Genomic DNA, 57,469 nt, shown 5'->3' with positions numbered 1-57,469 from the left:
TAAAAATATCTGCCACTTGATCTTGAGTCTTTACAAACTTAAGCTCCACTTCCTTCTTGGCAATATGCTCCCTGATAAAATGATATCTTGTGTCTATATTTTTGCTTCGATCATGGAACACAGGATTTTTTGCTAGTGCTTGTGCAGACTTATTATCAATGCAAATTTTGGTTGCTCTTTCTTGTGGCAAGTGAAGTTCTTTCAACAATCCTCTAAGCTAGATAGCATGACAAGTACAAGAAGTTGCTGCCATGTAACACCCCTAACCCGTCTCCGTTATCGAATTAAGATTACTAGAGTGTTACCAAGTAAAACGGGACATTTCCTATCATTTCAGAACAATTATTCAATTAATTCAATAACATACAATAAATAGTTTCATTCATAATACAAATAGTCTAATATTTAAGATATCAATCACATATAAACTAATATATATATATCATATAATTTCATAACTCTAAGAGGACATATTTGTGAACTTCAAACATATAATAGGATTAAGTCTCAAAAACATTAAGTTTTAAAGTAAAAAATGAAAGTTCCGCAGTTGGTATTGATACCCAATTGATACCTTTCAGAAAAATTGATACCAAAATTCAATTATGCTTTCATAGCAAAATAATGGTGTCGATATTTTATGAAAAAGTATTGATACACAATTAAAAATCGATATCATTTTGGCATTTTGTTTTGTTTGGATACTGCTCATTTGGTTAAGTATCAATACCAAATGCTAAAGTATCGATAATAATCTCAATAATGGTAAAAATCTTATCTTAGCCAATTCAATTCATATTAAAAAGTTACCTAACCACAAAAAAACAATAATTTTATCTATTCAAACACCTAAATAACTAACCAATATGCCCCCATTGACACCACAATTCAATAATCACATCAATATCACATTTCAAACCAAAAATATATATGCACTAAAGCACTCAATCATTAATAACATTTCATACCAAAACATCATTCATTTCAATTCATAATTCAAATTGCCAAATTCATACTCGTTTATAAATACACTTCATATATAAACCATCAACAAAACCATTAAGGCACCAAGGCTTGACACAATCCAATACATATCAAACATATATACAACTCTATACATGCCACTTATAACCATCTCAATAAATATTCAAAAGTTAACAAAGTGGATCACTGGATATTGTGATCGTGCTTCGATGCAATTCTAACCGATCGAGCTTTTCGATAATCTACAAAACAAAGAAAACAATTATATAAGCAACTAGTGCTTAGTAAGCTCATATAAAGGAACATTAAACTTACCAAATTGAGTTAAATTAATCAACCATGAGTAATTCCATTTAGTCATAGACCAAATTTCCTTTTCCTATACACCATACCTCACAAGGTTAGTAGGTGAAGCAATGCACATATAAATCCAACCCAATCAAGGCATATAACATACCAAGCATTTCAATTTCACCATTCATCTATCATATGACCACCTTATACCTTCATTTTCTTTTAACTATATTAATCATATATTCCATATCCTTATTTTAAATCATAGATCATTCATATAGTCATATACTTTGTAAAGCTTTAATTACCCGCTCATATTATGAAAAGAATTTCACTATATAAACCACTCATCCACATAATTCAAATATTACTTTTACAATCCAAATACATCAAATCAACTTCTATTTTAAAGGAATTTTCATACAATAAATCACATTTACCCAAAGTAACAGTCCATATATGTAACTAAGAAACTCATTATAATATCTTTTACTTGCCAATACTACAAATAAGCTATAATATATATAAGCACATAACTAGATTGTAATTCCATTTATTTCATAACAACATTTCATCAATATAAAAGTACTCACGTGTAACAAATAGTTTATAGAACATTTAACACTTCCTAATATCTTGTAAATGCATCAACATTTAAACACATAAGTAAACTATAAATTTCATTAACATTTAGCCCGATGAATTAAGTAACTCGACTCGGATACTTGGGTAACTACACCACACCAGAGGCATCATAGATGCATAACAGAGGCACAAATATGCAATCAGGGGCACCGAAGTGCAAACATAGGCACCGAAGTGCAAATCATGTACAAGCGCGCATACTAACCCTATTGGCATGCCAATCGTATCCCACGCGATTACTATGTTCAATCGAGCATCATACTTAAATTCATTAACATTGCCATAATTACTTTCATATCTTTAATATGCAATCTCAAGAAATGCTACTATCAATTTCTCGACTTCATATGTACTAGTTTGCAATGTTCCAATATATATGTAAATAACCAATAGAATTTCAAATATATACTAGCAACTAAGTAGAAACAATAGTGTAATCACAATTAACTTACATTTACATAACAACTCACTAAGAACTTACCTTAATCAAAGTAAACATTTAAAGAGGCAATCTATAATTCCTGATCACTAAATACAATTTCACCAATCACATTAATAATTGTACACACACACTTTAATTTGATTAATTTCTCTAGTTGATCAATAATAATAATTTATCACTCATTTATCAATGTAATTTAAATATAGCTTAAATATTTATTTACATCCATCCAAAATAGAAAATAATGATTTTAATCCTTATATGAACTTACCACGGCTAAACTACAAAAATAACAAAAGTTCCAGAACTATTCCGCTACTTTCTCTTTTCCTCGATTATCAACTTTCTCTTGATCTCTAATACAATTTATTTCAATTATTAACCTTTAATTCATAAACTATTCAATTCAATACATATATTCACTCATTTACACTTTTGCACATTTGCCCCAAATATTTACATTTTATACAATCTAGTCCATATTACTAAACAAGCCAATTCCCACAACTAATACATAAACCCAAAATTGTCGAATATTTAGCCTTGCATATACAATTCATAAATTCTAAAATTTCTCATGAAATCTCTCTCATTTACAATTTTAATCAATTAAATCTCCAAATTTCAAAATGTATAAAAAATTACTTAATAAAATAGCTCAAAATCCACATCAAACACCCAACAATTACTCTTTCAAGTAAAAAGCTTTCAAACAACATTAATGGTAAATTTTCTAACTCTTGATAGTTACTTAAATTAATTCCCAATTTAATTAGATCTCAAGACAACAATCATAAAAATGTAAAAAATCACGAAAAATTAATCAAGAAACCACTTACATGTACTAACTTTTGTTTTGCCGCATATAAAGCTCCTCTAACGGAGTTTCTAGGTTTCAATTTTGGTGGGTGAACTCAAAATGAAGAAGATGGAATCCACTATCTATTGTTTTATTGATATTATGCCTTTTATTTAATTAAATAAAACACCAAAATTTTCAATCTATTTGATGCTTTGACCGTCCACATTGTTTAATTAAGGTTTATTTGTAACATAAATCCTTCAATCTTAACTAATTAAACCATTAAACTAAGAAAATTAATAGCAAGCAACTTTTACAACTTTTACACAGTTTAATCATTTTTCTTTAATTAACCAATTAAACGTTAAATTTTTCTTAACCAAATTTTAATATAACCCTAATAGCACTCCGTATTAAATATTTATGGGCTCAGTTTATATAAATGAGGTCTCGATACCTCCTTTTCTATAACCATTTGACTATAAGGATTTACCATTTGAATTTAATTACTCATTTAAATAACATAATTTATCATATCAAAATTTATTATAAAACTATATTTGACTTGTAAATATTTATTATTACGAACTCACTCATCGGATTTGTGGCCCCGAAACCACTATTTCCAACACTACTGAAAAAAGGTTGTTACGTTCACATATTCAGCCTCACAAGTTGAAAGTGTCACAATGGGTTGTTTCTTAGAATTCCAAGAGATGCAACAATCTCCAAGAAAAACATAAATCCAGATGTGTTTTTTCTATCATCAATGTCACTGGCAAAATCACTATCACAAAATCCCATGAGTTGAAAGTCATGAGAAAATGAGTAGAATAACCCAAATTCAATCGTACCTTTTAAGTAACAAAGAATCCTTTTAGCAGCTTTCATGTGAGCTGATGTAGGAGCTTCCGTGTAGCGACTCACTACACCCATTAAAAATAGGATATTAAGCCTTATACATGTTAAGTATCTCAAACTTCCCACAAGACTTTTGAAAAGAGTTGGATATTCTTTTATTCTATCATCAAACTTTAACAATTTCACTCTACACTCCATTGGAGTTTTAATAGGATTGCAATCAAGCATTTTGAATTTCTTCAACACTTGTTTTGCATAACCTTCTTGCGAGATGAATGTGTCGCCATCCGTTTATTTCACTTCTAGGCCTAAATAATAAGACATGAACCCCACATCAGTTATCTTGAATTCAAGTAACATGTGTTTTTTGAATTCTTCAATTAAATTCAAATTGTCTCTTGTAAAGATCAAATCATCCACATAAAGATAAACTATCAAGATATTTCTACCATCATTTATCTTGACATAGAGTGCATGTTCATGAAGACATCGAACAAATCCATTGTCTCGAAATACTTGTCGATGTGGCTATACTATGCACGGAGTGCTTATTTTAACCTATATATTGCCTTTTTCAACCTTAGGAATTTATCTTACTGTACTTAGACATTATATCCCATGGGTTGCTCAATGTAAACTTCCTCTTCCAAGAAACCATTAAGAAATGTTGATTTCACATAAAGTTGATGTATTTTCCACTTCATTTGAGCCGCCAAGGAAATAAGCAAATGAATTGTTCCAATTCAAGCAATGGGTGCAAAGACTTATCATAATTTATCCCATACTTTTGCTTGTAGCCTTACTTTGTACATCACTACTTCTCCACTTGCATTCTTTTTTTTCTTGAAAATCCACTTAACCCTGATAGTTTTATGGCCTTTTGAAAGCTCAGATAACTCCTAAATGTTGTTTTTCTCAATGGATTTTATTTATTCATTCATGTCTAGTTTCCACCTTTTGTCATTCACGGTATCATCAAAGTTAAGTGGCTCACTATTTACAAATAAACAAAAACCAATCATTAATAGCTTCAGTAGCATCATACAAGTCATAAATACTTCTCATTTTTTGAAATCTTTCATTCGAGCTTTCTTCAGAAGTTGCTTCATGGATTGGAGCAGATGAAGATAGAGGAGTCACGTCTTGCCCTGGTGCTACAGTTTCTTGTTTTTCCTTAAACTAAAGAAAGAAATCATAAAATTGTTCTTCTTGTGCCTCTCAATTCCAACTTGCTTGTTCATTTGACTCAATATTTTGGCTTATGATAATCCTTCCATGGCTTGGGTTGTACAACTTGTAGCCTTTGGAGTTTGAGTCATAGCCAATGAAAACATATTTTGAACTTTGATCATTGAGATTTGACCTATCTCGGTTGGATACATGCGCAAGGCAATGCCACCAAACACCCGTAGATGTCTAACACTTGGCTTTATTCCACTCCAAGCTTATTGAGGTCTTAGACCATTCATGTTCTTTGTTGGCGAGTGGTTAGACAAGTAAACTGTACACAAAATAGCTTTGGCCCAAAATTCCTTAGGCATATTCTTTGCATTCAACATACATCTATCCATGTTAAGAATAACTCTATCTTTTCTTTCCACTACACCATTTTATTGTGGTGGTCTAAGCATCGTTAAAGGAAAATAAATTCCATGTAGTTTATAAAAATCATTGAACTCATTAAAAGTGAATTCCCCTCCTCTATCAGACCTTAAAGATCTTATCTCATAGACATTCTCCTTTTCAACAAGAGATTTGAAATTTTTAAAGAGGCTTTAGATTTTTCCTTCAATGAGTAAACTCAAGTCTTTCTACTATAATCATCAATAAAAAATAAGAAGTATTTACTTTTACCAAATGATGGCAAATTGATTAATTCACACACATTGATATGAATAAGTTGAAAAGGCTCGATTTCTCTTAATGTTGCTTCTTTTGGAAAGTTTGATCTTGCATGCTTGCCTAGGAGACATGCCTCACATAATTGATTAAGATGGCTAATGGTTGGAATTTCTTTAACCATATTCTTTTCTCCGAGAACTTTGAATGCTTCAAAATTCAAGTGGCTAAATCTCATGTGCCAACACCATACTTCATCCTTCACACTAGCCTTCAAGCCATTTGCTTCAATTGTTTTGAGATTCAACATAAACATTCTATTCTTCAACATGGATACTTTAACAACCAAGTTGGCATACTGATCTCTTAGCTAAAGGGAACAATCTTTCTTGTAAATTTCATAACCCCTTTCAAGGAGTTGTGCAAGCTCAAAATATTATTTTTTTTAAACTTGGGAACATAGTAAACATCGGTAATAAGGCCATGACCATCATCCTTTAGAGAAATTAAATGATACATTTCCCTTAGATTTGGACTTTCGAAGAGTCTCTAAATGAAACATTGCCTCTAACATATGATTGTTTGCTCCATTGTCAAGATACCATATGCTTGCATCATTACTTTCTTCACTCTTGAGTGCTAGCAATAAAGTTGGCTCTTCCATATCTTGCTGGTCTTTAATGAGATTGACCTTATCCTTATTTTTGTTAGAATCATTTTCGCATTCCTAAGAAAAATGGTAAAATTTATGGCAATTTCAACATTCAACACTAGACTTGTCATACCTCCGGTTGGGGATCGACCTTATTAAGTAACAAATAAGTAAAAAATAGCAAAAAAATTGAGAAATTGAACATATAAATTTAACGTAAAAAAAAAACCCTCCAAAGAGGACAAAAAACCACTAGCAAAGATAATTTTACTATAATGGCAAAAGAACGAAGAGTGCAAAAGATGGAGATAAAAACTAAACCCGAAACCCGAAAACAAAGAACCTTCAAAACGTAAACACAAAATTCTCTAAAAGTGTTATGAGTTATAATATTTTAATGAGTGTATTTTCTAAGATTGTAAAAGAGTCTATTTATATGCTAAATTCGTAGGTCAAATAATAATAAAATAACCTAAACTAATTAGAGTTTGATTGAAAAAAATAAACATAGTTTAACTAGGAGATTATCTCTCAATTTTGACTAAAATATCAGTCATACTCAACAAATCTCCACCTTGACTCATATTTCCACAATGCCATCTTTGCCAAAGCTCGCTACGAGCCTATCTTGAACTATGCAGGGAATTAACTGAGTTGAATTTGTGCTTAGAAGCTGGAAGACTTCTAGTCTTTGAATTGTGCATTGCCCAATCAAAACTAACCCGGATTTGATTTTCACAAACATAATGCCCTAACTTTTCAAAACCTGAATCTGAAAGAGAACCTCTCTTCAATGAAACGATTATACATTTTTTCCTCCTATGACCACGTTACCTCCACTCCAAATGAGTTGGCTTCGACTCTATAACGGATGAGGGACGTCCGGTTTCACTGGTCACTATAGAACATTCTAGAATATAAAGACTATCGGTCATTTTATTTTTCAACAAAATGAGAGCCCTATGAGACACCTTAATGTTGCTCGACTCGATATTGATTCTGTAACCTTTTGCGTCTAAAATACTCAAAGAGATGAGATTCTTTCGTAAATCAACTACATACCTGACATTTGAGAGTGCCCTAATCATCCCATCGTGCATCTTAATTTTAACAATACCAATACCGATTACCTTACTGGATGAATCATTTTCTATGCGCACAACTCCACCTTCAACCGAACTGTATATGAAGAACCATTATCTATTGGGACACATATGGAAAGAACATTCCGAATTTAGGATCTACTCGGACGTAAGCTTAAAGCTACCACTCGTTGACACTGACAATAAATTATTACAGCTTTCGTCAGCCAAATTAGCGCCAGCTACATCTTTCTCGTTACTCTCAACAACCATTTTATTTCGCAATTTATAACAATTTGCTTTGACGTGACCTAACTTTGTACAATAGCGACACATTTTGTCCCGCTTCTTTGATGCTACTAAAATGAAAGTTTGCCTATCTGTCTTGCTATCCGAATCAAACTCATCGTCAAGTTTGTTTTTACTCAAAAAATGACCCTTCACATCCTCGAAGAAGAGTTTGTCTCTATCATAAATCAATGTCTCCCTAAAAGACTTGTATGAAGAGGGTAAAGAGCATAATAGTAGCATAGCTTGATCTTCATCATCAATCTTAACATTAACCTTAACATTCTTTACATCATTCAAAATAGTAATAAATTGACTAATATGATCTCTAAGAAACTCGCATTCATTCATGCAAAACGTAAATAAATGTTGTTTCAACACTAAACGGTTAACCAGAAACTTAGTCGCATAAAGAGTTTCTAACTTTTTCCACAATGTGGATGATGTTTTCTCCATCAATACCTCCTGCAATACCCTATTCGAGAGGCATAACTGGATTGCAGACAGAGCCTTTTCATCAAGTTTTTCCCATTCTGTTTGATCTATATTCTCAGGCTTTTTCCTAGTAACGACATTTTTCAAGCTGGTCTGAACTAGAATTGCCATCATCCAAACTTGTCAGATTAAAATTTGTGACACCATCGAACTTCTCAATGTAAAATGTTGATGTCATCTCTGAATGGGCTAATTTATGAAAATTGAACTAGCTCTGATACCACTTGTTGGAGATTGACCCAATTAAGTAATGAACAAGTAAAAAATAGCAGAACAAATTGAGAAATTGAACACATAAATTTAACGTGGAAAAAACCCTTCCAAAGAGAATAAAAAACCATGAGCAAAGATAATTTTACTATAATGACAAAAGAACAAATAGCATAAAAGATGGAGATAAAAATTAAACCCCAAAACCCAAATATAAAGAACCCTCAAAACGAAAACACACAATTCTCCAAAAGAGTTATGAGTTCTAATATTTTAATGGGTGTATTTTCTCAGGTCGTAAAAGAGTCTATTTATAGGCTAAATTCGTAGGTCAAATAATAATAAAATAATTTAGACTAATCAAAGTTCGATTGAAACAAATAAAAAGAGTTTAATTGAGAGATTATCTTTCAAATTTGACTAAAATATGAGTCATACTCAACATCTCTTGTCATTCGATCTTCAATAATTACATCTTCCTCTTCCTCTCATTCTTCCACAATTTCTAATTAATGGGCTCTCATTATCATTGTTGTTATTTTTATAATCACCTCTTCCATGTATTCCTTGGCCATAACCTCGTCCTCATCCATGTCCATGGGCTCGACCTCTTTGGTTCTTTTCTTCTCGGCACTCTTTTAAAAATACCTTGACTTTGAGAGCTTTTTTTAAGGACTCATCTTGTCTCCTCTTGAATTTGTCCTCTTGTGCTTGCAACTCACATATTACTTGTTCAATAGTCATAGAGTCTAAATCTTTTGACACAATGACACAAACCATATAATCAAACTTTGGAACCAAAGAATGAAAGATCTTTTCAATAACACCAACATTTTCTAAATATCTTCATTTGATTAAAAATAGCCAACACCCTTGAATAATAGTCCGAAATTGACTCGGATTCCTTCATCCGCAAAGCTTCAAACTCACCTCGAAATAATTAGAGTCAAACCTTCTTCACTTTTTTAACTCATTGGAGAGAAATTTGCAAATTCTCTAAGGCTTTCTTTGCAATGTTAGCATTAGCCACTTTCACAAACATCGATTCATTCAAACATTGATGGATAAGGGTGAGGGTTTGTTGATCCTTCTTCATTGTCCTCGCTAAGACATCCCTATCTTGTTGCAACAAAGATGCCTTATATTGAGGAAAATTATAACCATTTTGTGTGATCTCTCAAACATCTTTTGAGCCAAGTAGAGCCTTCATACAAAGGCACCAATTTTCATAGTTGTCTTTTGTAAGACGAGGAAATTGAAATGGAAACATTCCATTTTTGGTCATATTCTCTCACTATCAAACCAAGCTATGTAATGTGTATATTTTAACTTGATCCATAGTCCTTATATATGATAAGGTCATTAGATTAAAGCTTGAAATAAGTAGCTTTCGTAATGGTATATAATTGAGTATTTAGTCATGGCATTTTTAGTAGATTGACTCTATGAATGAATAACTTTGTGATTAATAGATGAAGAGCCAAAATTTAATTATAGTTTATTTTAACCTTAATTGTAACACCCCAAACCCGGCCTAGACGTTATGGCTGAATCCGAAGACGTCACAAAGAATGGGTTTTGAAAACTGAGTTGGTTCAATAAACCATTCAACTTTTATAACTCATATTCGTTCATGATTATTACTGAAAAAGTCATTTAATTAGTTCATTTGCCAAAACATAACTTATAGCGGAAGTCTTAAAACTGTTATACTTTAGAAATGCAGTTCGTGTTTTTAGAAAACCTTTGTTTTTGTAAAACCGTGATTTCAGACAAGCATTACAATGAAAGAGCCAAAAACGCATCTAAAACCAAAATAAATGTAACACCCCAAACCCGGTCTAGACGTTATAGTCGAATTTGGCGTGTCACGTTGAAGTGTCTTTCGAAAATTGGACTCGTTGGTATAAATTTTTTCTAAGTTTAAAATAAATCCCTTTATTATTAATTAACTGATCGACTAGTCATAACTATTGACTTGTTATCTGATACTGTTTTATAAGTTGATCTAAAATTGCGAAAAATTTTTAGATTCTGTTGTTTAAAACTCATGTCTTTGAAAATAGTAATTATTTTAAAAAAATTCGTCTTATTCTAAACTAGCAGTTTAAAATAAGTAAGCAAAAGCCCAATTAAAAATTTAAACTAACTTAAAGGCCTTATTACAAAAACAAAACCCAACATATAAATTAAATGTAAATAAAAGTAAGTGTAAACAGTAGCAATTGTGTGGCCACCTCCGAGTCCCTCGCAGCACCGAATCGCCTAAGGCTAAGGATTACCTGCATAGTTAAAAGGAGAGGATGGGTTTACGAAACTCAGAGTGTAATCCCTTATCAGTCAATCAGTATATAACATGCAGTAACAGTCTAGGCCTGAGCCTTATTCAGTGACAATAGAGTGTGGGTCTTAGCACAATACAATATCAGTATAGTGCATTAATGCAACCCATCCCAATCCAGCCAACACACCTCCCCGTACCACCAACACACCTCTCCGTACCACCAACACACCATGTAGGAATAAAATCGACCCACCCAGCCAACACACCAATATCGCAGCAAAGCACTGACACCAATCCTTTTGATAAGGTGGGATCGGATCACCTTGAAAAGTGGTTGTTTTTAATAAACGATTTGATTTTATTAAAACAACGATTTTGGTCCGCGAAATTTAGAAAAAATGGGTTCGGGAGTCGGTTACGCACGAGGAAGGATTAGCACCCTCGTAACGCCCAAAATTGGTACCTAGTTGATTAGTTAATGTCTTAATGTCGAAAATTGAAAACTTCGAAAATTTTAAAAAAAATACGATCCTTGTATTAAAACATTGAAAATTTTCAGGAAAATGGACATATTTCACGTTATCCGAGAAAGAGAATCATATCCAGTAAGTTAGGACACAATGTCTCGAATTCCCGATACGCGAATGAAAAAATGCTTATTTAAAAGATATTTAACTATCTTGGATTACACGATCCTTTTTTAATTCCCGATATCGTTTAAAACTTGAGTTTGAAAAGATTCGTGTAATAAAGTTTAAAAGAATATTCAATTGTTTAAATCAAATGAAGAAATCGCAACGCAATACGTTAGGGCACAATTTCTCAAAATATTAAACATTGAATATTGCATTTATTTCGAAAAATCCTCGTCTCGAGAAAACAATGTGTCACATCCAATGCGTTAGGACACAACATATTGAATTCTTGATAACAAGCTTTTTATCATTTTTTTAAAAGAGTAATATCGATTATTTAAATTCAACTAAGAAAGTCGAAACCCAATACGTTAGGGCTCAATTCTCTCGAAGATCTAAAATACCGAATATTACTTATATTTTTAAAATTTCTTTTTTTTTTGAAATCTAAATAAAAATGAGCGTCATGGAATGATGATGATAATATAAGTAAAATAATACAAGCACAACTAAAATGGGCAACAAATAAAATACATAATAAACAAATCAAAGATACATGAAATAATAAATGAATAAAAAATCTAAAGCATTTCATAAAAATAATGAACACTTCAATAAATGAATAAATAAATATCAAGTAAAACAACGATAATAATACGAATTATAAAAATGAAATATTTATGTATGTGCATCTATATATTTAAATTGTAAATTGTAAATTATATGAATGTATATACATATATATAAAAAAACAAATACGCATATCTATGTATATATATAAAGCATAAAGCATAAAAAACATAAGTATGTATATATATAAATATAAATTGAAAAATATATGCATATGCGTACGTATATATGAAGTGTAAAGTATATATATCATATAAGTATTTATATCTATATAAATAAAAAAGGTTATGTACGTATATATATTAAATATGTATGTATGCGCATATATATATAAAAATAAAGCTAAATATATATTACTAATTAATGTATTAAATATAATAGTAACAAATAAATAAAAGGAAAATAAAATTAATAATAATTAATAATAGTAACAACAACAATAATAATAAGGTTAAATAATAAAAATGCTAAAAAACACTGAATAAATTGAAATAAAACGAAAATACAGGGCTGATTTGAAAGTAAGGAGACGAAAAGGATCAAATTGCGACACGTGCAAAAAGAGAGGGATTAAAAAGAGAAATATTCCCTCGTTGACCAAACGACGCCGTTCCAATGAAAAGCACGCACATGGTCGAGGGACCAAATCGAAACAGACGCGAAAATTCATGGCCAAAATTGTAAAATATGCGAAAAATTCTTTGAAAGCGCCAAAAATTGGAAGGACCGATTGCGCAAATAACCCAAGAGCCAAAAACACGCGGATCCTCCCCAAACGGGTCGGGTCGAACCGACCCCCTCTAAAACGACGCCGTTTTGGTGTCTGGGGGGGCCAAAATGAAACAACGCCGTTTTATTTCCTCCACTTAAACCTAGTTTTTCAGTTTTTTTTTATTTTCTTCCCCTTTACAGAAAAAGAAAGCAGAAAGCTTTTAAATCCTCCCCAACGATCGGCCTCCCACCACCTTTTGCATATCCGCCGTACCGCCACCAGATCGACGGCCGACGAAGCGCGATAATGGGCTTTTAAAGCCCCCCGGTGAGTTTCTTTGTTCTTTTTTTATTTTCGTTTAAGAAATAAAAATAAAAATAATAAAAAAAAACAACGATGAAAATAAATAGGAGAAAGATTGAAATCAGAGAAACCCGAAAATCACCTTGTTTTTTTTTGCTTTTTATTTCTTTGTATTCGTAAAAAAAAAAAGAGACCTCCCTTTACATTTTCAAATGGCTTTTATATAGCCATCTTTTATATATTTTTCTTCATCTTTTTTGGTTTCTATCACTTCTTTCTAATTTGGCAGGTACAAGTGGCGGTCCGGCGCAACAGTGGCAGTGGCAGAAGGCGTCGGCCAGCAGGCTAAGAGTCAGAAGACCGAGAGCCCTAGGTGCGGCGCACCTAAGGTTTGAAAATTTCTTGTTTGTTTCTGATTTGGGCTAGAGTTACTGTTGGGTTTGGTTTTTGAGCCATGTAATGGTTTGGGAATTTAGGTTACTAATTGTTTAGGTTTGCTATTTGGGTTGGGTATTGGGCTTGGTTTGTAATTGGGTAGTTGGGGTTTAATTGTTTTTGTTTAGTTTAGGGTTAATTGGGTTTTGGGCTAAAAATTGGGCTTGTACAACTGCCAGTAGTAGTATTGCAGCAAAGTTGCCAGTAACAATATCACAGCAAAGTTGCCAGTAACAGTATCGCAGCAAAGTTGCCAGTAATAGTATACTTCCTCTATAACAATATCATAACCCCATGCAGTATGTCATGTCATAAATCATATGTGTATGTAGAATGTCATACTCAATCATAGTCATACAAATCCTAGAGCAAATCGATCATACATAACATAAGGCCATAGCAGTCATTTCATCTCCTAGAGGTATAACAATCATTTTGTCCTCTGGGGGTATTTCAGTCATTTTACCCTATGAGGGTATTTTGGTCATTTTACCTTATAGGGGCATTTCGGTTATTTTACCCTATGAGGGAATTTTGGTCATTTTACCCTATGAGGGTATTTCAGTCATTTTACCCTATGGGGGTATTTTGGTCCTTTATTGACCTATTGAAAGATCCGCAGTTGCCTCGAGTGACTCAGGTAACCTAAATGGTCATAACAATGTAAAGGCCCAATGTCCAGTACTCGACCCAAGTGGGCCCACAAGTTTGTGCGGCCCGTTCAGTCTAGATTGCACTACGACTATGGGATCTATATAACCCAGTCTAGTATTTGCCACAAATTGTGAATTTCATCCATGTGAGGCCCACGAGCCCGTTGGCCCACACAGTCCATCTCGGTCTAACAAGGCCTATTATGGCCCAAGCCCATAAAAAAGTTCATGGAGGACTCTACTATCCATCGACCATGATTTGCAGATTGGGCTTACCACATGAGCAATCGCACGCCTGTGTGGTCTCAAACGCCGAATTTCTGGCTTTTCGACTTTTTACCGTTCTACAGTTACAATAGGGTGTTTACATACCTGTTTACGAGAAGAGCGCAAATCTCCACTACCCCAACCTAGATTCAATCAAGACTCAAAGTTAGTCATTTAATCATTAGGGTAAAAAACCCTCTTATTGACACTAAATCCAAAACACCATCCTTACCTTGCTTGAAAGAAGGTGACTTTACTCCTCAAAAACCGCCAACCAAAAGTGGTCACACACTTATCGATTATCTGCACCACAAACAATGATCTCAAATTAAGTTAGGCCATATAAGTGGCCTCTAACCGCGAACGATATCCTAAAGGAACATAGTCAGCATACGGCCTAAACCCTAAAAGTGAGGTAGCATATTACCTTGTTTGAACATTGAGGAAAATGGTTGCGACTACTTCAAACCACTTGTAATCCACCACTCCTCGAAAGAAACCCCAAAATCGCAACGAGTAACACCTTAAGAGGAACGAATCAATAGTCGGTAATCAAAGAATAAAAAGAAAAGTATTCAATTTTAAGAAAAAGAAAAGAGGAGAACAGGTTTAATCAAAAGAGAAAAGTATAAACACTTCACCGATAGTCAAAAACACTTGCAGCACTAGAAACAACAAGAAGTAGCAGAGAAAAGTTTGGCACAGGGAATGATACAATCAAAAGGGGATATTCGGCTGGATGATAAAAGGAATAAAAAGGGATGGAGAATCAAAAGCCAATAAATGAAAGAAAGAAATAAAGAATTCAGCAGAGAAGGAAACCCAAAATACTATTCGGCCAAAACAAAGAAAAAGATAAAAGATAAAAGGGAAGAGCAGCCAAAAAAACCCGATAGATACACCAAGTCTTAGCAAAATTCGGCACCAAAAGCAAAAGGTGAAAAGATTGTTGACTGAAACCGAAGCAGACAGAGAGAAAACAACCCCCCAAAACCCCAAAACCGATTATCCTAGTGCCTAATGACCAAATTCGGTACACACACTCCTTAACGCCCTATTTCCACGATTTTCTCCTAAAATCTCTCCCATTATCCCTTCTTGAATCACTCTACTGATTTCTCTTCAACTCCCTCAAAAACTCTATTCAAATTCCATTCAAACTTCCTTTAGCTGTGTTTCAATGCAACTCCACTACCTACACAGCTCAAGCAGCAAAATAAATACTCAATTGCACAATTCAAGACTTGAACCTCAAACCTCCCAGTTACACAACACGCCACCTTACCATTAGACTACAAGCTATTTTTGTGTCATAAAACAAGCACTATTATTTATAAGGACTATATGCCAATGTCCAGATTCATTTAAGAGCAAAATAAAAATTCTGCAGAAGCCAAGACTTTAACCCAGGCTCCTCAAACACTCCCATACACACCCAAATCACTTAGACATTAAAGCAAACAAGAAATCAGTGTCAAATCATGTAAAAATTAAAGACTTAGATTTTTGGGGCGTTACAATAAAAACCAACAGTCCGGAGAGTCTCAAAAATTACAAACTCTCAACTAAAACCAAAATTATAAATAAAAACTCATTGATTACTAAGTAAAAAAGTTCTCGATCAAGTGGTCACTGTTGAGCCTCCGTCGCACTGACCCGTCTAAGTTTGTGGATTACCTGAACAGAACAGATAAACGGATGTGAGTTTTCATAAACTCAGTGTGTAACCCAACAGAAATAGACATACAATTCATACAGTAATCTCATTTACAAACAAATACAGATTTGGACTTAAGTCTCTTTCAAATATGGATAACAGAAACATATATGCAAAACATATATATCAAATTCTATTCCCATCCTCTACACACCAACTCCGACTATCTCATCACACCATGTGGGGTTAAAAATACCCACCCATCCCTATACACCATATCGTGCCATTACGACGCATATCAGATAATGTGCAGCCAAGCTGCCAAAATATAGGCAATGGTTGCCATACAGAACACTTCCTCCACATATACAAATCCCACCCCAATCAGATATATATACATATTCAGAATTATTATGCTTAACATGCTCGCATACAGTTATCAGATATATATATATATAGCAGAATAATTAGACATACATAATAGTGTCCTACTCAGAGCATACTATTAGATTAACAAATCACATATCTTAGGGTTTGGTTAGCCCTTACCGGCCCTACGGTAGGCCCATAGTCAATCGGAACAACTTGTACGACCCTAAGGAAAATTTTAGAAATATGGGCCCACAAGCCTAAATTGGCCTTGCCCATGTGGGGCCACACAGGCACGCCCAACTTAGCCTAGCTCGTGTGGCTCACACACCACACTCACACCACCACACGGTCGTGTCTTGTGCACAGCCATGCCCTCGTTAACCACACGACCGTGTCTCGCACACGATCACTCACACAACCGGTCACACGCCCATGTGGCGTTGACAGTAAGCATTTTTGGCTTTTGTTGAAACCTCATTTTTTCATTTTGAGAACACACTTGTTACGGTTTTGATGCGAAACCAACCCCGAGACCCCTAGCACCTAAAAATAGAACCCCAAAGTCCTATTAACAACTGATTTACGAAAATAACCAAAACTAAATCGAGCAACGTTCCACACTTACCATCGCAAAACGACTACATGCGAAAGTTAAATCGTCGAAGCGAGAACTACAGATTCACCGCCTTCACCTACACAACTGTTCGTAGAATTCAGATTTTCTACAACAATCGTCACGCCACAAAATGAAAATGAAATGAAAAGCTTAGCGCGATCGCGCGAAAAATAGAAAAGAGAAAGTAAACCGATTGAAGAAAATGAAAGAACAAAAGAGAGAAAAAACAACAACGTAGATGTTAAACAAAAAGGACCAAACGGTAGAATCAAAGAAGAATGGTAGAAAACCAACGTTAGAAAACTTGGATGAGAGAGAAAAGTGAAATTTGAAAAATAAAATAAATAAAATAAAAAACCCAAATCTCTTATTTCTCTCCCATTAACCCATTAACTCATAACCTCCATAGAAGTTTAGCTCCACCGAAACTCAATCAGACAACCGAGCAAAAATTAACACCTTCGCAATGATTTGAACACAAAATCTTTAGCATACTAACCCCCTTACCACTTGAACTAACAAGCTTATTCTAATATGAATTAACAGAAAATTTTATGTAAGCCCACTCCACAAAGGTAAGGCTTGGACAAAAAATAACAAAATTAACAAATGTGAGACTTGAACCCAATACGTCTTACACACACCTTGAACATTTAACCACTGAAACAAATACTCAATTACGTTAAATATTTATAGAAACATAAATAAATTATTTAAGGGGTTACACTAATTATATGTGTCTAATTGATCTATCTGCTAACTAATTATAACTTTGGATGGATTTCATGAAAGAACTTTAAATCAACGGGCAAAATGATGAATGAGAAATAAATTACATGGATTACTATTCGCAATAGGGTTGAGCAAAAAAATTGGCCAAACTGAAAATCGATCTAAATCGAGGTATTTGGACGGTTTATAGAATGCAAGTTCAAGAATCGTGGTTACCCAAAACCAAACTGAAATCTCTTTTTATTTAATATATAATTAGTTTATTTTTTTATGATATAAAAATAAATATTTTATACTTAAAATAGTGAAAATTATTTTAAAGCTCTTAAAAAAACTATTTTTTATCAAAATAAGTCTAAAAATTAAAACAAAAAAATTAATATGGAAAAATTGAGAACTAAACCAAATTATTTTGGACAGTTCAAAAAAATTTAAAAACTTGGTTGAACTGAATCGATATCAACCCTAATTCACAATAATTGTATTTTCTTGAAAAGGCAAGAGATAACTAGAGCTAATTTAACTTCTTTGAAGTATTATTTAATTGGATGCTTAAATTAAATAATTAAATTTAAAGTGAAAATTAAATTACACAGGCATCCTACTTGAATTTCTTTCAAATAATTAAATAAGTTTAAACATAAATTTTAAAACAATAAAATTATTATGATTTCAACAAAATTAGAATTGAGTTGTGGAAATTATTTAATTTAATTAATAATTTGGAGGCATATTTGATTAAATATTTGAATTTTTTTATTTAAATAAAAGAAGTAAACTTAAAAATTTGAATAAAATAAAATCGACTGTATGGACTCAAATTAGGGCAAGAAGTGACAATAATGAACTCCCTTATTAAGTTGTTGGTCACACACCTTAAAAATCCCAATTGGGTTATAATTCATATATATATATATATTGGTAAATTACAAAAATAAGGTAAAGTTTGAATAATAAGCACAACTAACGTGACTTGGACCCAGGCCACACTTAAAATAATGAACACCTTAAACATTAAGCTATTACATAGGGTTCTACAATCATACATTTTAATTAGTTTAGAACTCCAAATAAGAATTAAAGTAATTTTGCATAAATTCCTCTATATAAATATACAAGTTAATCAAAATTACATATGCCCAAATATTAAAGTAAAACTCTGTAAAAATTTAGTCATAAATTCGTTTGAGTAATTGTTTTAATATTCATATAAATTTTATTTATTTTTATGGATGAAAATAATTTCGTCTACTTGATTCATCATCAGTTCTGTTCATTTGCATAACATAAGAAAAACACAAATAACATCAATATCAACTAAAATTAAAGTAAAAGAAAAAATAATATTTTCTTTTTATTTTATTTATATGAATTAATTAAAGGTAAATTTATTTAAAAATGATTAAATCTAACTAAATAGATAAGACGAAACAATTGACAGTTGCATAAATTTTTAAAAAAAATACTTATAAATTTAAACCTATTTATTTTATTTAAAAAAAATATTTTTAAATTAATTTAATTTAAAATAAATCCGTAAATACACGTTGCTTTATGTCTGATATACAAAAATCAGCCGCCAATGAAACCTAATTCGCGGTCAAGCAATGTTTATTAATTTAATTTTATATTAAAAAAAAAGAATTATTTGCACCTTTAAAGAGGAAAAACAAAACCCCCCAAAATTAAAATACTTATAAAAAGAAAGAAAAAGGAAAAAGAAATCTTCTCAGTTCCTTTCTTTCTTTCTTTTCAAATGATTTCTTCGAAGAAAAAAGTGGATTATTGAAGAAATTAGTTTGAGGGTTTCTAAAAAAAAAATCAAATTATTTTCAATCGATTATAGAATGGAAGCTTCGAATTCGCGAATGCAGACTTTTGGTCAGACGGAGATTAATTGGGACAAGTAAGTATTTTCATTAGTTAATCTTTTTAATTATTTTTAAACTTAATATCTTCTATTTGATCCGATTTTAGTTTGTTTTTACGCTTTATTTTTTATTTTTAAATTTTGTAAATGAATTGTTTGAGCTAGTTTCATTTATCCAGCTACAACTGTTTAATTTTTATTCTTTTGTTGATTTTGTAATCAAGTTTTAGGGTGTAGTTTGGTTGATTTCTATCTTTTTATTAAGCTAGGTCTATGCAATAAGGTAGTTTTTAGTTTATCTATTTTTGTGTGCAATGGCTTAAGGGTTAAAATCTAGATTTCATTTCTATTGAACTGTTCGAATAGCTGAATAATTTCCTCTAAGATTTGTTTTTTTTGTGTGTGTGTGTGTGTGTTTTGTTTTAGTTCAAAGAATTGGGTATAGAGATTATTGTTGTCTAAGAATTGGGTATAGAGATTATTCTTAATTTCTTATCCTTAACATTTCTTGGCTTTTCTCCTTTTAATTGCTTAGTAGACTTTGCGCATTTTGTGCGATAATTTGCTCTTCATTTCATCAATTTTTTGTCACTTTATTAGCTGATGGAACCTTATTCAACTAATAATGAAGGATTTTGAAACTAGATAAATTTCTTAGTTAAAATCTTAATGGAAATCCTTGTTTGTGTTATCTTGATTGGTATTTTAGTGTCTTCAGAGATTTGCGTATAGTTTCTTTTTACCGCTGTAAGTTCTTTTGTTTGTAACTCTTTCATGTTTATTAGCTTCTTCTGTTGATGCAGACTCGACAAAACTAAATTTTACGTTGTAGGAGCTGGAATCTTTACTGGAGTTACAGTAGCATTATACCCAGTCTCTGTTGTAAAAACTAGGCTTCAGGTTGCTTCGAAGGACACTGCAGAGAGAAGTGCTTTTTCTGTTATTAGAGGCATACTGAAAACAGATGGAATCCCTGGTCTCTATCGAGGGTTTGGAACAGTCATCACTGGTGCGATTCCTGCCAGGGTGATATTTCTCACTGCTCTGGAAACTACAAAAGTGGCTGCTTTCAGCATGGTTGAACCATTTAAATTCTCTGAACCTACGCAAGCTGCTATAGCAAATGGAATTGCTGGAATGACTGCATCTCTGTTTGCTCAAGCTGTTTTTGTTCCAATTGATGTGGTCTGTACTTCAGATTCTTACATGAGAAAGTTTTCTCTCTAGCTTAATTTAGTGTTTTATTTTATATATACACAAAACTACTTGCTGCGGCCTACCAAGTTCGATGAAATTGTCCCCCCCCCTCCACCCTAAAAATATAATTGTGGCTGTGCGTACTATATGTATTTCCTGCTAGAAGTTTCTCATAGTAGGTGTCTGAGTGACTGGTGTCCGTACTCCAGACTCTCTTGAACTGCTCAAATGCAGAATAAATTTCACTCCATCTATTAAAGATGCTGTCCTTATTGCTCTTTATCCTTTATCTAAAGCCGAAGGGGTAAATTTCCTTGTCATGAATTATGCACAGATTAGTCAAAAGTTGATGGTCCAAGGATACTCAGGCCATGCAAAGTACAACGGAGGTCTAGATGTTGCTCGTAAGGTTTTAAAGTCTTATGGAATCCGAGGATTATACAGAGGATTTGGTTTGTCAGTCATGACTTACTCTCCATCCAGTGCTGTATGGTGGGCTAGTTATGGTTCTAGCCAACGTGTTATCTGGAGGTTAGTCATGAATACTTTTGTTGTTAGCTTCTCTCTTTTGTTTTCGGTTGGCTTAATTTTCTTTCTGACAAAGAGTTGAATGTGCTTTTAGAGCTGGTAACAATAGGTTTTTTTTTCTCTTTATATTTTGTTGGTGAGGGAGGGATGCTAGGGATGCCACACCACACAAGCTAGGCCAATTAATGCCTAATACGCCCTTATTCTTAGATCAAATGTAGGCATCCAAAGGGGATGGCATTTGTTGCATTCTTCTTGATTTAGCTTTGGCTTATTATGTGCTACGATTTTTCTAGGTTCTTGGGCCAGGGCACAGACCTAAAGGAAGTAGCTCCTAGTCTATCGACAATAGTGGCAGTGCAAGCTGCTGGAGGAATCATCGCAGGTGCTACAGCTTCCTGCATCACAACTCCATTGGATACCATTAAGACTCGCTTACAGGTATTCTTAGGACCTTGTTGACTAGCTTTTCATTGTATTTTTCTTCTCTGTGCTGATTGCTACATATCTTTCTTTTATTCTTTGCATTGCGGTATCGATCTTTGCTTCTTTTTTTTATTAAGTGTTACACCTTTCGATAATTTATGTGGCATTTCCTATCACAAAAAATTTGTCCAATTGTAGGCCACTTTATTTGAAGGTTGAAAGACTGTATCTTCTCCAATGAGAACTAAAATGATTACTGTATTTTCTTTTTCCCTTTCAAGATCTGTATAGTGGTTTTCTCAATATACCACATATTTCACAGTGTTTTTTTTTTCTTCATTTTAATTAGTTGTTTCTGTTTTCCAGGTGATGGGGCATGAGAAGCGACCTTCTACAAGGCAAGTCATAAAAAACTTAATTGCAGATGATGGTTGGAAAGGTTTCTACAGAGGGTTGGGTCCAAGATTCTTCAGTATGTCAGCGTGGGGAACCTCAATGATATTAGCTTATGAATACTTGAGTATGGACCCTTTCCTCTCTTTTTACTTTTTGTAATATCTTTTAATGTTAAAGGAATGATATGATATGTAAAATACAAAGACCATTGATTGGATTACAGATGCACATTACCATCTGCGTTTTTTAGAATTGAAGAGATTGCTGGTATTACTATATTTAAAATAATCATTTCCTGCCTGCTAGAATAGATAACTCAATGCATTTAATTGCTTTCATGGATTGATTGTTTCTCTGCATTTAGTCATGCTTATAACTCCTGCCAAGCTTGCTCTTTACTGGGTGTCTGCTTCAGTTTGCACTTTCGATTTGTGTCTTCTTTTTTCCTTCATCTTTAGTTATAAGCTGAACTCAGTCTAAAAATGGTTTCCATTTTTATTTCAGAGCGGTTATGCGTGAAAGATGACTAAATGTGACCGATAAAGTCAAACAATTTTGGTTCTTGTCACATGAAGAGCAGAGGATATAGGACCTTGAGCTGACTGAGAGTCATTATATTTCAGAAGGCAGCTGTTGTCAGATTATTATTTTCTTGCATTCTCCCAAGTAGCCTGCGATTGTGCAGCAAATTTGGTTACCTATCTTCTTACAAAACACCAATTTAACTACTTCATTAAACAGATTAGCTACTGATTTTAAGAGACGCATTGTATCTGTGGCTAAGATTCTTTGATGCTTTTGAATATTTTTTGTTTACATGAGAAAAGAACTGAAAATAGCCATTTGTATGTCTCACAAAAGGCAATAAAATCTTGTATACAACAAATTTTCATTTAGGCACAGTTGTTTGATCTGATTTTTATTTTTATTTTTTTTTGGATATTAAACTCATGTTGGTCTGCTTTTTTTATGTCATTTATCATGGTTGGTACTTGGTAGGAGGATGAGATTTTGGTTGTTTCCTGAAAGCTGCATTCCTCCTTGCTTGTAAGCACTTCAAAATTACAAGCTCAGCTCCCCCTAAATTCAACTCATACTCCTATACATGTAGTAATGAGATACAGACTTCAAAAGAAGTCGAAGGTAAATCTGACATTAATGATGGCATGAATCTGATTTAACCAGGGGAACTGGGCATTCCATATTCAGGGGGCTCATTCAACCCTGGGAACTCGGCAACTCCGTGGAAAAAGCATGCCTTCAACTTCAACATATTTTAATCCAACTTTCAAAATATTTTAAAGTAAATTACACCAACAGTCACTCAATTCACTTAGGTTTAATTTTAATCACTCAACTTTTGAAAAATGACAAAACAATCACTAACGTTATAAAAAAGTGACAAAATAGTCATTGATTAACAATTTTCGTTAGTGTCTTAACAAGACTGTTGATGTGGCAAGTTGACTACCTGATATGGCCAGTTAACTTGCCACGTTGGTGAAGCAGTTGAATGGGTCTTGGTTTGGGTGGGTTTAGGGAAAAAATTGAAGGGTTATGTTGGTTTAGGGCAAAAAATTAGAAATTGATTGTGATTAAGGGGAGGAGGAAAAGAAAATCAATTTGGGAAAAAATTGATTGCGATTTGGGTTAGTTTGGGTTGGAAACTGATTCGGGAATCGTTGGTTTAGGCTTAGAATATTGATTTGATAATCGATTAATATGGTATAGGGTTAGAAATCAATTGATCTTTTCTGTTTGGGGAGAAAAGAAGACAAAACCAGAAGCCTATCAGTGTTTTTGGTTCTCAGCGACAATGGTCAATAGAAGAGAAGCTGTCAATGTTGTTACATCCACTATAACGAGTAAGTTTTTGCATTTAGTTTTTTTTTTGGATTTAGGGTTACTTAGGGTTATTTTGATTTCAATTTTGATTTTAGATTTAGGGTTATTTTAATTTTGGTTTCATTTGTTATTAATGTGCATGACAAATTAGGGTTTGGTTATTAAAGTGAATGGTAGATAATGTGTATGGTATGCCATGTGCATGATGTTTATTGTTTGTATCAAACTAATGTTTATTGTTTGTATCTGCCATTGTTTGTATCCTAGTTGCTATATTGTATGAATGACAATATCAAATTTGTTATTTACCTTCTATGTTGTATTGGTTATTGTTTGTCATTGCCTAGGTGTAGGCTTAAAGTGTTTGGTTATTGTCTACCATATGCATGACAGAAATGGTTGTGTTTGTATTATATTATTTTTGTATTGGTTATTGTCTGACAGAAATGATTAAATGTTTGCCTATGTTGTATTAAATGGTTTGGTTGTTGTCTACCTTTATTGATGAGTAATTTGTTTGGCAGGTTTAATTGATGACAATTTTAATGAGACTGAAGAAGAAATGTCTGAAACTGATGTGTCTAGTAGTGATGTATTTGAAAGCGATGTGTCTAATAGGATAAGAGTTTATTTAGATGATTTAAACATTGATGATATAGAAGTAGGTGAACTGTGTGATAGTGATGATTCTAGAAGATTAGATAGTGCACATAAATCTGACTCAAATGGCCAAAATTGGCCTGAGTTCAACCCAGAGAATGACATGAGTAATCCTAGACTTAAGGTTGGAATGTTATTTAAGTCCAAAGACAGTCTAAAAGAAGCTTCCAAGCAGTATGTTAGGTTGAATAGTTATTTTATTAAGTTTCCCAAAAATGATCTAAAAAGGTTAAAGGTAGTCTGCAGTGAAAAATGTTCTTGGTTCATATAGGCCTCTAGATTAAACCCAATGACCTTACTGACCAAACTTGGTTAATTAGGAGTTTAAACCCTAACCATACTTGTTCTAAAGTCTATAAAAATAAGAATGTAACCTCAGCTTGGATAGGTCAACATTATAAAGAAAAATTTATTATTGATCTTGATTATTCTCTGAAATCATTCCAATAAGATGTCAAAAGAGATTTATGTTGCATAGCCTCACTAACCAAATGTAGGAGGGCTAAACCTAGGGCATTGGAATTAATTGAAGGAGCTCATAAGGCTTAATATGAGAATATTTATGAGTATTTGTTGGAGGTTAGGACCCAAAATGAGGGAACAACAACAATCTATTATCTGGATAACAGGTTGTTTCAAAGGATGTATGTCTGTCTGCAGGTATGCAAAGATGGCTATAGGGATGGTTGTAGGAGGATAGTAGGTTTAGATGGATGTTTCTTGAAGGGCTACTATAGTGGCTACTTACTTGCAACTGTTGGGATAGATGCAACTAATGACATCTATCCTATTGCATATACTGCTGTTGAAAGTGAAAACCAAGCATCATGGCTTTGGTTCTTGGAGTTGCTCACAATAGACTTAGAAATTCTGAGCTCATACGAAATATCTTTCATGTATGACAAACAAAAGGTAAAACTCCATTTGTTTATATTTTATGTTGTCTTTATTTAGGGTTTAAGGTTTGTCAAAAAATTAAATTGTATTTGTTCTATTTGCTAGGACTTTTAGAAGCAATATATATGTTGTTTCTTAATGCAGAACAAGACGCTATGTTAGACACCTACATGCCAATTTCAATAAAGCTGGTTTCCGAACAAAGGAATTGAAAGATTCGCTTTGGAAAGCTTCTAGAGCAAGCACTCCAAGAGATTTTGAGGATGTTATAGATGAATTGAAGAAAACCAATAAGTATGCTTATGATTGGTTGAAGGAAAAGAACCCTACTCACTGGTCAAGATCTCATTTCTCAATTAGGAGCCATTCTGACATGTTGGTGAATAATCTTTCTGAATCATTTAACAAGGTAAACCCCTATTTTTTATGTTTCTTACTAATCATTAGCAGTTCACTAATCCTTTATGTTGTTTATTGGTAGATGATATTAGAAGCAAAAGAGAAACCTATTTTGACCATGATGGAAACAGTAAGGACTAAGATTATGTTGTTGATTGTCAAGAAGAAAGAAGAAGCTAAAAAATGGAAAGGAATGTTGTGTCCAAAGATCAGGAAAAAGCTAGATGTCAATATCAAAGACTCATTGAGGTAAAGTTACCCTTTTTAATATTTCTAGTGCCTTTATTCTACCTTTATGTTGCTGGTTAGATGTTGTTTTAGTGAGTTTTTTTAATATGCATGTAGTGTTTTTTAATTTTTCTATGTCTAATTGTTGGTGAGGCTAGTCACATGCTGTTGATTGTTTTTTAATATGCATGTAGTGTTTTTTAATTTGTCTGTGTATGATTGTTGGTGGGGATGGTCATATGTTGTTGACTATTTTTTAATATGCATGCAGTGATTATTTTTTAGGTATGTGTGTATATGATTGTTGGTGGGGATGGTCATATGTTGTTGACTATTTTTTAATATGCATGCAGTGATTATTTTTTAGGTATGTGTGTATATGATTTTTGGTGGGGATGGTCATATGTTGTTGACTATTTTTTAATATGCATGCAATGACTATTTTTTAGGTGTGTGTGCGTGTGTGTGTGTGCGCGCGCATATGATTGTTGGTGGGGATAGTTACATGCTGTTGACTATTTTTTAATATACATGCAATAACTATTTTTTAGGTGTGTATGTATGATTGTTGGTGGGGTTGGTCACAATGTTGTTTTAGTGACTTTTTTTAATATTGTTTTGGTGACTATTTTTTAGGTGTGTTTCATCACATGCTAGTGGGAATAAGTATCAGGTTGAATGTGGTCCAAACAGTCAGTATGTGGTGAACCTAGTTGAGAATTCTTGCTCCTCCAGGAATTGGGATCTCACTAGCATCCCTTGCATACATGTGCTGGCTGTCATTCATCTAAAAAATGAGTTCCCAGAGACTTATGTACAAACATGGTACACCAAGCAAACCCAACTTGACATTTACTCTAATTTCATAAGGCCAGTAAGGGGTCCTAAACAATGGGTGTCTTTGTCAAACATGCTGCCAATACTGCCTCCTACACTAAGAAGGCCACCTGGCAGACCTACTAAGGTGAGAAGGAAAGAACATAATGAACCATAAACAACAGAAAGGTTGAGAAAGAGAGGGGTGGACATGAGGTGCAGTAAATGCAAAAAAAAAGGCACAATAAAAGGAGTTGTAAAAGGGAAGTTGGCCAAAACATTCTAGTAACTCATCTACCTTTGCTTATTATATTACTTAAGTTACGAGTTTGCTTGATGGATTTCACTTGTTCCTGTAGGTCAAAAGACACAAAGTTGGTGTTCACAACCAAGTGGTTGCCCCAACTCAGCAACAGGTTACCCCAAATCAGCAAGAGTATACCCCAACTTAGCAGGAGGTTGCCTTAACTCAGTTACAAACTACCCGAACTCATCAACAATTTGCCCCAACTCACCAAAAAGATGTTGCCCCAAGAGAAAAGGTCCTATTCAAGAGGAAACCAACCACTGTTTGATGGATGCCTCCTACTCAAGAGTCATCTATGACAAACCAATGATGACATTATGAATAGACCTTATTTTGTTAACTTTTTGAAATTGTGTAAAATTGCGTATACCTACTTAGGCAGATTAATTTTTGTAAATTTGCCTATGATTGCTACTGTTATCTAAACTTAAGCATATAGCCACTGAAATTTTTTGTAAATTTGCCTACAATTCACATCTGTTCAATTGTGTTGAATTGTAGGAAAATTTGGCAATAATTTGCCATTCCTTCCTTTTGTAAATAGTTTGACGTTTGGCCTTAATATATGAGCATTGATCCATGCAATTTGGCAATGAAATCAAATTTGTGAGATTTGAGAAATACAAATGTTTCTCTCTCTTTTTTTCATCTGTGTTATCTCTTCTAACATATGAGCATTGAGAAATACAAATGAAATGAAGATTAAACATTCTTTCAAGTCTTTCAACTTTGAAATGAAATCAAATATTACAAAACAACTTTCTAACCACATATTCTCCCATTACAATTTGTAAGCAACAACAATATTACAAATCAATTTGTAAGCAACAACCACATATTCTCCCACTTAAAGGCTTTCAACTTTGAAGTTTGTAAGTAACAACATAAGCTGGTTAGCCATGTATACCGACAGGCATGTATAACAACATAAACAACAATATTACAAAACATAAGTTGGTTAGCCATGTATACAAGCAGCCATGTATAACAACATAAGCAACAATATACCAACAACAATATTACAAAACATAAGTTGGTTTTCAGTGCTAACAACAACATAAGTTGATTTAAGGTTTAAAATAGCAACACAGTTACAAATACAAGCACCAAAAACCATGTTTTTCTCTCCGTCCTCCTTGCATCCTCCAATGTCCTCACTTTTTTCAGAAGACCCAACAACACAATTTGTGAATGAGGCGTCAATGGTGGATCAAACCAGATGAAAAAACGACATGGTTTTCCAAACCCACTCCCAAATTTCTTACACCTAAAAAACCTCCTACCTGGGTTGTCATTGGACCAAGACGTGTTTAATTTAGCTGGGTTTCCATAATAGCACACCGGAATTACTCTAGGCATCTCCATTTTTTTCTTTTCTCCTCCTACTTCTTCTTATTCTCCTCCTCTTCCTCCTTTTTTTCTTCTTCTTCTTCTTTTTTTCTCTTCTGAATCTACTGCTCAAACCTTAAATGGTTGCTGATATGGTGTTTAAATTGGTGCTAACCAGCCAGATGGACGGTTAATGACACCAAGCAAGCCGTCATCTGCCATGTCACTGTCGTTACTTTTGTAACAGAAAACGACACAGGATTTTTTTGTTATTTTTCAAAAGTTGAGTGACTGAAATGAAATCTAAGTGACTGTTTTATCAGCTACCCCAAAGTTGAGTGACTGTTGGTGTAATTTACCCAACATTTTAATTCAATCTTCAATTTATAACCCCTAACTATTTTTCATCCTCATCTAATCTTCCTCACTTTATTTGTATATTTATTTATTTATTTTCTTTTAGAAAGATTGAAAAGCATTTTGTAGTGTTTATTTTCTGTCCAAAAAAGTGCCATAGCTTTATCAAAGCTAAGACTCTAAATTTGTTAGTTAAATTTTAAAAGTCGTTCTATCAATTAGATTTGTCAATCTAATCATCAATTTAGACGCTAAATATTAATTTAGATCTTATGTAGATAATTCTTAAAACACGTAGATCAAATTGTAAAAAAATAACATGCATGTTTACATAGATAATTTGACTTTGATGTGTTAAAAAAGATTGTGTTTGTTGGAATATTTTCAAATATTTATAGTATCCCAATAATTATAAATGAATGGCTGTAATTAATCAAAAGATAAAACTTTTGGTTATTGGTCAAAAGTTATATCATTTGATTTTTAAAAAAGAATTATAACTATTCAAAAAATATTATTTGAATAGTTACAAAATTAAATGAATAATTATTATTATTTATTTATTCATAAAGACACCTATTGAAAGATGTCTCTATGAAGAGATGAAAATTTCTATAAATAGGAATGAGATTTCATTTGGAAATATATCAACAAATTCTAATACTCTTTCTTTCCTTCCTTCATTTTCTAATATTATTAGATTATTCTATAAAGTATTACTGCAAAAATCCTTTGTAGAAATTGAGTTTTTTGTTATACATTGCTTAGTGCATAGTGGACTATTCTCGTCAGTGCAAACCGCAAATAGTCATTGGCTTCATTGTATCCTCGAGGTTAATTTGCTTGGAACTCATTTGCACACCGAAGGTAGGTGTGGGCGAATATAACCTTAAAGATAGTGGCTTGATACACGCCTTGGAGCCTGTCCTATTTCTTCTTTTTCTGTTCGAGTTTCGATCGTGTGTTCGAGATTTACCTTACCGGAGTTTTGAACTAACAGTGTTAATAAAATTTAAGAATGATATTTCTTTTTCTTAATACAAAAGATCAAAATTATCCATACACATATTAAATTTAAGCCAGTATTTAAAGTCGGGACTAATAATTAAGATGATAGAAAAACCTGATTAATTTATATTATGTTTACTAATATTAAATTCTTTTACTAAATTTAGTGTTGTATATTTTGAATGCTCCAATGTGTTGGCATCTTTAGGAAAAAAAAGTTTAGCAATTGAAACAAATTTATTGGAAGGATGTTCTTCAATAATAAAAGAAAATTGGAAGGTTGTTGGATAACACACAGTTGACTTTTTAATCACTAAAGTTGACTGGACCTCCAATAAATATTGGAGTTCTTATTTTGCCCCTTCAATTATAATATTTTTAGTGTAATAATGATTTTAATTATTATTTAATATATATGTAATATAAGTATTTTTGTACATTTAGTTTCAATATAAATATATGTTTTATTATAATTTAACATAAATGGCATTTATTATTTATTATTTAATTTAAATATGTTCTTTAATAATTTATAATAATAGATACAAATATAGGGGTGAGCGTTCAATCAAATCGAGTGAAAAAATTTCAAGTTAATCGAGTTGACGAATCTTATTTTATCATCCTAACTCAATTTGAATTTTTTTTTCAAATGGTGTAGAGTGAAATGAAATTCGAGTTGAGTCGAACCGAGATAAATTGTTCAAATTAAATTAAAAAATTAAACATGTCAAATTAAAATATTGTTACATTATAACTAATTACATGTTAGAGCACATAAATTTGAAAACATTTTCAAATATTTTAGTATGATAAACTTGAATCATTAATTAACTTATTTAGGTCCCAAAATTATTATTCTAGAAAATTTTTAATTTTTTAATTTTCTTTATATATTTTTTAAAAAATATAAATTTTGAAATTTTTATAAATATTTTGAATTTTCGAAAATTATTTTGAATGTTTTTTGTAATTTTTGTTGGAGAGAGACCAATAGGCCAAAAGGGTATTTACACTAATATGTTATTTGAATAACTCGAATTATTCGAGTTGTAAAATTTAACTCGATTTGAACTCGGATAGTTTGAATAACTCGATTCAATTAACTCGAAATTCAAATTTTTTTTCGATTTTTTTAAATCGAATTGAGTTTTGCTCGCGGCTATACAAATATCTTATTTATTATTATTATTTTGTTGGTGAAATCTTATTTTTTATTTTGAATGTTTGAATCTAATCACGTTTTTCACTACAACAACCGTTTTTAATTTCCCCATAGCTAACAACAAAAGATTCTTCCGGGTTTCAATTCCTCATTGATTTGTAATTTAGAAAGAAATGAAGACAAATTACAGGTCCATCGCTCAGTGTGAACATAAGTTTATGGTTTGAGAAGATGAATGATGACATTTGCTTATATAATTACACTTCTATTCTCTAATCACAGTTTGTTTGATTGTTGAAATCCAAAAATGGTAGAGTATGAACTTCACTTTTGTATTCAAATGATGTCACAGTAAGAGCAGACCAAGTCCAAACGCGGAGTTAAAAAAAAGAGAGTAGCAGCAGTCAACCCGTATGGGCGGAGACCCAGACATGAAAATATTTCATTAATGGAAAAACTCACATATGCTGCTGCTGCGCTATATATAATACTCATTTCTACGTATACAACTCACCCCATTGTTAGAGAAGAAGAGAAAATGGGAGGTTACAATGAAAAGAGAGGTTTATTTTTAGTAATAGTGATGCCGATGTTGATGTGTACCAATCATTGTTTTGCAGCAGCGGTGAAGGACGAGGGGTTGGTGGAGATGGAAACGAGTCTATTATTTCCAGATGGATCAAGTGAAGCTAGTTTTTTGGGAGCTCTTCGCGCCGATTCCACATGCGGGCGAAGAGGTTCAAACAAATGCACTCCAGGGTCGAATCAGCCAATACCACCTCCGCCTTGCGGCGGCGGCTCATTCAATCGTAACTGTTAAAATATTATTCGCCTTGCTAATGAAGGAGCATGTACTCTCTTTTTTAGATTAATTAAAATATTAATGTTTTGGAAGTTAGTTTGTTGGTTTGCTCATTGTTATAATTTGAATAAGGGAAAGAATCGTAAGTAATAAATAGTGAAAGCCTCATCAGTATCAATTTTTTAATAATGAATTTGAAAAAAATCAAATCCAAATTAAAATCTTGAAATTCAAGATGATGATGTAACATAAAACTATTAGAAAGGAATAATATCCATGTTTTATATAATCCTTTTTCATTTGAATAAATATCCAAATTTGTTGTTATAAGATATGAACTTATTTTAACATCAGTAATGAAAAGTGAGAAAAACGATATACTTTAAGGTTAAAGTGTACATTAAATCATTATTATTTCACAAAAATATTTGGCTTTTAATATATCAATTTCGCCGACAAATGTTAGGTGGATTGTCTTTTCATGGAGAAAACTCATATTCGAGTTTTGGAGACTACATTATTGGGATGAATAGCTACAAACCTTGAAAAAGATTTATCTTTTATGAATAGTAAAACGAACATCAATGATACTTTAATCATATTATTTAAAGGATCTCTCTATTAAGTAGAAGTTGAAAAACTATTGTTTAAGCTACACTTTGATAAGGTTTAAAACAGCGATGACGATAAGATTAAAACCAATGATAGAATATGTGTTTCAGATTCAAACAACGGTAAGATAAAAATGAAAATGCCCATAAAAGTCATCAAGTTAAAAAAGATTTTTATAAACTATTTATATATTTAAAATAATTTAAAATTTAATATATAATATAATATTGTTTATTTGTATTTATATAATTGATAATCCGACAAAGTTTAACATAAAAAATAATCAGTTAAAAAGCATTTTAATGAATAAAATTAAAATTTGAAGGTTGAAAAGTCTGAGAGCTAAAATTTAATGGAAATAAATAGAATTAGTGGAGATGTCATTATTTAAACAACTTGGTTGAGTTATTGTGAAACCAAGAGATGATTTTCTTACATTATTTGTGCGAGCTGACAACCCTGAACTCTACATTATAAACCATCAAGATAGAAGAGGCCATAGTTCCTCTCTGATGCTGGACCTGGCTTCCGATTCTCATTTTAAACAACAATAACATATAGTCGGTGTGCCTTGTTTCTCTTCTATCCTTTTTCTTCCTTAATTCAACTTTTTTTCCCCCTCCCACACCCCTACTTCCAACACCAGACTCCCTTTGCTCCCTGCTCTCAATGATTGCGAAGGGGCGGAAGAAAGGTGCGCAGGCCTAGTCTGGTGTTGGAGGGAAAAAAAAGTTGTATTCGGGAAGAAGAATGAACTATGACCCAAAAATAATAATAATAAAAGAAAATTTTGATTGGTGGAAAAGTTTGACTTAGTATTTTATAATTAGATTTGATCAACAAATGATGTGCCAAGTCAGTGGCTATGGGGTAAAAGTTAAGTGATTAAAATGATAAAAATTTCTGACAGGTGATGAATTTGGATGTGACCAAAATAAAAACATCCTAAAAGTTGGGTAATCAATTAAGTAATTTACCCCATATTATATATATATATATATATCCAATTTAACTGTATGATTTCTCGTTACAAGAAAGGTGGCATTCTTGTAAATAGAATTCGAATGTCGATATATTTAAAGGTAATTTTATAAACAAATTGAGTTGACCCAAAATTCTACGTTGCCTAATTAAAAAAGGAAATAAATAAATAAATAAATTGTAAGTGCGATGGATAAAAGAAATACAAGAAAAATAAAAGATACACCACCTTTTAAATTAAGCAAACGTTATTGGCTCTCGGCTTCCAACATTAAAAAATGATCCTAAAAATTATACCTCAATCTCGATATTCTAACATAAAATTAAACAGTAAAAACAATAAAATTACATTTTCAACCTTAAAAACTATTAACATAAAATTCTTTGCAGTGGCAAGACAAAACCTATCTTCAAACACAATGACATCTACAAACATGGTCCATGGGAAGCTTGAAATCAGCAGCTTGAAGATATAAGCCCAAATCACTGAAATAAAAGGACACATATAAATCATACAATGGTCTATCAATACCAAACAATGTTTTAGAAGTAAAAGCACTGCAGTAACATTTTGCTGCAAAAGTATCGAACCCCGAATTTAACTCACTTGATACATGTATAGGCTCAGAGTTCAAATCCCATCATCTGCAGTTCTTTCTCTATAATCCCAGACTACACTAAGACCTCTATAGTACCAAAACATGAAAAACATAAATCATGGCCCTTATTTTAAGACTACTGTTAAATTTACAATCCATACAAGGCTCTATGTACTTTTTTTTTTTTCAGAAGCTCCCTTGTATTCAAGTATGGTTAGCATCCACAACAACATCAAACAGTTTGTTAATAGCTTAAATTTATGGAACTGAGAGGGAGGATGAAATTTTAATATATCTATAAGATTTCTTTGCATTTCACCTACCTTGAGTTTCCTATGATCGGAAGCGTCTGTATATATGCAATGCTTTCTCAAGGCTGGCGGAAAGAGCTTGCTCCTTGCTCATGGTGCTTATCGATTGCTTGGTTATCGACGGAAATGTCATGGCTGCTTCCTTCTGTCTCTGGGGCTATCTCTCTCACATCAGCTATTCTTGCCTCTGTTGCCTGAATATCACTCCATTCACCCTCACCAACTGGTTGGATGTTGACTTGATCCACTGCCATGCGGACTACGCTCTCCCCTGGCACCGGCACTGCTCTAGAAACGCTAAGACAAGCTTTATCGACATTCTCTGACAAGTCAACATTCTTCGTATCAGGTGGACTGTTACTGGTATTTGAAGACTCGGTCTTCTCCTCAAAAATTTGCTTTGCGTCACTCTGTTGTCTGTGAATTAAAATAGAAGACAATATCAACTCCTGTAGCCTCACAAGCATATGTATGATTCTAGTTTCAGTTCTACAACAAATACCTCAACAATACTAAACAAAGTTATACAGAAGCTATAAACAAGTAAATGGAGAGAAAATGGCTTTATCACCCAAAAGAGGGGAAAAAACAAGAGAGTATTTCGTTACCATATGAAACAATTTAATCAATGCACTTTTACTCTTCTACCTATGATTTTGTCTTAATTTAGGTTTCTAGATTGAACAGGAGAGCAGCAGGAAGTTAGATGAAAGCACACAATGTTTTATGTATCCTCAAACCTTGATTGCTATCCAAGCATACCACCTTGAGCCCAGATGGCCACAAAACATATAATTTCATGATGTGAAAACACACAAAGACTTCTGCATTTTCAAGCATGATATTGAGATTTTCTCCAGTATTACTTGACGTGCAGGGTATAATAAAAAACTAATTTCTCTTGTTAATTATTTCTTTATCTAGAACTTCAAGTTTTTCAAATATTTCCTGTCGTTTATCAAGTGCATGAATTTACAAGCCACAGTTCTAAGGATGGTAAAATTCTTTAAAAAATAAGACATCAAACCTTTGGAGATGTGCCTGTAAGACATTCACATAAGCAAGAAGTTCTTGCTTTTCCTTCACCGCAGCAGCCTCTTTCTGTGCTGCATCTTTTATTCTTGCCTCAGCATCCATTTCAGCAACTCTGACCTTCTCTTCTGCTCTCACAACTGCTGCTTCTAATATCACAGCACTCTCTCGAGCTTTTGCAAGCTCAGTACGCCACATATGTGCCTCCTGCATGGCAGTCTCTCTCTGCCTAATCAATTGATCTCTTTCTTTACTTAGGGACCCAAGCTTTTCTTCAGACTCCCTCAGCTACAAACAACAAAGAAATGACTTTACAGCAAAACTTACTATGATTACAAGTCATATATGTTACATTGGAATCAAGAAGCCCAGGTCAAGACAATTGAAGGTGACTTCTCAAAAGCCAATGTGAAAAGCAATGTTAGTGACATTAAGTGAATTAGATTTGAACAATAGAGGAGGATGAGAGAAGGCCAAAATAAATGATTTTGGGATGCAATTGACTCCATCAGATCAATATGCTAGCAACAAGATGTGAATGACAATTTAAATGTAGTCATACCTTTAACATGAAAGCTTCCTTTTGATTTTCAGAATCTTTTGCTAAGCGCTCAATTTCTGCACAAGCAATTCTTCTTTGTTCATCCATTATATGAGCTGCAGATGCTGCAGATTCAGCAGCTTCAGCAGTCTCTGAAAGTTTGTCTGCTATTTCTCTTATTGTTGAATCACGAGCCCGAAGATCTCGAGCCAAATTCTGCAATTCCTCATCCTTGACTCTTAGTGTCTCCTACAAGATTTAGCTACCAATCAGAAAACCAAATTTAGGTAGAACGAAATACTTTTAACTAACAAAGCATTAACCTCAATAAGGAGACAAGCCAATGAGTTAAAAAGCCTGCTTAAGAAGCACAAACAACACATAATATCCATTTAATAGCTGTCAACCCAGGACAAGATCATTTTCCAAGCTCAAAGGCCCAAACTGGAGTAAAATTTTCTTAGCATCAGCATTATCAGGATATTCATCATTATCTCCAATTTGGCGCACCACAGTTGGCCCTTATTATCACACCTTAAAATCTAGATAACTATAACAAGACAGGACCATGACCCAAGAGTGTCAGCTAGAGTTACTTTTGCACTAGTTGGACCTAAATATATACCACCAATCTTCCCAATACACTGCCAACAATGGATTTAAATTAACAATTATGAGAAACCATCATTTAATAGTATAACAATTATTTGGTTAGCTCACAACCATTATTTAATGGTAAAATGGACCACAACCATGCATTGATTGGCATGTAACTCGAGGGGATCATCAATTTTGGCATAATATGATAGCAAGGATTTCTTGATTGCACCAACACAAGCCGCAAGTTACAACACCTAAGTAGAAGCACACATCCAATTTCCAAAAATTAACAGTTTTCTTATCTCAACCAAGCTTGCCACAACGTTTTCACATTGTTTGAAGCTATACAACTAACTTGAGTAGGGGATAACACAAGTTTTGCCATGAAGATTTCAACAAGTATTCAATTCCATAATATGTGGATGCTATTGCTATGATTGCTTGCAAAGAAAAAGTTCATTAAGCCAAAATAATCTCATTGAAGAAATACTAATGCCAAAACCTATTAACTTATAGAAGTGTCATGCATGTCAAATGATCCCAAGAAGTCAATAATGTAAAGGTATAAATCCTTTGTTTTAGCAAAGATGGAAAACCAGAAAGCTGTATATCTACCCAAAAAGCAGAATCACCCAGAAATGTAAGCATGACTAGGTTACACGGATTCAATATGGCTGTGAAAATTTGTTACATCATGGTTTGTATAAATTTAAAAAATGTGGAATACCAAAAATCAACCAAAAAGAGTAGAGATTGGATTCTGGTTCAAGGATGTTCAGTTGGAAAAGGAAAAGAAACAAACCCAGAACTTGGTTGACTTATAAAAGAGCAATAGAGATCAATAGGCAGTTAAGAGTTAGTCATGAGCTTTCTAAGGGAAAGGGATAGAAAGATTAACTTGCTGCTAACTCTTGCCAAGAAAACTGTACAGCCCAATACAACAATTGGAGTACTTCTTATAGCACAGAAAACCAAATGAGATTGATTCTAGACCTTGAAAAAGATGAATCATTAGCTATCCAAAAAAGCTTAAAACAAAATTTCTGCCACAGTAGCTTGCACAGGTTGCTAAGCTGTGCCCATTAAAGTACAGAGCACGGTATTTTCTTTTCTGCAAAATTGTGCTCATGCACCAGCGGTCATCTGCATTGATGTTGTACACTCGTGCAAGTGCAGATTCACACATATTCAACAGTAAAAGCTTTATGTTGTGGAAAGAAAACCAGTGTGAAGTGCAACCATTAACTACTCCTATCCATCAATGTAAAATAATTCAGAAATAGTAGAATAATCACGGACATCACATCTTCTCTCTGACTTATATCATTTCACTTCCTATATGTGCTCATGGCCAAAGATGGGAGCAAGGAAAAAGGTGATAGATACGGGGGAACAATAAGCTACTAGCATCTTGGTTAAGGCACTGAAATAATTTCTCTTAATTAATTATTTGTTATATCCAACACAAATTTCTTAGCCATGTCATTCCATTTCAGAAAAGTATTCTGAGGCAAAACAGTCTACTCCATCCTATATAGAAAGCTAGGTAATGCAAACTGGAGTCTAGCAAACCTGACTATTAGCAAAAGAAGCATTTGACTCCACACCTCAGGAACAAATAAAAAGGCATATATCAATCTATCCAGTTACTTTAAGTACAGCCAGCAGAACTGAGGGTAGGAATTTTAGGGTTTTTCCATCTACCTAATCTTACTGCCAGACAGAAGCAATCTGCTAAGAGCATGTTTACATGAGAATCTACTAGATTGCTAAATAGATAAAATAATGGTAAACATTTCACAATGTCAAATACAAAAGGATAATTAGACTGTAAATATATGTCAAAAATTTTAAGCATCACAAGTCCAGCTCCTAACATTATGGAAAAGGTTATCTTATCAAGCATAAATGTTTTGCACTTCAAACATGCTCTTACAATAAGTTGTGTGTGTGAATGAGGCTTCAACCTGTTCTGTCTGAGAATAAGACTTCAATCTACGTATAACACTGGTATCTTCAAATAACTTAAAATCACAGCCCATAAACACAAGAATAGGAGAAACTGCTGATAGCATACCTTCATAATTGTAAGGTCATCCATTGGACCATCAGTGGGTACATTTGTCACCAATCCTAAGGCATTTCTCAAAGATATCTGCATTGCTGCTTCAATTTCTTTAGAACATTCCCTGGCTGTTGAATTTGCGGCAGCAACTACAGTTGCAACCGTACCCAACTTTGCAGAACCATTCCCACTTAAGGAATTGACAGCCTCTTTGTGGGCCTTTAGAACCAACTGCGTTGCACTACAACAATCAAACAGCAACATGAGGATAAAACAAGGTATACGAAAAATGAGGTCCGAAATGAGTCAGTAAATTATGTGACATGTATACTTTTCAGATGACAGGAGATAGTATCAGCCATCATCTTCAGACAAGGTGAATTAAAGTGATAGGAATTATGTTACACGCGGAATCAATCAAACTTAACAAGAAATAAATATATATACATGTATATAACAGAAAATAGAACAGTAAAAAGCTAACTTACTGTAAAGTTGATACCCAAGCTCTTGCAGCACCAGGAGTCTCCGCACAAAGAAAGTAGTCATTTTTCTGGGGAGTCCCAATATCTAAATGGTATTGTTAAGAAGCATGCAAGTTTAGCAACTAGATTTTCCACATAACATAAAAAAGAAAACACTTAAAACATTTCAATTTTTCATTCGAAAATTATTTGGATACAGAAACAGCAGCCTTCGTACTTTGGAAGTCCACTGCAGCAAAAAAAGTAAAAAATATATATTAATAACAATTCTCAGCCAAAGAATAGGGACTCAAGAGTCTCAGACCACCAATAGACCAAATTAGAAACAAGAAAATCACTTACTGAAAGTTAACAGGAGATATGGCAATGGTGCTGTTTTCATTGAACGTCATGATTCCCTTAACAGTTGGCTCATTCCTCCTAGTCCTAAACCAACCAAAAAAAAACACAAAACAACAGAATTCCTAGTTTAGTTTCAATCTCAAAAAGAAAACAAGGAATAAGAACCTACAGATACACTTACTTGTATTCCATTTTCCCTGTTGTGGGGTCTAATATCACCCAACGTTCATTCCATTTCCTCAACTGTTAAACCAATGTACATCACATAAACCAAATCACCAAAATTTCTTGAAATTTTAATTTTTTTAAAAATGAAAATTATAACTGAAATAAAAATCGAAACTTAGCTCGAATTTAGTACTGTAAATGCAAATTATAAAATTAACGAGAGAGAAAGAGTAGAGGAAGATCATACGGTTTCAGATCGCTTGAGAAGTGGACCTTGTAGCAAGTTCCTACCAGAGCCAGAGGCCAGCTGCCGTTTGATCTTTTCCAAACTGTTCTCCGTCACATCCCTAACTCCCTGTTCCTTTTTCAAATAAAAATTAAAAAAAATCAATTCCAATTCTGATTACTATTAATAAAAAAAAGAAAAGGATTTACCGTAGAAGCGCCATTGGAAGCCATGGAAGATCAAATCCGAGGGGAAAAAAAGCTCTAATCTTCAGCTGAGAATATTTAAAAAAAAAAACAATATTTACTTCGTAGAAATATTGCGTTAGTTGGGTTTTTGTGTTTTTATTTTTTTTAATTTTTTAATTAAACAGTGAGCCGTTAGGTTTGTCGCATGGACCAGCAGTTACGCCATGCTTTATTTTCCCTTTTTCTTAAATTCTTTTTTCAACTTTCCCCCAGTTGTAATTTTCCTTGTTTTGTTGTGACCATTTAATTTATTTCTATTAATAGAAATATCTATATTTATCCAGTCAAGTTATTTTTATTTTTTAAACTTTTATAATATTTGTTTTATGGAGTTCGTTTTTCCCAAGGAAATAAAGTTACTGGCAATAATTAAATATTTTTTTGAAAAAAAAAACATTTTTTCTTTCATTTTGTTTGACTGGATTTTATCACTTCATCCTCCAGTCTCGGTTCGTCTAAAATCGAGTGTTGTCCAAATATGTTCTTGCAACACACCGTTGAGGGATCCGGGTTCTGATCAAATCTTTTGGCGGTGGCTATCGGTAGAGAATTTCTCCCTTACAGAAATATATACATCTTTTTAACATTAATGGATCAAGACTTTTTGGGTATGACAGATTCATTTGGAGAGTTATGGCGAGTTTCTCTATGGTTGTTTATTCGAAAAAGATTTTTGACTAATGAGGAATGTAAAAAGAGAGGTAAGACATCGATACTTTTTGCAAACACTGTGATTAGCCTATAGAAACGGCAATTCACTTAGTAAAAGACTGGTTTTGCTTAATCTATTTGAAATGCATTGATAAATTGTAATTTTTTCTTTAACTTAACATTTGAGTAATGGATTCACTGAAATATCATGAACAAAAGGGAATTAAAATTTGATGGCGGAGAATGGTCGGCATTTTTTGCAATAGTCACTTGGTTCTTTTGGAAGAATCGTAATGACTTTATCTTCAACAATGTTAGCGGGAGTAGCTAGAATTTAATAGCCTCGACTACGGCATGGGCAAGATTGTTTGGAAATAATGGCAGCATGGAGCAAATGGCATGCAAGTTAAGGATAGAAAATAGCTGGCAAAGGCCTAAACCGGGATGGGTCAAGATTAATATTGATGGCTAGATGTCGACAAGCAGACAAAGGGCAACAATAGGAGGAGCATTGAGAGGACCAAGCAAAGGGTGGTTGGTGGGTTTTGAAATGGTAATAAGTATGGCTAGCATCTTCCAAATTGAAGCTCAAGCTATCCTTGAAGGCTTGAAGCTAGCATGGATGAGGGGTTTCAAACAAGTTGAGGTGGAAAGCAACAATGCCCTGTTAATTGATACTATTAGGAACAACTTTGCAGCAAATAGTAATACAATAGAAGTCCGACTGATTCATGAGTGGTATAATAGAGACTGATAAGTTAAACTTCGACATGTCTTGAGAGAAAGTAATAAGGTTGATGATTGCTTAGCAAAGACAATAGGGGTGGAATGAATTAATTGGTTGTATTGGTTGATCCACCATCATATGTACGAAGGCTTTTGGAGAAGGATATTAACAGCTTGATGCAAGTGCGTCGTTTGGGTTCTAGCTTTAGTGGTATTTTAGTCATGTACTAAATCCGCCTTTTATTTTCAACCAAAAAAAATTAAAATAAGTTTTTTTTATAAAAATTTTAATTTAAAATAAAAATTAGTTGTACCAAATATCTTCAGGTTATAGATACATAAATCATTCTAAAAAAATTTGTCTCAAAACAATTATGTTGAATAAACTAAACAACCTTAGAGAAGATAAGGAAGGGATCAAACCCCTAGCAAGATGATATACTTTGCAAAGGGACCTCGCTTGAGATTAATCTTACGAAAATCTTCGAGAAGTAAAAGTGTTCATTGTTCCATCACTTTTTAGCACCAACTTCTCAATATTGAGACCAATTATATTTGATATTATCAAGTCTACTCAAGCAGACCCTAAGCATGGCCATCCATCACACTACCCTTAAATCTACATGGTAAGGCATCATTTTGAGCGAGAAACATCAAGCTTTCCTCATTTATATAAGCTTTCCCCATCACCAAATACAGATCAAGTCTGAATCTTCCACAAACACTCTACTCGACTTCTTTCCTAACCCTCTGATCTCACCATCATTGTCCCACATGCCACAAATGACTTTCCACACCCCAACAATGTGAACCACCCATAACTTTCAATATTATCAACAAAATTCTGATTTGATATCTAAATTTTTAAAAAATTCATCCCAACTTTTAAATTAAAATATCATTTAAATCATGTCTTTTCATTAACCTTTCATGTTAAATGTTGGCTTGAATATTTATATTTAAATATATTTATCAATTCATACCTATTTTTAAAAAAAGGAACCATAGCTTGAATATTTATATTTAAATATATTTATCAATTCATACCTATTTTTAAAAAAAGGAACCATATCGTTAACAGGGCACTAATTCAACTAACATTGATGATGTTCAAAGCTATTGAAAATTGCGAGTTGTCGAGTTCAAGTGGATTTAGACATATAATGTCTTTCTCGTGTTAGTATTTCGTTAGGCATTTAAGAAGCTAAAATTAAATTAAGAAATTACATATCAAGGATTAATATGTAGTTTGCCCATTGAACTTGCCCAAAAGTACTTAATTGGTACATGAGTTTTTTTTAACCTATTTGGTACCTAAACTTTTTTTTGTACCTAGTTGATACTTGAACTTGTATTTCATCACCCAAGTTAATACATTCGCACTAACATTGTTAGTTTATGCTGACGTGGCATTAATGGCCAATCTGATGGTGACACGTAAAAACTTCTCAATATGCCACATGACGAGCATAAATTAAAAATATTTAAAAATAAATTAATTAATTAATAAAAAAAGAGTAAATTTTGTTCAGCTTCATTCTTGATGTGAAAAAATATACAACTTTTTCTATATTAATTTATATGTTTTTAATTTTTTTTAATTCTTGAAATTTATATTTGCCACATGACATACTAAAAGGCTTCTACAAGTCACCAACGGATTAGTTATTAATGCCATGTCAGTATAAACTAATGATATTAGTACAGAGATACCAACTTAAGAGATAAAATACAAATTCAAGTATCAACTAAATCTCATGAAAAAAGTCAGATACCAATTAAATACCTGTGAACAAGTTCAGACTAACCCTAAAAAAGAGTATATTAAATCCGAAATTTGAGAATGAATATCCCAATGATCGAAGGTAACACAAGATTCAAATCCACCTGTACATACTTAAAGCCCAAAGCCCATAAAACCGAATATGCTAGGGTTTCACTAAACTCATATTATATATTACCTCATTTTCCAATTAATATTTTTCCTTTCTGGTTTTGCGCCAGGGCGAGAATCAAAGCCGCCGTCGCCATGGTGAAGATTCTAAAGCCCAACAAAGCTGTCATTGTCCTCCAAGGCCGTTACGCCGGACGCAAAGCCGTGATCGTAAAATCCTTCGACGACGGCACACGTGACCGTCCCTATGGCCACTGTTTGGTCGCGGGGATAAAAAAGTACCCGAGCTAGGTCATCCGCAAGGACTCCGCCAAGAAAACCGCCAAGAAATTGCGCGTCAAGTGCTTCGTCAAGCTCGTGAACTACCAGCACCTGATGCCCACACGATACACCCTCGACGTCGACTTGAAAGACACCGTCACCGTCGACGCGCTTCAGACCAAGGACAAGAAAGTAGCCACTTCTAAGACTATCAAACAAAGGATGGAAGAGAGGTTCAAAACAGGAAAAAACAGGTGGTTCTTTACCAAGCTGAGGTTTTAAGTCTTCCTTTCCTTTAACATTTTCCATAGAACCTCTTATGTCGTTTGCACTCCTCTTGGTGCTGTACTTAAATTCAACCTTAGATGGATACGGAAAAAAAGCTTGAGAATTCGAGTCTTCGTTGTTTGGCCATTTTTGTATCATCATCGATGCTGTATTGAGTTGAACTTGGTTGTACCTTCAAGCGAATTCCGCTCTTCAATTCTTCCATGCTTAACTTCGATTTTCTGGTTCCACATCAATTTTCCCTGATTTAGTCATTTCATGGGATTTTCTCACTAATTATTATTTTTTTTGGAAAAAAATCGAAAGTTATGGACGTGGTGGTCCTAAAATTGTAGACGAAATGGTAATGTTTACTTTAACTTGAGATCAAATCGTAACTTTATAGAATAAAGATCATCTTTCCCTATCCCTATCCCTAGTCACTTTTTATATTTTGGCCATTTTCCTTTAAACCTTGGTACGAACAGAATATAATTCTCATAAGAACAGGTATTGACGTCATCAATACCAACAATAATTCATGGTCAACATCAAAGCGGCAATATAACGTCCACATCATAAAAATTAAAGATTAAATTCGTATTTCTTACACCTAAATTAAAGGATAATAACGCAACATGACCAAGTGGTACTACTGGCGTCTGCCAAGTTGAGTACTATTTTGTCAGTTGCAATATACCAAGTTTTACACTGTGGAATATTAATATAATAATAAAGTTATATAAAGTCCAGTAGCTTCGATGAAACCATAAGTTATACACGATATTATAATAAAAGTATTAAGTCCTAACATAAAAGACAAAATGCTCATCCTTTAATTTTACCCAAATCCAATGACGATCCATTTTAGCTTTAATTAATTTAATTTTCTAGTTCTTAATCCAGCCACTTAATCAAACGGACTTAACGACAGCCTCCCCTTTACCTAACGATCATCACATAAAATACAAAAATGATTTTAAAGAGTAAATGAAGAGATAAAGTTATCTACCTTTTTTTTCTCTCCTTGATGATAGAAATTTTCTTTCAGTTTCTCACCTCCCAAACAGGCCCAGCAACTTTCAATCTCTGACACAACTCTGCAAAAAAACTCTGTACAGGAAGAACTTTTGTTAGTCCTCTTCAAAAGATATTTGTCCCTTTTCTCCCAAAAGTTCCTCACCTTTCGAATCTATTCTCCTTTCGCTCTTTCTCTCTCTCTTAATCGATCATGCTTCAAAGCTTAGTTCCTCAATCTCCAATCAGTTCCAACACTACTAGCTCTAATCCTAGCTCCTCCATGAAGTCAAAGCGCGTCGAAAGAGACGTCTCCGCAGCTACCGGCGAAGATTCCACTGCTGATGATCCTTCTAACAAGCGTCCTAACTACTCCTCCGGCGACAAAGCAGCTGCCGCCGATGAACATGATGAAACGGTGATAGAAGGTGAGTCTACAGGGTTAAGGCTTTTAGGTCTCCTGCTCCAATGCGCCGAATGCGTCGCCATGGATAACCTCGAGGACGCCACCGATCTTTTACCTGAAATATCCCAACTCTCTTCTCCGTTCGGCTCATCTCCCGAACGTGTCGGCGCGTACTTCGCACACGCTTTGCAGGCACGCGTGGTGAGTTCTAGCTTAAGAACCTATTCTCCCCTGGATAACAAATCACTTACCTTGACTCAGTCCCAAAAGATCTTCAATGCGCTGCAATCTTACAATTCGATAAGTCCTTTGGTCAAATTCTCTCACTTCACCGCCAATCAAGCCATCTTCCAAGCATTGAGTGGTGAGGATTGTGTCCACGTCATCGATCTCGACATCATGCAAGGTCTCCAATGGCCAGGATTATTCCACATCCTCGCCTCCCGGTCGAAAAAGATCCGATCAATGAGAATCACGGGGTTCGGATCCTCGTCGGAGCTCCTGGAGTTGACCGGGAAAAGACTGGCGGATTTCGCGGCATCGTTAGGGTTACCATTCGAGTTCCATCCGCTGGAGGGCAAAATCGGAAATGTAACAGATCTGAATCAACTGGGAGTCCGGTCAAGTGAAGCGGTGGTGGTCCATTGGATGCATCATTGCTTATACGACATAACGGGGAGTGATTTGGCGACGTTGAGATTGTTGACGGTGTTGAAACCGAAATTAATCACCATCGTGGAACAGGACTTAAGCCACGGGGGTAGTTTCCTAGGGCGGTTCGTGGAAGCATTGCATTACTACAGCGCGTTGTTCGACGCGCTGGGGGACGGGTTAAGTGTGGACAGCCTAGAGAGGCACACGGTGGAGCAGCAGCTGTTCGGGAACGAGATTAGGAACATCGTGGCAGTTGGTGGGCCCAAGAGGACGGGAGAGGTTAAAGTGGAGAGATGGGGTGAGGAGTTGAGACGGGTCGGGTTCCAACCCGTGTCGTTGGGTGGAAACCCGGCAGCGCAAGCAAGCCTTTTGCTGGGGATGTTCCCTTGGAAAGGGTACACCCTGTTGGAAGAGAATGGGTGCCTCAAATTAGGGTGGAAAGATCTGTCTTTGTTGACTGCCTCCGCCTGGCAGCCGTCCGATTAAATACATTGTTCTCTATTTTTGTGTATCTAAATTTTCTAAAAATATTTCTCCAAACCTATAAAAATATATCCCCTCAATTTTCAGGATTTTTTATCATAATAATTTATGGAGAAACAACTCTGTTCTCAACTCGTTTTGTGACTTTTTCCTTTTATTTCCTATTATTTTTGCTTTTGATTTTCGTTTTTTAAAGCCAAAAATAATTTAGTCAATGTTAGGTATTAAAAACAAAATTGATTTCAAACGAGCAACATAAGCACTTTCCGACATTTCTGCTTCAATCTAATCAACCATCCAAATATCTTTTATTATACTAATATTTTCTAACTCTTATGAAGACTCAATCTTACATTTTCCTACATTGACAATAATATTTATGTCAATCAAGTTAATACTCAATCGGTTATATTATATTTATTTTAAGAAAAACAAATTAAATAATAATAAAATTAAGAAGTTCTTTTACAAATTAAAATTTATGTTATAAATCAAAATATAAAAATAATTACAAATTTAAAAAAGAATATTTTATAGCAAGGTTTTCTATGGTAATTTAGCTGAGTTGGCATAGTTGTTCAATTGCCACGTGGAAGCAACTATTGTTAATGGTAACTCAAAATTTGTGTGGCATAGTCTTTGCAAAAGTCAAATTGTTATTGGTGATTAAACTTTCAGTTGAGTCAAATTGTGCATGATTAACGTTCAAATATTAAGTAGTAATGACTGTTGAAACATTGGTAGATTATTTCTTTCCCAAAATATTAGATTTAATTGTAAACATAAATAAAATTCTCATTTAATACGCCTTAATTAACTTGCAAATTTTTTATTTGTCTTTTTTTTTATCCAATTTTAATTTTTGCTTCTATTTATATTATTGTACACCAACCAACATTCCTATTCAAAATTCGCACTCAAAATATATTTTTTTCATTAGCACAAAATACCTATTTAATATGCTTATATTTGTTAGATATTTTATTTAATCACATGGCTGTTAAAATTTACTTATTATTTTTCAATATGATTTTTCCTAGTCTTTAGGTAGTGGTTTAAGTTGTCAATAAACTAAGAAGCTATTTTTAGTGGTGTTAATCACGTCCCTTTTATTTAGTTTTTTTTTTGTTTATGTAATTGCCTATATAAGGCATTGCTTTGCTGAAATAAAGGACAAAGTTTTCCAGCTCATTAATTCTATCAATGGTATCAGAGTCAGGTTATTTTTAAGTGAAACACGTGAGGGAGGGTAAGAGTCTGTAGCAGCAATAGAAGCCAACACATGGCTACAGACAACTTTGTGCAGCCGGCAATTCCACAGTTCAATGGTCACTATGATCATTGGAGCATGTTGATGGAAAATTTTCTAAAATCGGAAGAGTATTGGCAGGTTGTTGATAGCGGAATTACCGAACCTGCAACGGGAACTCCTTTAACAGATGCGAAAAGAACGGAGCTGAAAGCATTAAAGTTGAGAGATTTAAAGGCAAAAAAATATTTGTTCCAAGCTATTGATTGCTCAATCTTGGAAACAATCTTTCAAAAGGACACCTCAAAGGAAATTTAAGACTCCATGAAAAAGAAGTATCAAGGAAATGCGAGGGCGAAGCGAGCACAACTTCAAGCTCTCCGTGGTGAATTCAAGACTTTACGCATGAAGTCTGGTGAGACAGTTTCAGATTACTTCTCAAGAACGATGGCGATCGCAAACAAGATGGGGACAAGTTTGAGGACGTTGCAATTGTTGAGAAGATTCTTCGATCCATGCTACCGAAATTTAATTTTATTATTTGCTCCATTGAATAATCGAAGGATCTTGATACTCTCTCCATTGATGAGTTGCAGAATTCTTTGGTGGTTCATGAGCAAAAATTGATACAACAAGACAACGAGAAGCAGGCCTTAAAAGCAACTTCCAACACGCAAAACGTTCGAGTTGACAAAGGCAAGTGGAAGGGTACAAATTTCAATGAAAAAGTAGGTGACGAAAACTTGAGGAGAAACAATCGAGGTTATCGGTCAAATGATAGAAAACTAAAGTCAGCAGACAGAGACAAGGCAAATGTGGAATGTTTTCGATGTCACAGGTATGGGAATTACCGTTCTGAATGTTACACGAATTTAAATAAAATGCATGGAGAAAAGTCTAATTTTGCAGAAGCAATTGAAAATGAGGAGGAGATATCTTTGTTAATGGTTTGTCATGCGAAAGAAGAAACCAACAAAGATTTGTGGTATTTAGACACTGGTTGTAGCAATCATATGAGCGGAGACAAGTCAGCCTTCTCCACTCTTGATGAATCCTATCGTGATACGGTGAAATTTGGTGATTGCTCTAAGGTCTCGATTATGGGAAAAAGGGCATGTCGTTATTCAAGCTAAAGGGAATTCTACTCAAACAATTTTCGATGTCCTGTTTGTTCCAGATTTAAGAACCAATTTGCTGAGCATTGGCCAATTACAAGATAAAGGTTATAAAGTTCTCATTAAAAATAGAGTGCAAAATTCAAAACAACAAAGTGGGCTTGATTTCTAGAGTCAATATGACAAAGAATAGAATATTTCTCTTGTATCTCTAAAAGGTTAGTCATTATTGTTTTACTGCAAAATTGACTAATCCAGCTTGGTTGTGGCATTATCAGTATGGACATCTGAATTTCGGAGGGATAAAAACTTTGCAACAAAAGAAGATGGTGGCCGGTCTTCCCAATTTTAATCCTCCAACTGAGATTTGTGAAGATTGCATTATTGAAAAACAAGCACGTGATAGCTTTCCCACAGAAAAATCTCGAAGAGGCAAACGACGATTGGAGTTGGTCCATTCCTATCTATGTGGTCCCATCAATCTGAAATCAAATGGAGGAAAATGTTATATTATAACATTTATTGATGATTTTAGTCGAAAAACATGGGTTTACTTCTTGCAAGAAAAATCAGAAGCTTTTGCAGCCTTCAAAAGCTTTAAGGCCCTTATTGAAAATGATGCTCAAAGCTCGATAAAAATTCTTCGTAGCGACTGGAGAGGAGAGTACAATTCACGAGAATTTATAGATTTTTGTGAACTACAAGGGATCAAAAAGGAACTCATGATAGCCTACTCTCCTCAGCAAAATGGTGTAAGCGAAAGAAAAAATTGTACCATTTCGAATATAGTGTGAAGTATTTTACGAATGAGCAATATTCCAAAGGAGTTCTGGCCTGAAGTAGTACAATGGAGCATTCATGTTTTGAATAGAAGCCCAACATTTGCTGTTCAAAACATGACACCAGAGGAGGCTTGGAGCAGACATCAACCAAATGTTGATCATTTAAGAATTTTTGGTTGCATCTCATATGCTTACATTTCAGATCAGAAAAAAACAAAGCTAGAAGACAAAGCTGAAACATGTGTTTGTAAAGATTATTCCAACCGAATTCTCTCCCCATGGCCAAAATTTCTCTTCATCGAACACCACGTCACGGCTAATAATAACTTTCTTTGTGTTAGGATTATAAAGCTTGTAGGCCTTCGATTGCTCACTAACACCAAGAAAGACACATGTTTCAGCTTTATCTTCTAGCTTTGTTCTTTTCTGATCTGAAATGTGAGCATAACAAATGCAACCAAAAATTCTTAAATGATCAACATTTTGTTGATGTCCGCTCTAAGCCTCATCTGGTGTCATGTTTTGAACAACAAATGTTGAGAAAATTCAGATCAGCAATTGGTTGGTGAACGTTGATCTTAGCGAAATAAAAAGAAACCAACATGGATGGATGACTATGAAGTAACAGGGGTTAATCAATCTGAAGATCCTTTAACTCACTTTGCCTTATTTTCAGATTGTGATCCCATCTCATTCCAAGAAGCTGTGAAGGAGTCAAAGTGACGAAAAGCTATGGATGATGAAATCGCTGCCATTGAACGCAACAATACTTGGGAGATGGTAGACTTACCGAGTGGTTAGCAAACAATTGAGGTCAAATGGATCTACAAGACAAAATTGAAAGAAAATGGAGAAATTGACAAATATAAGGCACGCTTGGTAACTAAAGGATACAAGCAAAAGTATGGAGTGGACTACAAAGAAATCTTTGCTCTGGTAGTCAGACTTGATACAGTTAAATTAGTGGTGGCTTTAGCGGCACAAAGTTCTTGGCCAATTTTTCAAATGGATGTAAAATCAACCTTCTTGTATGGAGATTTGAAAGAATAGGTATTCATCGATCAACCTCTCAGCTATGTGAAACATGGATGTGAACATCAAGTGTACAAATTGAAAAAGGCTTTATACGAGCTGAAACAAGCACCAAGAGCTTGGTACAACTGTATCGATGCTTATCTCAAAAAGGTTGGTTTTAAGAAATGTCCCCATAAGCATACTCTTTATGTAAAAGATGGTGGAAAGATTATCATTGTATGTCTGTATGTCGATGATTTAATCTTTACTGGAAATCATGAAGGGTTGCTTCTTAAATTTAAAGAGTCCATGATAAAGGAATTTGACATGTCTGATCTTGGTTTAATGTATTATTTTTTGGGCATAGAAGTTAAACAAGTTGCTGCAGGGACTTTTATTTCCCAAAAGAAATATGGCCAAGAGATTTTAGACAGATTTGGGATAAAGAATTGCAACGCTTCCAACACTCATTCAGAGGTGGGAATGAAACTCGAGAAAGATCTGGGAAGAAAGAATATTGATAACACTTATTACAAATAAATTGTAGGGAGCTTGATGTACCTAATAGTCACTAGGCCAGATATTAAGTACACCGTTAGCCTTATAAGTAGATACATGGAGCAACCGAAAGAAGTGTATTTGTTGGCTGCCGAAAGAATTCTCAAATACTTGCAAGGCACCATTGATTTTGGCATTCTTTACAAGCAAAGAGAGCAAACAAATTTGGTTGGTTTTTCAGACAGCGATTTTGCAGGTGATCCAGATGATAGGAAAAGTACAACTGGTTTTGTGTTCTTATTAGGTTCTGGAGCTGTTTCGTGGTCATGCAAAAAGCACCAGCTTGTCACTCTCTCAACTACAAAAACTGAGTTTGTAGCAGCAACCGCTTGTGCTTACCAAGCAATTTGGTTGAGAAAGATTCTTGGTGAGCTTCATTCTCCACAAACATGTCCCACTCATCTCTATTGTGACAACAACTCAGCTATCAAACTCTCAAAGAATCTTGTTTTACATGGAAGGAGTAAACACATTGATGTCAAGTTTCACTTCTTAAGAGATCTCACAAAGGAAGAAGTCATTGATGTCATTTACTGCAAGAGTGAAGATCAAGTTGCTGATATATTCACCAAGTCCATCAAAATTGCTGCATTCACAAAGCTTAGAAGTGCCCTTGGAGTTTGCACTTTGGAGAACATAGTTTGATTAAACTGAAATCAGTATTTTCAGTTTAAGGGAGGGTGTTAGATATTTTATTTAATCACATGGCTGTTAAAATTTACTTATTTTTTTTAGTTATGATTTTTCCTAGTCTTTAGGTAATGGTTTAAGTTATCAATAAACTAGGAAGTTGTTTTTAGTGGTTGTAACACCCCTAACCTGTATCCATCGCCAGAATAGGGTTATAGAGCATTACCGGAGTTTACAAATTAATTTACTGACGTTTCATTTCATCAAGCATTCATATTTATAACCAATCAAAATCAAAACATTAATGAGCTATTGTTGGCCAATTTAACTTATACATGCCATTATTACCAGAATCAAATCATCCAAAATTACCGATAAAACCAATGGATAGTGTGATATATCTCTAGCAAGCCTCCAACCCAATCGAGCTTTCGATAATCGTTTCAATGCATCTAATAATTATACATATTACCAATAATAATTCAATTCCAATAATAAAACATATATTTATATAATATTCATTAGGGGTGAGAAAAATTCGATTCGACTCAAAAAAATCAAAAAAAATTCGAATTTTGAGTTAAACGAATCTAGTTATTCGAGTTAATCGAGTTATTCGAATCAACTCGATTTTTTTTTTCAAATTTTGAGTTCGAATCGAGTTGGGTTTTCGAATTCGAATAACTCGAATAATTCGAATAATTCGAATATCAAACTATAATATTTTACATTTTTACCCCAAACTCTCAAACCTTTTTACTTTTCCCTCAAAACTTTTACTCCTTCCCACTTTCTCTCCAAAACTTTTACTCCCCTCCCCTCCCCTCCCAACCCCCCAATCTACCCAAAATTTATTTCCCACCAAAATTTTACTCTCCCATTTACTTTTTCTCAAAATTTTATTCCCAAAAACCCTCAAAACCTTTTATTTTTCCCCAAAATTTTTACTCCCTCCCACTTTTTCCTTAAAACTTTTATTCTCTTCCCATCCCACCTCTCATCTACCCCAAACCCTCCCCCTTCCAATTTTATTTTTAATATTTTCTCTCCAAAATTTTACTCCCCCTATTTACTTTCCCTCAAACTTTTATTCCACAAAACTTTTTATTTCCCCCCTAAACTTTTACTTCTCACCCTTTACTCTCAAATAAAAAATCAAAATTATCCAAAAAAAACTCACTAAACATAAATAGTAATAATTTTATTTATATCTACTATTTATATTATTAAATTAAAATTCACATTTTATATCATTTACATTATTGAATTGTTTAGTCATATTGAATATTATATTAAAATTGAATTATTAATTATGCCATAAAATATTCGTGTTAAAATTTTATATTGGTATCAATTTCACATTTTATTTTTAAAATAACTTTTATTAAAAAATCATATTTTTACATTTAATATATATTTAATTCCAAAATACATAGTGGCAAGAATCTGAAGATAATTGAAACAACTAAGCAAGCAAAGAAGCTAACTAGTATATAAAAAATTAATAAATAAATTATGAGGTGATGAAAGTTAATAAAAAATTTGATTAATGTGGACAAATTTTATTACGATGGGTGACAGTGGTTATAACGACCCAAAATTATTTTTTAAAATTTAACTCGAACAAATATATTCGATTCGATTCGAATTCCATCTCACTCGACTTAATTCGACAAAACTTCAAATAAAGTTAGGATGATAAAATGAGATTCGAAAACTCGATTAACTCAAAAATTTTCGATTCGATTCGATCGAATATTCATCACCAAATAACATTCACTTTAAATAAAATTATACAGAATATAGTTCATACGAACTTACCAGGCTAAATTGCAGAAATACCAAAATTTAGGGACATTTTGGTAATTTTCTATTTTTCTTGAATTTCCACCCAATCTTGATCTAAATTAACATTTCATTAAATTTATTAATTTAAATAATAAAACAATTCATTTCATGCAATTTGGTCACTTTTTGACATTTTTATAAAATTACCCTTAAAATTTTACTTTTATTCAATTTAGTCCCTGAACCTAAAACATGTAAATTAGCTATTTTAAAATAAACTCATATTAGCTGAATATTCACATATATTTTTCCTCCTCCTCCACTCCATTCCACATCCTTGATATATACATAATACCACTATTTACTTGTTTACTCATAACAAGTTGTTCACTTGAGTCATAGTCACTAAATTAATTATATCTTAAGCTACAGAACTTCGAATTGAGACTCACAAATTTTATATAAAACTAGACTCACATATCTTCTTACCATAAAATTTTAAGAATTTTTGGTTTAGTCAATAAGTACAGTTTATTTTTTAAATTTTTCCCTATTTCACTGTTTGACAGTTCCGACCCCTCTTCACTAAAAATTAATTATCTCTTTGTACAGAATTCGGATAATGTTCCCGTTTATTTATATTTAAAATATACTCATTCGGGATTTTAAACATATAAATTTAAGCCTTTAATTATTTTTATTCAATTTTTTTATGATTTTATAAAGTCAGAACAGGGGAACCCAAATTCATTCTGACATTGTCTCACAAATTTTATTATATCTCATGATTTACAATTCCATTACTTACACAGTTTCTTCCATGAGAAACACATATTTTATTCATACTATAATTTGATTTCCATGATTTATGGTGATTTTTCAAAGTTAACTTACTGTTACTGTCCAAAACTGTTTTAGTGCAAAATGTTGATTACTAAATTTATAACACACTTATTCCCTTTCTCTATAATATTTCCCATCACTTTCTCTTTTTTTTTATCAAAAACATAAGATCTTATATAAGAAAACTCTACTATAACATTATTTCCATGCTTTTTCAATAATATCAAACTTAAAAATATATTGAAATCTTGATATTCTTACCTTGTGCTATTGATTTTAATCTTTAACTTGATTTTCTCTCTCCCCGAGCTTCTATTTCTTGAATCTAACTTGATATTCTAGCTCCCCATTGTATCCTTGTTATTCTTCTCTCTTGGAAGCTATGGAAATTCTTTTGATTTCTAGGTGAAAATGGTAAATTTTTGGTGGAAGGACCAAATTGTAAAGAAAGCAAAACTTTCTTTCTTTCTCTCTTCTTCTCACGTTAATGCATGAGAAAAATGGTGGGATGGTGGTTTTTCATCTTTCTTTCCACACATATATATACTAAATAAAATAATAAAATATCATTAAAAAAATCAAATCAAAATATTATAAACTAATATTTATTTATTTAATTATCTAAAATATCTCCAACACATCATTGCCTTCTAGATTTCTCTCTTTTTCTAATTGACCATTTTTCCCTTCATGATCTTTTAAAATTTCATCATTGAGTCGTCACTCAATTTGGTAAAATTACGATTTAATCCTTCATAATTCTTCACTTATTCAATTTGGTCCTAATTCATCCATTTTCCTTAGTTTCTAGATCATTCCACCTTTAAGATATTTACACTATTGATCCTTTAACTTTTCATATTTACACTTTAACCCCTCAAATTTTAAATATTTACTCTTGGGCAACAAAATTTTTTTCACTTTTGTGAATTAGTCCTTTCTTGCATTAATATGTCATAATATACTTTCCAATGTTGACATAAATCAAAATTTTCCTTTTGTCACTTTATTTCCTTATTTTACTATATCAAGTATACCTACTTTCTTACTGTAGTAATTTTCGAGATATTACAGTGGTGTTAATCACGTCCCTTTTATTTAGTTTTTTTGTTTATGTAATTGCCTATATAAGGTATTGCTTTGTTGAAATAAAGGAGGAAGTTTTCCAGCTCATTAATTCTATCAATATTATGGTGCTTAAGGAATTAAATTTATATTTATATAAGTAGAAGTTAAGTATGACTCCTATTTCAATCAAATTTGAGAAATAATCTTTCAGTTAAACTCCGTTTATTTGTTTCAATCAAACTCTGATTAGTCTATATTATTTTTTTATTATTTGACCTATAAATTTAGCCTATAAATAGGCTCTTTTACAACCTATAAGATATTAGAACTCATAACACTTTTGAAGAATTTTTGTGTTTACGTTTTGAGGGTTCTTTGTTTTCAGGGTTTTTGGGGTTTAAAATTTTTTATCTCCATCTTTTATACTCTTCTTTCTTTTGCCGTTATAATAAAATTATCTTTGCCCGTGGTTTTTTTATCCTCTTTGGAGGGTTTTTCCACGTTAAATTTGTGTGTTTAATTTCTTAATTTCTTCTACTATTATTACTTGTTCGTTGCTTAATCGGGTCGATCCCCAACAAGTGGTATCAAAGCTAGTTTAATTTTCGTAGATCAGCCCATTCAGATATTGTAGCAACAAGGTTTGAATTTAAGAAGTTTGATGGTGTCATAGATTTCAATCTGTGACAAGTTTAGATGATGAAAATTCTAGTTCAAACCGGCCTGAAAAAAATTGTTATCGAGAAAAAGCCTGAGAATCTAAATCAAACAGAATGAGAAGAGCTTGATGAAAAGGCCTTGTTTGCAATCTAATTGTGCCTTGCGAATACGGTATTGCAAGAGATGTTGATGGAAAAGACATCATTCGTATTGTGGAAAAGGTTAGAAACTTTTTATGCGACTAAGTCTTTAGCTAACCGTTTAGTGTTGAAACAATGTTTATTTACGTTTCGCATGAATGAAGGTGAGCTTCTTAGAGATCACATCAGTCAGTTCATTAATCTCTTAAATGTTTTAAAGAATGTTGATGTTCAGATTGACGATAAAGATTAGGCTATGCTATTATTATGCTTTTTACCCCCTTCATACAAATCTTTTAGGGAGACCCTAAATTATGGTAAAGACAAACTTTTGTTCAAAGATGTGAATGGTCATTTGTTGAGTAGAGACAAACTCGACAATTAGTTTGGTTCAGATAGTAAGGCAAATAGGCAAGCTTTTGTTTTGGTAGCATCAAAGAAGCAAGACAAATGGAGTCTCTATTGTAAAAATTTAGGTCACATCAAAGCTGATTGTTATAAACTGTGAAAAAAAGAACTGCTAGGAGTAACGAGGAAGATGTAGCTGGTGCTAATTTGGCTGATGAAAGTTGTGATGATTTCTTGTTAGTGTCAACGAGCGATAACTCTAAGCTTACGTCCGAGTGTATCCTAGATTTGTGATGTTCTTTTCACGTGTGTCCTAATAGAGAATGGTTCTCCACATATAGCTCGGTTGAAGGTGGAGTTGTGCGCATGAGAAATGATTCATCTAGTAAGGTAATTGGTATTGGTACTGTTAAAATTAGGATGCACGATGAGACAATTAGGACACTCTCAGATGTCAGGTATGTACCTGATTTACAAAAGAATATTATCTCATTAAGTATTTTAGACTCGAAAGGATGCAAAATCAATATCGAGTCGAGCGGTATTAAGGTATCTCGTAGAGCTCTCGTTTTGTTAAAAGGTGAA

General features: G+C 33.3%; 4 protein-coding genes and 1 pseudogene across 5 annotated transcripts; 4 read left to right on the top strand and 1 right to left on the bottom strand.

Moving 5' to 3' along the window:
- Positions 1-19,534: 19,534 nt before the first annotated feature.
- Positions 19,535-23,203, top strand: LOC107915501 (solute carrier family 25 member 44). Its single transcript, XM_016844656.2, has 6 exons — positions 19,535-19,796; positions 20,564-20,945; positions 21,292-21,488; positions 21,782-21,926; positions 22,278-22,431; positions 22,812-23,203. The coding sequence occupies exons 1-6, from the start codon at positions 19,738-19,740 to the stop codon at positions 22,835-22,837; spliced, it is 963 nt and encodes a 320-aa protein (XP_016700145.1). The 5' UTR covers positions 19,535-19,737; the 3' UTR covers positions 22,838-23,203.
- Positions 23,204-24,123: 920 nt separating this feature from the next.
- LOC107908342 (uncharacterized) lies at positions 24,124-27,604 on the top strand. The gene is made up of 7 exons (XM_016835532.1): positions 24,124-24,172; positions 24,677-24,936; positions 25,473-25,708; positions 25,854-26,118; positions 26,191-26,357; positions 26,973-27,300; positions 27,512-27,604. Exons 1-7 carry the CDS (start codon positions 24,124-24,126, stop codon positions 27,602-27,604), a joined length of 1,398 nt encoding a protein of 465 aa, XP_016691021.1.
- A 6,312-nt stretch (positions 27,605-33,916) lies between these two features.
- Positions 33,917-40,554, bottom strand: LOC107915492 (differentially expressed in FDCP 6 homolog). Of its 2 annotated transcripts, none has more exons than XM_016844648.2 (11): positions 40,292-40,554; positions 40,104-40,217; positions 39,870-39,931; positions 39,689-39,772; positions 39,544-39,575; positions 39,350-39,431; positions 38,874-39,102; positions 36,218-36,445; positions 35,651-35,943; positions 34,636-35,040; positions 33,917-34,199 (listed from the first exon to the last, which is right to left on the bottom strand). In XM_016844648.2, the coding sequence occupies exons 1-10, from the start codon at positions 40,313-40,315 to the stop codon at positions 34,683-34,685; spliced, it is 1,506 nt and encodes a 501-aa protein (XP_016700137.1). In that variant the 5' UTR covers positions 40,316-40,554; the 3' UTR covers positions 33,917-34,199; positions 34,636-34,682. The 2 variants fall into 2 exon arrangements, with proteins under 2 accessions (XP_016700137.1, XP_016700139.1); XM_016844650.2 differs by having other exon boundaries at positions 40,104-40,211; positions 40,292-40,438.
- A 3,057-nt stretch (positions 40,555-43,611) lies between these two features.
- LOC107915486 (60S ribosomal protein L27-3-like) lies at positions 43,612-44,367 on the top strand (annotated as a pseudogene).
- Positions 44,368-45,128: 761 nt separating this feature from the next.
- Positions 45,129-46,821, top strand: LOC107915480 (scarecrow-like protein 23). Its single transcript, XM_016844639.2, has one exon. The coding sequence runs from the start codon at positions 45,361-45,363 to the stop codon at positions 46,690-46,692; it is 1,332 nt and encodes a 443-aa protein (XP_016700128.2). The 5' UTR covers positions 45,129-45,360; the 3' UTR covers positions 46,693-46,821.
- The last annotated feature ends 10,648 nt before the right edge of the window (positions 46,822-57,469 follow it).

Source organism: Gossypium hirsutum, chromosome D08 (assembly GCF_007990345.1).
Source record: "Gossypium hirsutum isolate 1008001.06 chromosome D08, Gossypium_hirsutum_v2.1, whole genome shotgun sequence".
Classification (NCBI taxonomy): Eukaryota; Viridiplantae; Streptophyta; class Magnoliopsida; order Malvales; family Malvaceae; genus Gossypium; species Gossypium hirsutum.
This window is presented reverse-complemented; position numbering and strand designations above follow the sequence as displayed.

Coding starts and splice junctions, on each gene's coding strand:
- LOC107915501 (XM_016844656.2), top strand. CDS start 19,738: ATGGAAGCTTCGAATTCGCGAATGCAGACTTTTGGTCAGACGGAGATT. Junction 19,797..20,563: donor ACGGAGATTAATTGGGACAA/GTAAGTATTTTC, acceptor CTGTTGATGCAG/ACTCGACAAAACTAAATTTT. Junction 21,489..21,781: donor AGCCAACGTGTTATCTGGAG/GTTAGTCATGAA, acceptor CGATTTTTCTAG/GTTCTTGGGCCAGGGCACAG.
- LOC107908342 (XM_016835532.1), top strand. CDS start 24,124: ATGGTCAATAGAAGAGAAGCTGTCAATGTTGTTACATCCACTATAACG. Junction 24,937..25,472: donor TGAGTAATCCTAGACTTAAG/GTTGGAATGTTA, acceptor GTCTGTCTGCAG/GTATGCAAAGATGGCTATAG. Junction 26,119..26,190: donor TTTCTGAATCATTTAACAAG/GTAAACCCCTAT, acceptor GTTTATTGGTAG/ATGATATTAGAAGCAAAAGA.
- LOC107915492 (XM_016844648.2), bottom strand. CDS start 40,315: ATGGCTTCCAATGGCGCTTCTACG. Junction 39,932..40,103: donor TTCTCAAGCGATCTGAAACC/GTATGATCTTCC, acceptor TTGGTTTAACAG/TTGAGGAAATGGAATGAACG. Junction 39,432..39,543: donor GTACGAAGGCTGCTGTTTCT/GTATCCAAATAA, acceptor AATACCATTTAG/ATATTGGGACTCCCCAGAAA.
- LOC107915480 (XM_016844639.2), top strand. CDS start 45,361: ATGCTTCAAAGCTTAGTTCCTCAATCTCCAATCAGTTCCAACACTACT.